This window comes from Thalassophryne amazonica, chromosome 2 (assembly GCF_902500255.1).
Source record: "Thalassophryne amazonica chromosome 2, fThaAma1.1, whole genome shotgun sequence".
NCBI lineage: Eukaryota > Metazoa > Chordata > Actinopteri > Batrachoidiformes > Batrachoididae > Thalassophryne > Thalassophryne amazonica.
The window spans coordinates 73,733,553-73,805,641 of NC_047104.1; the positions used below are offsets into that span (position 1 = coordinate 73,733,553).

The following is a 72,089-nucleotide window of genomic DNA, read 5'->3' on the forward strand; positions in this document are numbered from 1 at the left end:
ACAATGTGTCCAATATTTTACATAATATTTTAAAATACAATACTTAATTGCTGTATTAAATTGTATTATGAACTGTATCAGTGAATAAACTCAGCCTTTGTCAAAATCATGAAAGGATGAGGAAGTCTACATTGTCTGGTGAGTGGGTAACAAAAATAATTGCATGTAAACCCTTTCAGGATAAATTCATTCGTTCTACCCTCTTATCTGAATTCATTAATGTCAGTGGTCCTGCCAAGCAGACGCTCAGAAAAAGCGGAGAATGCTTATGTTGCTTTCCGCAAGCTCACTTGTGCACGCGTTTGGAGCTCGACGCTCAAATTTGTGAGCTCATGGCTGTTCGTCCTCAACTCCTTTCATTTTTGAGAGTTTCTGTCAGGCTTTTTGTGGATCGACAAGTACATCAAGCCTACAGCACGCAGAGCACGAGGCTGTTCTTAACAGGTTGCATTCAGGAGTGCATGACGTGTTCACGCAGCTGCTTTAACTTTCACTTAGGCTGTGATTTCTCTGGACTGCATCGAAATGAAAGCAGTGATCACTTTAAAAACAAGTCACCATGACACGAAATCGCACTTATATAAATGATGCACTTAATATGTGGTTCACAAATGTTTCGAACAATAGGGGGCAGTCCGTATGGGTCAGGGATCAGTATGATCTGTTGCAGCACTAGCGCCAACTACGGTTAGCAAGACCACATACGTCTGACATAATTAGCAGTTTGCTCCACATTAAGAAATCAGGTAATTCCTGGAAGGCTGTCATTACTTATCTTTGATGACTTGAGGAGAATTGGTGATACCACAAAAACACTGTGGAAGTGGATTCAAGCACCTTCAAGTCAAACAGCTAGGAGTCAGTTAGCACATCAATTCAAAAAACAAAACATTCATGTCCATCAATAAGATAAATGTGTCTGGTGCACTCACCAGCACGGTGTTCAATGAATCAAGGCATTCACCATCTTCAAGTGCAACACCAGAGAGAAGACTGATCCTGCCTTTAGTAAACTGTTCCTCAAAGCACAACATCAGCATCCAGACAACACATTTTCAGCAACATGAGTTATCAGGCACTGGTGCCATCATTCTCTGGGATATGGCTATCGCTTGCCATGGTCCCATGGGTAATGAGAGTTGGCAGGGCCTCGGGTCCATCTGGCTGGCTGCTGTGCCTGGAATAATTGTCGATCTGAGGGAGGCTTTCATGAGTGGAAAGTGGGTGGTCAAGACGAGGCATGCTGCCATAAAAGCTGCGCTCCTCTGTACCCTGATAAGCCACAGTATCGCTTCTGAGAGAGAGGAGACGAGCAGAGAGAAGAACATTAATAAGACTCACACAAGAGAGAGAGTGACAAATGGGAAGATATGAACTTTCTACTCTACCTGTCATCACGAGAGCGACGCAGGCTGCCGTGGTAGCTGACTTTGCTGTGGACGCTACTAGCCTTGCTCCTAGTGGAGGTAGGGTGGCCATGGTGGGCTTGAACGGGCTCATCAAGGACAGCCAGGTGGGTGGAGGAGGCATGGGTAGATGTTCCCTAGAGGATGATGAGAGTGCAGAACGTAACAGAATGATGGCTGATATTAAAGTTTTGATTTGGTGTCATCATAACTGTAGAAGAGGCACTGCAATCACAGTTAAAGCTATTTATACTGTAATCAGAAGTGATTAGAAAGTGCTACGAGTTAAACTGAAGACAGACTGTAAAATTGTCATAATTGTTAATGTAATATTGGTTAACTGTGCCATTAGTCGCTGGCTAGCATGGTCTACAATAGATGTCTACTCTAGCTTAAACCAGTAGCTATCACATCTGCTAATACCACATTAGATTATTTTTAAATAATATGGACCATAGTACAAATAGATAGATAATGCAAATATGCAGTCTTTGTGTAATTGGTTATTTGTAATTGGGAGTTGCTGGCTAGCAGTTTCACCATCTGTTTTTCTGGAAGTCAATCACCCATTATGCAATGTACACACCCTAGAAACAAAGGTTAAGAGTAAAGCAGCTCTCACACCTGGCTGAGTTTGTTGCAGTCTTCTCGACTGACTGTTGAGAGGCCTAAGCTTGCTGCACTGCCATGCTCCCAGTTTTTGAGCTTGTTCAAAATTTTGGGTTCTATCTTAACCCTGGCTGCCTTAGTTGACTTGTGCTCAGCTTAGGGTGGCTCAGTGTGGCCTTTGTTCATCTTGGTGTCCAACATTCATGCTGTGGGCACTAAGAATTGCCCTGAGCTATCCGGAATTGACTATGACTTCACCAGAGTGCAGACAGAGTTGGCTTAGAGTTGCACTGGGCTGGTTGTGCCAAAGTGTGTGAGTTTGAACAAATTCAAATAACCCCATGCCCTGTACTTTTTCCAACTTGCTTGGCCAAACAGAATCCCTGCTTTGAGGACTGAGTGTCCAATGCAGCCAAGTGAGAGCTGTTATGGTTTTACGGTGCCAAACAATGTCAGTTGTGAGAGCTATTTAATACAAACACTGCATAAGAATTAACAGAAGTGAGCTGAGGATAGGGGGTGTTTAAGTGATTAAACATGACAAATGTCAAACAGTGTAAAAAATCATGTGGACTAGAAGTTTCTTTTAGTTCTTCACTACAAAACTCCTTACACTAGTACTGCTTCTACTACCAATGACACCACAAGTGTTTGCAGTTGTACCTGAGTGGATGTTCCTCTGGACATCTAACAATGGGGGGTATTGGGTTCACGGAGTAAAGACTGGGCAAAGTCGGGCTGCTCCTGCAGGACCTGGCGAGGACTCATTCACTCCACTGCTGCAAGAGGGAGGACGGGCACACGGTAACATACAGAGAAAAGTAGAGAGAGGGATCAAGGAGATTTGAAAAAGGTAGTCAAAAGGCAAATGAAGTGTGACAGCCATAGAAGTGAGGGATCGAAGGGGAATATGATAGGAAGAAAAGGTGAGATAGATAAAAGAAAGAGAATGAGAAGCAGAGATGGTAATGAGGAAACAATACAGGAGAGGGCTGTTATTTTGGGCGAGAGGATGCAGCTATTGGTGATGCCTCTGTGTCGTGACAGACACAAAAGTATATGGAAGCAAAATATTTGAAGCAAACAATGTCACAGAAAATGAAAAAGATTCATAGTAAAAATGTTTAATTTGTAAATATACTACGTATAACATTAATCATACAAAGAAGATATATACTGACTGCATGAGTCAAGAAGAACTCATCAGTGAGAACTCAAGTAATGATCTACACTTTCCCACAGTTGGCTTTTAAGCAGCTGTCCATTATGTGGATGAATGGGGAAACATCTGGAAGACCTCCAAGTAGTTCAGCTGCTGTCGAGTAACCTTTCAGACATTTAGGCAGCTATTTATGTCCTTTTCAATTCTGCATTCTATTAAAAGGGTAGACATGTTCATATGAGGGAAGGTCTCTCCTTACTCTTTTCGTCTGTGCCCATGCAGGAAGCTGGCCCATGCAAAGCAAGTCTTCTTGCTGCCCACCCAGAAAACAGAAGGAACACCAACCACCAGCATCATCAGGTATTTAACGAGGAACACAACCAGGGCCGGGCGACTGGTCTGATTCAGCTATGAAGCAAAGAGATTTCACATGTTAAAAGTGTGTTTTTCACATCATTCCCTCTCAATAAGAACAAAAGTAAACTCACACACACAAAATATAAGCATTATTGTTAAAACAAATCATCACTTTTACAGCAAAGACAACTCTGAAGGAGTCTTCTGAGGCTGTGCATAATGTAATTTTTGTCTGTTCTATCAGCAGTTATATTAAAGACACGCAGATTAGGTGAATTGGAAAGTTTAGAACTGCCCAGGTTTCCCTTGCAAAAGCAGTCTCGATCTCAAGGGAACTAACCTGGTTAAATTAAAATTAAATACAGCCATTTAATGGAGTGGAACAGAGGAGGATTTTCATACACTGAGAAAATTTGAAAGCCTGTATTCAAACAGTATTTGTTAAACCCCTTGAATAAAAGCTGAAACACTACAAGAGCATCTTGATTATTTCCTTTCAGCTTCACTGTGAAGCATACAGAGGCAAAATTACAAAAATTGTGTCACTGTAACAATCCTCTACTATTATCACAGTGTTGTGCCATTGGGACTCTGATGATGGTGTGTGTTGTTTTGGCTTCTGCTCTAGTTTGAAGATATTCCACAGTGGTTAGTTGAAAGCTAAATATTTAAACAAATGTTCCTTTTCAAACTTTTCATAAACAAACATTAATAATTGGCAGATTATTATCTTTTGTTGCAGCCCAACTATTAAACTACCATTAAATTTAGTGAAGACATGTGACACCAGCCATTATGCTTACAAACTCAAAAGGGGAACTAAATATGAACACACAACCTGTTTTTGCACGGAATAAACACATTACATGTACGTGTCTGCACAAAGACAAACACACGCAAAGACATCAACACTGAAGATTTATGCTAAATTTACTGATGGATTGTGGTCACATGGATAATTAATATAGGCATATAGTGACAGCTGTAGTTTTCCTGCCCCCAACAAACTGGAAAAAAACTACTCCAGATGGTGCTCTTTGGTGGCTCTGGCAGAATTGTTATATATTAGTTTCATTCTCAGTTGTTCAGAAACATGAAATTCTAGCATTACATACATGCAAAAATATGCACGCAGTGGCCTTAGGGGAAAGATCAAATAACACTGTGATACAGAAATTCCAAAGTTACAATGAGACGTAGAGGGGGTCTGTCGATATGAGGTCATGCACACAAATATAAAGACGTGTTCACAAGTAACAGTAGCACTTGCACCTGCTGCCAAAGCGTCTCACATGACCTGTGTCACACAATATCATACTTAGAATTTATAAAACTCCAGCAACAGAATCATGAATCAGAAGAAGACACAAGCGCTCCTAAAAAGCACCAATTCAACCTATTATTGGATAAGACACACAGCAGTATTTGTGTAGACATTGTGCACGTTTCTGTGTTTAATAACTTCACGTCTGACTGTATGAAACACCAAACTCCCACCACTCGTCATCAGTGCAACAAAGTCTTTATAGAATCTGGCCAACGGAGCATGACCGAGCAAGCACTGAGAGATCACAGGACGGAGGAGACCGGCTGAGAGATAAACAACCACCAGAGTGAACGACAGACAAAAACACATAATGTGGTTCTGTTTCATAAGTGCTGAACTATCTGAGCAGGTTAATGCTGCACACTGAGCTCGCCCGGCCGAACACAGAACACAGCTTTACTCGAATACAGAAAACCTCAAATCCAAGCAAATTACTGAAGAAAGACAAACACACACACACACACACACACACACACACACACACACACACACACACACACACACACCACACACACACACACACACACACACACACACACACACACACACACACACACACACACACACACACACACACACATCTAGAATGACTGGAGTGGAACCCATGAAGCTTAATTAGTTAACAACAACCAACAATACTTATCTGGTGCTGCAAGGAGAGATTTAATCTGCAAAATGACACCGAATACAAAACACGAGATGGAATCAGTGTCTGACGTGATGTCAAGGTTCATATTAAGATGCAAGATGTCAGGACTACTTCTAATGTCCTTCCTGACTCCATCCTTCATTACCAGCATCCTCCGGTGCTGAAAAATGAAGCCAACACACAAGTCCAGAAAGCTGCTGTTCCTCAGATGGCCACTTGAGGCTGGCTCCAAAAGTGAATTAATTCCCACAAAACCTCATGTTACAATGTCCCACTTCACAGCAGATGTGGTAAAAAAAAAGAAGACATTTAAAAAAATAAAGTTTTAATCAGTGCAGCTTGGTTCCCTATACAGGAGAAGAATTTTTGTACAACCCATCAGTTTAGGGTGTTTGAAGCCTTTAATTTATGCATATTTAGGGATGTGGTCAATTTCATTGGCGGCTAGCATCCAGTTTCTAAAGGCTGCCCAGCGTGTGCCCGCTAACATGCTGAAATCTCCTTCCAGAGCATTTTAATGCAAATATAACATAATAGCTTGGTGTGCGGTTAACTGTGCTAATATTACACTCTGGTGTGACTTATACACCAAAAATTACATGTAAGTCGAACCCCATTTTCTTATTGATTATCACTGAAGTTAAAACAAAACTGAGAAATCAGTTTTGTTTTGTTTTATCTTATTGCAAAGTGCCAAATAAACAAATTTGAACTAGGTGATTAAAAAATATTCTAATTAATTACCCTCACTCATCTTCAACCGCTTAGTCTGATTAAGGGTTCCGGGGGGACCTGGAGCCTATCCCAGCAGTCACAGGGCTTGAGGTGTGGTACACCCTGGACAGACGCCAGTCTGTCACAGGGCAACAATACACAAACAAACATATTCATGCCCGCAGACACACCTATGGACAATTTAAAGTTTCCAATTCACCTAACCTGTATGCCTTGTGGGAGGAAACCGGAGCATCTGGAGGAAACCCACGCAAACACAGGGAGAACATGCAAACTCCACACAGAAATGCCACATTTGCGAAAAAAAAAATTATAAGGTTTGCAATGAATTAATCTAAATTAATTGCATGAAGGAATAAAATCTAAAAGGCAAAATGATGGTGTGAATAAACAAGTGCACCCTTTAGTATAAACACATACTGTATAAAACCATCACTTTTACATCCAGTCTTCTTCAGACAAGTTAGAGAATGGATTTTGCATTACAACTCATACAGCTGTGCTCAAAGGTTAACATACCCTGGCAGTATTTTTGCTTTTTTGGCCATTTGTCAAAAAATTAATTCTGCCCCGGGTCTGTCAACTTTTGAGCACAGCTGTAGCATCACAGTGAAGTGGAACAGAGAAGAATTTTCAGATCAAATCAAGGCTTCCTTTACCATAGAGTACCATACTGTTTGTATTTCTTCATAACTGATGTTAATGAAGTATCTCCAAGACGTATCTGTCCCCTGCCAATCTGAAGAAGACCGGATGTAAAAATGATGGCTTATATGTGTTATAAGGGGTGCACTTACTTATCCACACCATCATCTTGGCTTTTACACTTTTATTACTTTTAATTCATGATATAGAGTTTACGTTTTCACTGAGTTTAAATGGCAATAAATCAGAGATACTCATCAGATGCATCTACTGTATTTGTAACTACTGTACCCTTACACACACAAAACATTTTGCTAATCCATTTAGGTGATTTATGTGGTAGATTAAAAGGAAAAGACAGCTCATCAATGTGTTAATCAGCTGTCACAGTACAGCAGCTGAGCCAGTCAAAGGACCCGAGCGGTCAAACTGTCCTCACAGCAGACTGGCATCTGCTGAAACCCGTGACAGACCAATCTGAACATAATGAGACTTCCAAATATACTGTGAATATCTGCAATGGGGAGGTGTGTGTGTGTTGGGGGGAATCACCAATTTCTTTCCTTATTTGCTTGTCAACCGTGATTTGTATGATCTAAAATGCAATGGGACCCTCGATCCTGTTAACCCTTTGAAATGCAGTGAGGAAGAAACTATTATTATCTGACTCTGCTGGTACAGAAAGTCTCCCTTTGCCCCACGATAATAACCAGATCCATGTCTGGGAAAGAACACCTTAAGCCCTTGGTCACACGGCACTAACGAAGGACACCGAAACGAAACAAGAAATCTGAACTTACGTTGACTTTCGGAGACATCGTTAACCGTTGTCCAGCTTCATTCCTGTACCTGGCGCTTTGTCAGGATTTTCAAACTGTTGAAAAATGTGAACGAATCCCAATGACAACTTCAATTCATCCGTAATCCATTTTGCTTTCTGTCCTTGACGGTTCCTCATCATTTGCGTAGTTCCTGTACTGTCCAGCGTTCCATTTGTTTGTTGTCAAACTTCGTCCAACCTCCCAAGTCCAACATCTTGCACGAACGTTGACAATATTTGAATGGATCAATAACTAAAGATCCAATGAGCTGAACGTGACTCGTCCATGTGTGGGATGAAAAGCAACATTTTCATACAGAAACGATAGTGGCAAGATCGTGTTTGTCAACTACTTTAACTATTTGCGCATGTTCGCATGCCGTCTGCGGCTGGAACATGCGAACATGCGTGTACGCACACGTTTTTGTGAAGGCAGACCTATTGTCAAGACAACTCTGGCACCTGCAGGTGCTGTGGAGAGCGCACGCTGGCTGCAGACTTGAGCACAGGCTGGTGCTCAGTCTGATACCTGCTGTCAAGTCATGTCATCATGAATGTTTTGTTTTGATTTGTTTAAAGCCTCAAGGTCGCCGGTTGCTTTGTTTTTCTTTTGTTAGTTTTGGTTTTGTTTCATTCTTTTATGCGCTCTGGACTCGCAGGCTTTTCGGTGATGGGAGAAGTGCAGGATCATTCGTCCGCATTTTCTTGACAATTTGTGGCTTTTTGACTTTTTTCCAGCGTTCAGTGATCGCCGTGTGACCGGGCCTTTACAACGATTAATCACATCAGGAACAATCAAGATCAGGTCTTACAATTGGCAATGCAACTGTCCCCATGGAAACGAGTGCCCAGGCCAGACATGCCACCATGACAACAACCAGGAGTTTTAGGTCCAATTAAATATCTGTTTATGAATAAATATTCAGACTAATTTACAATACACTAAAACAATAATTTAAACAAATTAAAGCAGAAGCAACTACAACACTCCGTTTTGTTACAGTGGACTGAAATGCTGGAATTACCAAACGTCATAACACCTCATGTTTTTGCTTAGTTTCTGTTCTTCACGTTGAGTTCTCATCATTAATTCTTGTAATAACTTTTCTAAAATCTATAAGTTTCTTCCTGTTCTTCAGTCACAAATGCTTTGCCTTACACACCTCCTGACGTTACACATTTATTTACCTGATACGGACAGGGATGTGATAGCGTCTGCAGTTCTCTTCCATCCAGGTCGTCTCCCACACCCTCCGGTAGGTGTGCTCGTACACATAGCAGCCAATGACGGTCAGCAGGGGAGCCAGGTAAAGTGCAGAGAACACCCCCATGCGGATCATGAACTTCACTAGTTTGGTCTGGTTCTCTTTCTCCAGAGGGATCTCCATGCGCACCCGGTTCAGAGCCACAATGCCCACTAACAGGAGAGACACGCCCACCTGCAGAGGGAGTAAAGAATAAGACTCGGTTTAAATTTGTCATTTTATTTTGCTCACAGAGCTGCAGAACAGATTAAATGATGGTTAAACAGTCCCTTCATCCTTCTGCTCATCCATCCAACACTCCACACTTGTATTATTCATCCACCCACACCATAAATCAGCTTCACCTGTCCATCCGTCCCACTCAAAGCTTTTATCCGCCCACCCGCTCATCTGTCTTCTGCCATACTCACCGCCACGTTGAGGGAAAGCGGTGCCAGAACGAACCACCTCAGGGCACTCTATGTCATACAGCCCTATGAGCACACTCCACTGATCCCATCTCCTTCAATTTTGTGAGGACCAGCAGGGTGATGGTCAGGGCCCCTGGGAGCCCCCAGGCACAGGCATGGAAGCAGAGCGCCTTCTTCTCAATGGCCTCACTGCCCCATTTAGGTACAGCAGCCAGAAACCATGTGATTGTCAGTATAACCCACCACACGCTACCAGCCATGGTGAAGAATACAGGACCATGAAGAACAGAGTACAAACCTAAAAAAAGCACCATTAATAAATGTTCAAATTCTTATTAGTGCATTAGCTAACGGAACCCAATTCAGTGTTAACTCATTGTAAGTTAATGCAGAAATAAGCATTAGCTATTTTTGTTTTAGCTGGCAAGGTTACCACAAATTCAGGTTTCCAAAAGCTACCACTGATTAACATGGAACATTTGGACTTATTTCCAGTATCTCAAAAGAAAAACTTATTTTGGGGCAACTGGTTATAACGTGAGGTCACAGTTGGTGACTCTGCATAAATTAAAGTTGTCACCTTGTTGTGTGAGCCTTGGGTTATGGTTGAAGCCCTGAAGCATGCAGGGTTGGCAGCGTTGCCTGCCACCCTGTATTCCAGCAGGAAACCCAGAAAGAACACCAATGACACCATAACGTAACATACAGCGTAGAAAATGATTGTCGCTCTGGGTATCGGAACTACGAGGGAAGGGTAATTAAAAATGGATTCATGCAAATTCATTTATTACCAACTTTACAATTGATTGTTGGGTAAAGTAAATAACTTCATACAGGATATCAACCCAAAAATCAGCCATGCAAACCTGGTAACATCAATGAGGAACGTCAGGAAGGTGAAGAGTGTGGCGGACAAACAGATAATGGAGGCAATGCCGACAAAGTAGCGGACAAAGGTCAGCTCCTGTTGGCTGAAGAACATTGACGGACAGGGTGCAGAGCAGTCCTTCCTGCCCATGAATGTGTAACCCAATTCTGGGTCGATCTTCAGCTCTCTAGGGCACCAGAATCCATAATCCCTCTGAACAGTCATTGATGAATGGTCAGTGGGGTCAGAATGGTTAGTCCTCTAGACGAGGGTAAGGTTCATGACAATCTGGGAATCTGCATAACAGAAAAACTAAGTCATACATGAGCCAGTTTACGAGAACAGAGAAACAGAAGTCCATCAGATATGAGAAGGTCTATGTAGCTGATGACATCAAAACATCCAAATGCTGCAGTCGAACATATATACATTATTAGAACAGGGATTCAGCTTTGACTGACGCAAACTCTTGGAGGGTCCACGTGTCCGGATATGTTCTGGATCACGAGTACTGTTGTCTTCATTCAAGAACAAACAATGGCAAACCATAATTTGTGGTCTTTCTCTATCTCCACATTTCCAGGTCACACTACATTCTCCCATCAAATAAAAGCAAAAATGGCCAGAAGAAAAAAAAAAACAATCTTTCTAACAATCCAAAAGTGTTGAGATGCACATATACCACCTACTACACTCCATGTCATCAGGCCAGTCCAGTCCAAATACCTCCATGAGTTTATGGCAGTCATCTTTGGCGTGCTGGCAGAGGGTTCGGCACGGCATGGACACCCGGCCATACTCAGTGCACACAGGAGTGTAGACGGCACACAAGAACATCCTCAGGTCAGCACTGCAAGCAGGTTTATCATAGGATGAACGGCTGCAAACGAGTCCAAAAAAAGGGAGAGATATGTTACTTTATGTTTCAACCAAACAAAATTTTCACAGCGTTACGCTTGGGGTGGAGTGAGAAAAAGCTTCAGCATGGAAAGAAAAGAACATTTGCAAAGGATCTGTATATTTCTTGTTGGGCTGTAATATTGAAAAACAGAATACTGGTGAGGGAAATGTGTGCATGCCTTTACACACATGGTGCACTCGGATACACTCAAAAACATTATCAACAGTGACAAATATTAAGAGTTTAATGTGAAATAGTAATTGAAGAGGAACAAAGGGAAGGGAGGGGCATGCTCCAACTTCTCTGCTGTAACACTTTCTTAAATTATGTACATGTGCAATAACATTACTAAGGGAAAAGATCCTTAAAAATAAGAAAGAACAAGAGCAATCTAAGATTTCTATGTCTGCCAATCTGGATCTGGATCACCTCCAAAATTCAGTGAAGTCTTCCATGCCCTAATATCTATCTGTGGTGTAGTTAATGTAATAATAAGCATTAAGATAAGATCAATTTTATTTATCCTAAAGGGATTTTTTTTTTTACAATAAGTTAAAAAAATGTACGTATATGAAATGAATGAATGAATATTATTCTGATTGTGTTGCAGTGGTCAAGTAAACCAGTGGCTTGATCTATTCAACAACTTCAGAGTTCATGCCATTTAGCTGCACTAAAGCTGAATTTAATGACAAATTCTATGCATGATATAACAGATCGAAAGTAGGAGGAGAAAAATACTGACCACACAAACTCACTGAGTGTGTGTAAATGTGAGAAATAGCGTGCACGTCCTTTGACTGCTTACAATAAAAGCTACAATTTGTGTTTACAGGCTGCATGAGTGCATCGGGGCAAAGACCCACGGCTCACTGAACGTGTGTGCGTGTTTGTGTGCAGAATTAGGCCTGTTGAGCTTGTTTTGATCGTTTTCAATTGGTGCGTTCCAGATCTGCACAGTGGGGAGATGTTCCACCAGTAAATGTGTGCAGTGGTGCATGAATGGTTTGACATAGTTTTGAGTGTTGCATGGAAACACATTTTGGTGTGCACGCACGCACGCACATGCACCACTCTGGTTCATTCAGTAATTCACATTGGATACTGTACTGCACATTTTTTTCCACATGTGGCATATGTACATGTGAGGGTCAGTAAAAGCCCACATGCTGCAACTCTGTAGGAAGGCAATGAACATATTTACCTTTTACACTTCAGCATGTTGCACACTGCACACTTTTACAGATTTTTATGTAAATAATTTGCTAAATGTGGCTACCCTGTCATTCACACAGAAGAAACTGAACTGCAATTTTTGATTAAAATATCTAATCTATCATGCTCCCTGTCATTCTCTATATCAGGAAATTAACATTTAGAGATCTTTTACTGTTGTAGAAAATATGTGATTCCATTTGTGAATACATAAAAACACAATATGTGTCCTACTATGAAACACTGTCCTACCAAACACAGAGAAGACATTGTGGCAGTTTACTGAGGACTGTCTGTGCGAGGCTCCCTCCTATGTTCAATATGCTGCTGCTTAGTGGTAAAAGTCTGTGACTATGTTGGATTAAGATTTATATTTACACCTGAAATGACACAGAGAGAGAAATGTGTAGATCATTTTAGCAACATCCACAGGTAGACCAGGCTTCAGCCATATTCTAACACAAAATAATAAAGGCAGTACTTACTCTAACCAGTGTCACCAAGCCCAACCTTGACTTGTTGAGGAGGTTAGCAGGGTTTAAGATAGCAAGTTAGGACATGGCCCATGAAGACCTTGCAGAGTTCTCACAAACACAAAATTAGACTCAAAATCTATTCAGTATTGAACAAACCCAGATTTTAGTGAGGTGACCTTTTGTAGCAAGGTTCACCTGGATATATAAATGTTTGTCAAGCTATCATATACACAAGGTTTCAAAGACTCTTCCCGCCTTGGCCAAAATTAGAGGTGATAGGTGCCCAATGTCAAACCTGTATAGTTTCTTTGTGAGGTGCTCTTGTGTACCAAACCTCACCTTGATATACAAAATGTTTGTCAAGATGTTGCACACAGGTCAACCACACTGACAGACAGACACAGAGGTGCACATTTCTTTGACCTGCTCTTCAACTGCTTTTTGTCCACAACCAAACAAGAGGTGAAAGTCAGTTTGCAAGATACAATTTGCACACATGGAACTGAATGTTGCGTCTTCATTTTAATATCACAATCACTAATTCAAGTAGCTTAAACAAGATCAGCACAACAAACAGCATAAAACATTCTCAAATAAGAGAATAAATCACAATTATTTATCAAGAAAGCTTCCCAGAATCCCTTGCATTGCAGCTCCCCCTCACAGTGAACACTTTCCCACCATGAAATTTATAAAACAAATAAAAAGCACCCATATAATTTTCATTAGCTCAAACTATACTGGTCAAATTTATCTTGGTAAACAGAGCAGCAGCATCACACCACATCATGTGTCTTTACTGTCCTCAGAACAGTGTGCAGCAGCTCCAGATTTTACACTACTGAATTTGTTTAGTATTTTTGTTTGTTTGTGGCCATCAAAACAATTAAAGATTTGTTTGTTTTTTTTTACACTTTTAAAATCTCCATAGTTTCTTTACTTGTCCCTTCATGGGATGCTCTGAGGAGCTGTTGGAGATTTACCCATCTAAAAAGTCCTGCATGCTCTAAAAAGTCCAAAAAACATGCACAGAAAAAGTTGCACTTATGTGGAATTGACTAACTGACTGACATGAAGATCTCAGAAGCCAAGTTGCCAAACCAAATTACACCAGTGTTTACACTTTGTGATTTGTTTGCATTTTCTTTAAGAAAAAGACTTGGTCTTTAGAAAATACTTTTCCAAGATTACAAAAGTATTTCTTCATATGTGGGCCAATATGGTACTCAAAGCAGGACACAGGTGAACTTCATCCTGTGTGAGACTTCTTAGTATGTCATAACATCTACTTCATTAGGGTCTGACATCTATTCCTGATGTCAGTCACATGTGATGCGTTCAGATGCTCCTGTGTGTCATCATCCCACCGCATCAAATTAAATTCATCATCTGTGAATCTGCCATCACATGTATGAGACAAAGTGATTTTAACACAAACATTCAATATATGAATATGAATCAATTATCCTTAGCTTTGTCCCTCTGGAGTATCATCTCTGTGTCCCTGTCTGTCCATCTGTCAGTTTTCTGGTATTAGCCTGAGGCCACACTTAACTGAGCAATAGTTTCTGTCTGCCTGACTCCTCTGTGTGTGTGTGTGTGTGTGTGTGTGTGTGTGTGTGCACGGCAGAATGGAGCCTTTCTTCATGTGCCCTGATACCATATCCTAAAACGACTTTGTGCATGTCCCCGTTCTCCCGTGCATGTTTGTGTGCCTGCTGTCACTGTTCTGGCATTCTGTTAGACTGTGGCCCAGTTATCCTGCTCTTCCAGTACATGTGTGTGCATGTCTGTGTGCATGCACACATTGCAACTTGTGTGCAGTCAGGGCTGTAATGAGCTGCAGCCCTGGAGGGCAAAACTCTCAATTGTTGTGTCAAAGTGCAGTGGTCTTGGATTCTACTGAGGAGGAATTCATCATTCATTGATCCCTTTATAAAAAAAAAAAAAAAATCTGTCCTCTGCACTTAACCTGGTCAAATTACAGGACATACACAAGCTAACCACTGGGGCCAGTGCACAGCCACAGTGCAGAACCTGGAGACTGACTCTTGCTCAAAGGCAATGATGGTGCATAAACTGAACGGTAAATTGACTACATTTCTACAGTGCTTTTCCATCTATATCTGAAGCTCAAAGCACTTTACAGTAATGCCTCACATTCACCCATTCACACTCACACGCACGCACACACACACACACACTGATATCAAGGTGCTGCCATGCAAGGCGCTCACCACACACTGGGAGCAACTTGAGGATTAAAGACCTTGCCCAAGTGTCCTGGTCCCACCAAATAATGAACAGTGAATAATGAGGCACAGAGCATGTGGCATGTGACAGGCTATTTTGGCTCAGCCCTCTTAAGCACTACAGTCCCACCTGTTTTTTTATGCGGACGCTGTATATAAAATAATTATTTGTAAGCATTTTTGTCAGAGCTTGGCAGTTGAAAACACCTCTAATCACTTCTGGAATCACAGAGGACTGTTTCATCTGGACCCTTTTTTCCTCTCTCTCTCTCTCTCTCTCCTCTCCTCTCTCTCTCTCTCTCTCTCTCTCTCCTCTCTCTCCTCTCTCTCGTCCATTGAGGTGAGAACATATTTGAAACAGCTTAAAAGTTAATTAAGCATTTGTAATGTTTTTATTGTAATAGCTTGGTAAAATAGCTGCATGTTCATTCATTCTATATAATCAGCTCTAAAAGTATGTCTGATAGATTTAATATCTTGTTAATGGATCAGGAGCTCCACTATGTGTGCACACTGAAGCAATGACTCGCACTCAAAATGAGCATTTAGGCAGAACGCCAGCTTGCAAAAGAGTGATTTTGCAGTCAATAACGGACAAACACAAAGTTAAAAGTTGGATCATAGTGTGAAAATGACTGTGTGTTTAAAGCCACAGAAAAGAAATAAAGCCAGCGAAACCGCGGAAGGAAGCCAGTGAGAAGGAACGCAGAGGCGGCTGTCCAGGAATGCAGAACAGCAGTGCGCAAAAGAGCGATTTTGCAGACTTTAATGGATGAACACAAAGTAAAAGTTGGATCACGGTGTCAAATATGTGTTTAAAGCTGCGGAAGAAATAAAGCCAGTGAGAAGGAGTGCAGAAGCGACTGTCCAGGAACACAGAACGGCAGTGCGTGCAAAAGAGCGATTTCGCAGACATTAATGGACGAACACAAAGTTAAAAGTTAGATCACGGTGTCAAAAGAAATAAAGCCAGCGAGAGGATGTGCAGAGGTGACTGTCCAGGAACCTGTTGTTTGGTTGTAGCTGGTCTGTTCCATTTAATGAATCTGGAACACAGGTGAACTGCAGCCTGACGCATGGCACACACCGGCCGGACTGTACTGGAGCATCTATTTTTGGACTGCGTTTAAAAAATGTGACAACATCTTGAATGGATGCTGTGAATTGAAAACCCACACTTCAAAGGGACCAGCTGTGGGAGGGCTGGAGGGTTGGACAAAACCTAAGCCTAAACGTGCACCAATGTTGCGTTACATGGCGCTTCATGGATCATATGTGGCTTAACGTGGCTCATATGCGGTGACACAAGCCATTCTAGAGGCTGATACCTGGCGCATGTGAGGTACAGAGAGGCACACAGAGGCACCTTAGTTGTGGATACGTGATAGCTTAAAACGTGGATCATTGTTCAAATAATCGCTGACACCCCCATTCAGGGGCGTGCTGGGAACATTTTTCAGCGGGAGTTTCACATCCAACCGGCCCACAAACCGCCAGCGCACAGAGATAAGAGTTCTGCTGTGGCATTTAAATCCAGCATTTATGTGCTGACTGACTGTGAAAATTGGGTGGCTTATAATAGAAAGTAAAAGTTAAGGCTGGGCTTACACTGTGCAAGTTTTGGCCTTTTTTCAACCGATATTTCACTTGTGCGAGAATTTTTTGGATCGCGCCGAGTTTCAGCTTAATCATGCGTCCTGCATCGTGCAGTCTACATGGAGTAACGAGCTGCGTTTAACATCTCACGACCACCTCCCGATCGGGAATCATATGGTCGGATGAAAATTAAAACTGTTTGATATTTTGGTCGGCCGTCGTGACTTGTGAGGGTTCCGCGCCGTTGAAGCAGCGCTACAAGCGTCTACGTGCTGATTACCTCGTGCACTGTCCATGAGCAAACACCGGAGAGAGCAAACAGTGATCTCATGTAAAGTCTTTTTTTTATTGCGTTCCCACGCAATAACCTAATATCATATTAAAGTTCATGCCTGTCAGCGTGCACAGTAAGTGGAATCAGGTGGGGGAGACTGAACGTATATGCGCGTGCGCGCACACACACACACACACACACACACACACACACACACACACACACACACACACACACACACACACACACACACACACACAGCAGACAACAACAGGATTTATGACAGATGAGCACAGCTGTAAGACTCTGTATGAAATATAGTTTATTTATACAACAGTGTAAGTAGCAACACCTGTTATGAATGTTTATGTTTTCTTTTTTTTACCGTCCTCTCGTGAATCATGCTGCTGTCTGCTGTGTGCGTGCGCTCGCATATGCGCTCAGTCACCCCCACCTGATTCCACTCACTGTGCACGCTGATAGGCATGAACTTTAATATGACATTAGGTTATTGCGAGGGAACAGAATAAAAAAAAACACAAGACTTTACATGAGATCACCGTTTGCTCTCTCCAGTGTTTGCACATCGACACTAACAGTGCGCGAGGTAATCAGCGAGTAGACGCTTGTAGCGCTGCTTCAACAGCGCGGAAAAAAGAAAAAAGAAAGAAAAAAAAGCTTTAAGTAGCTGGAAGAGGTGGTACTGTACTACAAATGTTGCATCAACAGGTATGTAGCCTGTTATGCCCGGCCCTATTTACCATTTCCCTCTTCGCTTTGTCTTCTTGAAAAAATATCTGTGAGCTTTGCACACTTGGCAGCATCTTCCTCCAAAGCTTTCTATTTCTTAATCTAGCAAGTCGCAATACCTGATTGCCATATTTTGGCCTTGGGTAGAATTATACATGCGATTAATTTAGACTAATCACAAACTTTGTAATTCATTCGTTTCATTTTTTATGGGAGACTGGTGGATTTTGGACACAGCTGAGAGGGTCATGATATTTCCATTTTTATTTGTGGCTGTTTCTGTTTTTCAAGTGCAAATCTGTGTGTCTGTGTATGCACACTGCACATCCTTGCACGTGTCTCTACTTATGTTAACATCTATGTAACACAAAGCTCTGAGTCCTTTCTTGTTTGCAATGGTGATGAGCAGGTTGACTGATGAGATCAGACAGGAGTCTCCATGGACTATGGTGTTTGCAGGAGACATTGTGATCTGTAGTGAAAATAGAGAGCAGATTGAGTCTAGCCTGGAGATGTGGAGATATGCTCTGGAGAGAAGGGGAATGAAAGTCAATAAGAGCAAGACTGAGTACATGTGTGTGAATGAGAGGGAGCCCAGTGGAATAATGCAGTTACAAGGAGTTGAAGTGGTGAAAGTAGATGAGTTTAAATACTTGGGGTCAAATGTCTAAAGTAATGCAGAGTGTGGTAGAGAGTGCAAGCAGATTGGAGTGGATGAAGAAAAGTGGCAGGAGTGATTTGCGACCAAGAGAATATCTGCAAGAGTTAAGGGAAAGGTTTACAAGACAGTAATGAGACCAACTATGTTGTACGACTTAGAGATGGTGGCACTAACAAAAAGGCAGGAGGCAGAGCTGAAGGTGGCAGAGCTTTGGAAATGATGATGATGGACAGGATTAGGAATGAACATATCAGAGGGACACCTCTGGAGAGACGGTTTGGAGACAAAGTCAGAAAGGTGAGATTGAGAAGGTTTGGACATGTGTAGAGGAGGGACCCAGGGTATATAGGGAGAAGGATGTTGAGGATGGAGCCAGCAGGCAGGAGAAGAAGAGGGAGGCCAAAGAGGAGGTTTATGGATGTGGTGAGGGAGGACATACGGGTGGTTGGTGTGACAGAGGACGATACAGAGGACAGGGTGAGATGGAAACGATTCATCTGCTGTGGCGCCCCTAACGGGAGCAGCCGAAAGAAGACGAAGTATAGTAACACAAAGCAATGTGTGTTATGATGTAATACATGAAATACAGCAGCGGCCAGGTCACAAACATTTTGAACATGCTTGACAAGTAATTCTACATTGTGTCTAACTGTATTTTAGACACAAAGTACAATCATTTTTTATTTTTTTAAATTTCCACCCAAATGGTGAGCAATTGGTTGTAGTCATGTAGAAAAAAAAAATCATACTGCCAAAATAACAGGTATATACCCATATAAAAAGTAATACAAAAAAGCAGCACATCAACATGTACACACTGATGAAAAACAAATTGTCCATCCATCCATTTTCCATACTCGGTTACTCAGTGTTGTATAGTAACGAAGTAAAAATACTGTACTTAAGTACGTTTTGGGAGACTTTGTACTTTACTTGAGTTTTTTAATTCAGCTTACGTTCACTTTTACTTCACTACATTTCCGACCTTAATTGCATACTTCTACTCCGATACATTTCTATTCGCCATGCCGTTACTCGTTACAAAAAAAAACCAAAAAAAAAACACGCACACACACACGAAAAAAGTCATGTTTTCACCCAGAGACACCACTGATTACTAGTGACTGCAACGAAGTCAGGCCAATTTGTCATGAGGCATGTCCGGTAAGCTTTTTTACAGTTGCGCACTTGGGGGGTGTTTGTCAGGAAAATGATATTTATCTGCATTGATTACAGACCTTCAGCGGGTCTGTAATCAACTTTTCTGCAGCGCGGCTTTGCTTTGAACCTTGAACCAATCGAAGCAGTGATTCGGAGGTCGAAGCAGTGCTTCGATCTACGATTCGTGGATTTTGCTTTATCCTAATTTTTCCCCGCTAAAACCCTGAAGTGCATATGTCTGTGAGTAATATTTAATATTTTTATGTTAAACCGACCTGTTATGGTCTTCTGAAACAGTTGATAGATGTATTTTATAACTTAAAAACGGGACTGATGCTAATGCGTTAGCATGTCTATGGCGTTTTCAATGTTAAAGTTAGCATTAAGCTGTTTGCATCAGCACATTTGTGTTGATTTGTTTTCTGTATAATTAATGGCTCAGCGTTCATTGTCATAAAAGAGTCAAATTGTAATTTTTTTAATTTTTATTCATATATTATAGCAACAAAAATAATAGTCTACATAATAGACAATAATAGTCAATAATAATAGACTAGTAATGTTACAATACAATTTTAGAGAGACAAAAAGAACCCAATGAAACAGAACACATCAGAAAAGATAAACCATGTAACAATGAAAATAAATAAATACATAGAGAAATAAATAATTGTTTCCTGTGAACACCTAGTGAGTAGCCTACTCTCGTTTAGGTTTTGAAACCTTGTTTCTGAAGTGTTTTTGTGTGATGTGCACAATTTTCAGTATTTTGACTAATACTACCAGTCATTTACGAGGTCTGTCCGAAAAGTAACGGACGTTTTTATTTTTTTCAAAAGCTATATGGATTTGAATCATGTGCGCTTGCATCAGCCAAGCTTGAACCTTCGTGCGCATGCGTGAGTTTTTTCATGCCTGTCGGTTGCGTCATTCGCCTGTGGGCAGGCTTTGAGTGAGCACTGGTCCAGCCCCCTCGTCGGATTTTCATTGTCAGGGAAATGGCTGAGCGACTGCCGCTTTGCTCCATGAAAATTTTTTCAGAAACTGTGTGAGACAGCCAGGTGGAAACCATTCGGAAAATTCAGATGGCTTTCGGTGAAGATTCTATCGGCGTCACACAGATTAAGGACCATTACAACCGGATTAAAGACGGCCCACGCTCCGAGTGGCCATCGGCAGGCTGAAACGACCAGATCATTTCCAAAGTGAAGGCTGTGTTGATCCAGGACGTCGTGTGACTACCAGAGAAATCGCAGAAAATGTGGACATCAGCACTTTTGTGGCACATTCCACTGTTACAGGAGATTTTATAATGAAAGACGTGCGGAGGAATTTGCGCGTTGGGACGGAGCCGCAATGGTGCAGAACAAAAAGCACATCTGTGTTAGAAACCATTCGGAAGATTCAGATGGCTTTCGGTGGCTTTTCAGTCGAGTGAGTATCTGAGAAATTGTGTAACAGCTGGACATGTCACAACTTGTCCTGTGAGACTTCCAACACGGAGGTGTTTTTTGTTGCGCGCCATTGCGGCTCTGTCTGTACGTTATCTGTACTTTTACTTAAGTGTGATTTTCCGGTACTTTATACAACACTATGCTTACTCCAGTTAAAGTAGACCTGCACTGAAATAAATGTGGTCAGATTTCAGAAAGAAATAGCTGATATGTATTTATAAGACCCTTGTGAATGCAGTAAAGTAAATCTGTAAGCCCAAATTTGTAATTCAGCGGAGAAATCTTCATTTAAAAATGACAAATTTGCAGCTAAAATTTAGCCCTCCGTGAAAACAGTTTGTACAACCGTATCATGACGTCAGGGACAAGACGACGCGCTCCAGCCTTCAGTCCGATCCCGCATTGAAATTGATTTTATCTGTTAGTAATGTTACTTATACACGTCCTGGTTTCAACATCCAAAAGTAAGCTGCAATGAATGTGAGATACAGATCTGTGTGCTTAGATCAGCAACGACATCGACAGTGGGCGCCGTTCTTCCTCTCCCGCTCTCTGCCTCTGCTACGCTCGCTGTTTTAATGCGAAGCGGCCGGTACACCTGTTGCTGCAAGGACAGACTTCTTGCGGCAAAATCCACAGCACCGCATGTCTCGGCAATTGGAGCCCCAGAGCTCCATGGATGCTGAGAGAGGTTTATATATTTTTAATGACTGGGATTCTTTGCGGGTCTCGCCTCCATATCCCGCGATGGTACCGGAGGCGAAAGTCAGTAGATTTTCATTGCGACACCACTCAATCAAATGGGCGTATAAAAAAGTCCCCCAAAATAATTTTCAAGCACAAATAAAAGAAATGTGTACTCACCAAACGTGCCGCAAGACAATATGAAGTTTTAAAAAAGTAGATCCTTCCATATAAGACAAGAAAAATGTGCAGATGCAAACTGACGTAAATCCACAAATTACAATTGGCGCAATGCATGCTGGGAGAGGGTCTTGTCCATGACGTCTCGGCAGCGTCCATGATGAGAGGGACAATTTGCGGAGGGCTAAATGTTAGCTGTAAATTTGTCATTTTCAAATGAAGATTTCTCCGTTGAATGACAGATCTGGGCTTGCAGATTTACTTTACTACATTCAGAAGGATCTCATGTGTAAATGTAAGTCATTTTTTGTTCAAAAAATCTGACTGCATTTTTTTCAATGCAGGTCTCCTTTAAGTGTCTCAGGGAGGCTGGAGTCTATTCCAGAGGTTGTAGGGCGTAAGGCAGAGTACACCCTGAACAGGGCATGAGTCTATCACAGGGTCACATATAGACAATAGACAGAGACCTACGGACAATTTAAAGATTCCAATTCACCTAACTTGCGTGTCTTTGGATGTGGCAGGAAGCAGGAGCACCCGGAGGGAACCCACGCAAATCAATCAATCAACCAACATTTATTTATAAAGCGCTTTACAGCACCGACTGGTGTCCAAAGTGCTTAACATTAAAAACACAAATTTACAAAATAAAACACATATAAAATAAAATTTTAAAACAACACATAAAAAGAACATAAAAATAACAGAACATGTCACCTCCCCACTAAGTGTTAAAAGCCAGTTTAAATAAATAAGTCTTTAACTTAGATTTAAAAAGTACTAGGTCAGGAATAGTACGTAACTCAAGAGGTAGCTCATTCCACAGTCTGGGGCCAGCTACCGCGAAAGCATGATCACCCCAGCGTTTATATCTTGACCTTGGAACATCTAAGTAAAGCTGGCCAGACGCCCTTAACGTCCTACTGTAGGTGCGCTAAGTTAAAATTTCAGACAAGTAGGGAGGTGCAAGGCCATAAATAGCTTTAAAAACAAACATTAAAATTTTTAAATCAATTCTAAAACGAACCGGAAGCCAGTGGAGTGAGTATAGGATGGGCGCAATATGCTCACCTCTAGAAGTGTTTGTCAAAAGACGAGCAGCAGCATTCTGCACCAACTGGAGACGCAAACACGAGGAGAACATACAAACTCCACACAGAAAGGCCACAGGTGGGAAATGACCACATGACCTTTTTGCTGTGAGGCAACAGTGCTAACCACTAAGACACCGTGTTGCCAGAAACAAATGGTGTGTGTGAATTTGGGTCAGACAATTGCACAGAATTAAAAGGGCAGAGAAGCAGGGATTGGGGGGGGGGGGGGGGGTTAAGAGGGGAAAGGACCCTGACTAGTCCACCTCTTAGTCAATAGAGGGATTAAGTTTCATTCCTCCTTTTGTTTACTCCCTCACTCCAAAATAAGTGACTGGGAGTGAAAGTTTGCTTGGTCCGCTGCCACTGTAACCCGGACCTGGGTATGTGGCAGAAAATGAATGAATGAATGAATGAATGAATAAATGGGAGTGAAAGTGGCAGTAAGAAATAGGAATGTAGACATAAAAGGAAGACAAAAAGGCAAATTAATATTAATAACGTATGAATTCAACACTTTCCAACAGTACACTGAGTGACTGACCTTTTAAGAACATATGTAGCAGGTGAGACAGACCAAGACCCAATCTCAGTACTCTCTCTTGGCTTTACCACTTCACCCTTTCCCTTCATTGTGCACATGAATGGAAAGGACACAGGGAGAGTACTTGGAATAGGCCTTAGTCTCTGTGTCCACCTTGAAGGAGTTGTTAACATAACCCTGTCCAGTCTGCCATCAACAGCTCACCAGATCCACATTCCCACTCCACCAGGCCCAATCCATCAGACAAATAACATTCCTGTCATCACTCAGATTGTTGGCCTGAGTCACCACAGAAAGCTGAGCCGGAAAGTCACTGACCGTAACCAACCAATCACTTCTAGGAGCTTATTTATTTTCTTACAAACAAGAAAAAGATGGTAAACTTTGATCTCCATGATCATTTTTGCATAGTGTAAGATTTTTTTTGTAACTGAAGAATACAAGAATAAATATGAGCAAGGATTTCATGTTGATACTACATTAATTATTTGGACCAATTTTTCACCGGCTTTCACGCTGGTGTTGCTCCAACCTGTGATGCGAGTCGTGTGGAGCTGCTCTCATCTCGATTTCACATAAACACAAGGCTTTTTGGACATGCAGTGTGCGTGCTGCAGTGAGTGAGAGTAATCAGACGCTGTGGGGTCATTAGCTTAGGACGACTGTAGAAAATCCGGTTAGCCAAGTCTGAAGAAATGTGCACACAAAGGAGACGCAGAGAAGGAAAAAAGGAAAAAGTGAAGTGGCATGGAAATGGCTTCCACTTCCTCGGTGGATTAGGGAGTCAAATAGATCTGAACAAGTGTTTAAAATGTGAGAACCTGACACACACACAAACTCACACACTTCCTAAAACCATCACCATCTTTGTGCTGTGGTGAGATCGAGCTGACGGGCGGTTTGGGTGGAAGCCACTAAACAAACGGCTCCTGAACTGACACTCATACTGCTTTAAAAAATAAGAAGCCAGGGTGTTGGGAAAGTGTAAGTACACGGACCCACAACAGGGGGCGCAAATGAACGGACAATGGAATAGGTCAAATAACACACTTTACTGTTGTAAATATGCACAACAAGTACAACAGATTACAATAATGGACAAAGTCAAATTCACACAGGTGTCGTGTGGGCAGGCTCGAAGATAGGAGACGCCTCTCCAAAGTAGAACCGGAACCACACGGTTTCCTCCGCCACCAGACCCCGGGAATACTGGAGCCGCCAAGTCCCGAATTCCCAGGTGGCCACTGCCTCCGCGTGTCGGACCTGGTACTGCTGGCGAGGAATAAAGAACAATTAAAGGAGGGCGCGTTCGCACCCAGGAATCCGAACGGCAGGTAAGCTGCCTCCACCTCTCGTTGGAAAGTTCTCTCAGAGTAATGCACAAAGTCACAAAGATCACTGTCAAACAGTTAGCTGAGTACGTTACCTTCTCGGTAGAAATGATATCTCGGCAAAGAGGTGGAGGCGTCGTCCTGCTGATATACTCCTGCCATCAGATGATTGGTAACAGCTGTTGCAGGTGATGCGTGACAGCTGTCACCCCTGGCTGCTCCTGTGAGGCGGCTGCGCCCTCTGGTGCCTGGAGCCCGCACTCCAGACAGGGCGCCCTCTGGTGGTGGGCCAGCAGTACCTCCTCTTCTGGCGGCCCACACAACACAGGGTTCATTTAACAAACATACTTGTGATGTGACATTCACCAACATGAAATAATCCTTTAGCATAAACGTTTGGTCTGCACAGTAAAATGCACAGAGTAAACTAGATTTTGAAGGGACTACATTCCAAACAGACTAACGCTCAGCTTTATCATAGTATACGTAAATGACTGTTGGAGTTGGACAAATAGAATTAATTCAAGTTGTTCAACTGTATTAAGAGTCTTTTAATACTATGACAGAGTTTATTTAATCCAATTGTTCTATTTGGAGTGTGACCATAAGTACTCTTGACACAGTCTATTTTAATCAGCAAATGTTACTGTGTGGAGTGACATAACTAAAGTTTTCCATCATCCATTTTCCATCATCCTTTGAGGCAGGCTACACCTTGCACAGGACGCCAGTCAAAGGCCACAAAAAGATAGACAAACACATGCACACCTGCACACACACCTAGCTTCAATTTAAAGTGTTTTCAGTACACCTAACCCGCATGTCTTTGGATGTGGGAAGAAGAAGAGCACCTGGAGAGAATCCAGGGGAGAACATGCAAACTCCACACAGAAAGCCCATAATTGTGATTTTGTTTTTCAAATTATTTTCATTATTTCTGCCAAAAAGCCGATTCGGACAGAACTAGTTTTACATGAGGAGGTGGAGTAATGTCGTTTATGGGTGATTCATACTGGATAATAAAGCTTGGTATAAATGACAGAGATGTGAGGGGCTACTCAATAAACTGGCCTGATACAGCTGTCACTTGGGCTGATATTATTTCTCAAAACTCAGTGTGATACAATATGTATCACTTTTTGTCCAGTACTTGATACATATCACAATATCGATACATTTATGTGCTTAATACTGCTTATATCAATTTTATTTAAATGCAGGCATAAATTGTAGTGTGTGGTGTTGGTGTGTAACCCAGCTTTTTAACACGTCAGTTATACTGCTAAATGTGTGTTGTATTAGTATTTTCTTTTACATATTTTCAGCTTTTCTTTGCTTTGTGCTGCTGTTGTTCATTGAGCGGCCACTGAGCTGTGAGACACAGCGAGATGAGGCAAACTGTTTGAAAGCGATCAAAACTGCTGCACAAAACAGCAAACTAATGTCTTGCCACTTCTAGCGCTGATTTATCAAAAATATGGAGACAGGAGTAGTGGTACATGTACCAAATGTTTTATACCATTACATGTACTGGTGTTTCAGTAATACCATGAACTGGTATAGACCGTAGCTGTCACACCCCCCTCCCCCCAAAAAAGAATAAAGAAAATTGTGAGGGACTGTGTTATTTTTTTTAATTCCATGTCTGAATCTATAAAGGGATTTGTCTCTACAGTTACTTGCTGAAATGTATTTTTATTTTTAATTATTTAGTTATTATTGCTGTCATTTGTGCTCTGCAGAGAGGTGCACTCCAATTAAAGGTATGCACTCTTAGTACCAAACCTGAGCAGGTGCTCCAAACACCCCTCATACAAGCACACAATAAAGCCTCTCATCCCACTAAATTACTAAATTTGTAGCTGAAATTTTTTTTTTTATTATTGTGCAGCCTCCACAGCTCTGATACTTTAAAAAAACGACCTTATTTTAAAACTCCACAACTAGTTACTGCAACGTCTCCAGTCACCTGTCAAGATGTTTTTGGAGAACATTAATGTGACCATCAAGAAACTAATTATTAACCTCAATTCATTAAATCAGCAGAGTAAAGATGCTAAAATTATATATTTAATGGATTTTTTGATTCATTCTTGACCTCCGTCAAAAATTTACAGAAAAAAGCTCTGTAGACATCCATCTGGACCCATATTGCTTCTATGCTGTTTCCCCATCTTCCTTCAGGACTATCTCACTTTCATAAGTTGGGTGAGAAGTCATTCAGACCCCGCAGCACAAACGCTGTCAAACCACATCACATCTGCCTCCATGAGTGAGCTGTAATCGTCCCTCTCCAGTGTTAAAAAACAAGCCTGTCTTTCTGCTCAAACCTGGGTTCTCCTCCTTCCTCCTGCACACATTCTGCACCCACCGTTTTTGCATTCATATAGTAAATCAATTACATTTGTGGCTCTCCCTGCAGTGCACGAGACGTGCATCCATTCAGCTGTCTATCATGAGGCTATTACACATCATGTTGATTTGTGTGCTGCTGCCGCCGCTGCACCTCTCTTCCACCTTTCCCGGCTGCACTGTCTGGATTGTTGCTCTGCTCAAGATGAACGTGATCAAATTCACACTGCCACAAAGACGCACACTTTGGCTGAGTCTCCTATCACACGCACACGTCACCATCCTCTCCTCCCTAATCTCTGAAAAGACAGCAAAGAAAGGGGCAACCTACTCTCACACTCGCTCCCTTTCATTTGTTTGTTCATTTATCCATGTCCATCCGTCCTTGAGTCGGGAAGAGTGCACAAAGCACTTAATGGCATTCCCCTTCACGTTCACTTCCCCTCCTCCTCTCCTATCTTTTTTCCCTCTCTTGTATTCATCCCGCTTGCCTCCCATTTACTCCTGGCAATTACACTGACAGGCACATGTCCTCCTCCTCCTCCTCTTCTCCTTTTTCTCCAGCATCAGCATTCACAGACTTCCCCTCCTGCTCCTCTTTCATCCTGTCACTTCATGTTTGACAAAAACTCTTTAGTATCTCCATCAACATCCTCGTTTCTTTTCTCATGAGCACACTGGACATAATTCTGCCTTCATCTCCTTTACATCATCTTCCTGAATTTATTTGCTATTTTTCTGCTGTAACGTTTCAGTATAACACGACCTGCCGTTTAATACTTTGATTTAATGTACCAAACTGAATCATCTCTCCTCCTCAATCCCATCGATGTTAAATGTTTCCGCCCATGTCCATTTATCATTGTTGCAGAGTGTGTTTTGTAACGTGAGTCCTTTCTATATCATACACCATCAAGGGCATATTTATATTTAGTTAGTATCATGATTTTCTGCTTGTCTAAACCACACTTCATGAACCAGAGGGGCACTCAGGAGACCACATGCTTCTCACAAGGAGCAACAGACACTTAAACCAAATAACGCCAATCCATATTCCAAACGTTCAATCTTGCAGTAATGTGTATGTTTGTAGAACCTGAGAATTTTCACACGTCATGATTTTTATTATTATTCAATGGAGGATCAGTAACAAATCAAATTTAAAATGTGTAAACAATTTAAAAAATCTAACTTCGTTGAAGAAACAGAGCAAATATCACCTTAACTCAATTTCAAATATATTCTGTGTTGTTTTATTTCACTGGCATGGCCAAAGCAGATGTTCACCTGATTGATTCCGGTCCGCTTGAGGTTTCTTCCTACAACCCCAAATCCAATAAAGTTGGGACATTGTGTAAAATGTAAATAAAACAGAATACAATGATTTGCAAATCCTCTTCAACCTATATTCAATTGAATACATCACAAAGACAGGATATTTAATGTTCCAACTGATAAACTTTATTGTTGTGGTGCAAATATTTGCTAATTTTGAAATGGATGCCTGCAACACGTTTCAAAAAAGCTGGGAAACGCTTACTGAGTGTTGTTAGAAGGAAAGGTGATGTAACACAGTTGTAAACATACCACTGTCCCAGCTTTTTTGAAATGTGTTGCGGGCATCCATTTCAAAATGAGCAAATATTTGCACAAAAACAATAAAGTTTATCAGTTTGAACATTAAATATCTTGTCTCTGTGGTGTATTCAATTGAATATAGGTTGAAGAGGATTTGCAAATCATTGTATTCTGTTTTTATTTACATTTTACACAATGTCCCAACTTCATTGGAATTGGGGTTGTATAATCACAAAGCGCCAGATGGAGTTTTTCCTTACCACTGCCATCAACGTGCTTGCTCATGAGGTGGGTAAGGTGTAAATATGAGTGTAGCACCTTTGGGTGACTTTTGTTGTGATTTGGTGGTGTATATATAAACTGAATTTAAATAAAAATAGGACTAAATAATTTGTCTTTCTTGGCTGATACATAATACAAAGACAGCTGCAATAGTTAGCCACCTTTTATTATTTCTTAAAAATGTTTAAGGTCAATAAATGTGCCTATAAGTTCTGCACAGCATGTTTGTGTAATATATTTTTATTCTCAGTCTTCCATTATTTCATTCAAGACTAACAAAAATGTTGAAAGATACTTTATACACTCTATATACTAGAAAGTTGTGTGGAAATCCTCTGTCCTAAACTACTTGGGTTTTGTGAAACTCAACTTAATATAACACAGAACTTTAAGTGGCTGTAGTGAAAGTTCTATGTTAATACAGCTGAACCTGTTAAGGGTTTTTTTTCAAAAGGTAAACTTTAACTACCGTATTTTCTAGAGTATAAGTCACATTTTTTTTCCTCGTGTGGGATGTCCTGCCACTTATACTAAGGTGCAACATACATACTGAAAAATCATGAACTTATTAATAAATAATATTTATATAGGGCTTTTCAGTAATCCAACAAGTAAGCAAAACTTCAATAATAAAAGAATAAATGGTAATCATAAAAGTAAACTACAAAAATCCACAAATATCCCAAATTGAAGATCTGAAAGTATAGAAAAGTACATGTTTTTTTTCCTCTTCAAGGGCCATTTTTTGACAGACGTAGTTTGTACTCTGGATAGTATGGTAATTTAAGACAGTGGATTTCGCTATGATTTTAAAGATAACTCATCCAGGATAAGAGTGTGTTTCAATGTTCCCAAAATGACTCCTGGATATGGTTTCACATTCAATGGATTCTTTCTTGGTCTACATCCAACCCCTGCAACAGATCTCATGAATTTCAGTCCATCAGTTCGTCAGTAATCTTTGTGACAAAAAAAGAAACCTCCATCGCTGTAGTAATTAATTTAAATCTATGCATCACAGGCAAAATCAAATGTGAATGAGCAACTGCGTGGCCGGAATTATTCTTATTTAGAAACTAATTATGATGAACAGTTTTTTTTTTCTGGACTAATAGCAGAATTAATTCACCCATGTACATGCTCAGCTGTGGGATGACTTTATAAAGTAACCTATTTCTTCTATTTCATGCCTCTTAATATTAAGCGTAAAAGGCTGTGTAATTACCCTGTAATTACTATGCAAATACTGTGTGGAGAGCAATTATGGTTACACTAATTTGACAAAAAATAAGGATTTTGTGATTTTTCTAAATTTTCCCCACAACGTGCAATTAAGAGAAGCATCACATCAGTGTCTTAATATGTTTAATTAAAGGGAAATCAGCACTTTCTCCTTCATTGCAGTTCTTCACCTCCTCCCCACTTTACAGCAAATGCACTCTGCCTGTCTTCCTCCATTCCTCCTCTTCTCTCTCCGCCTATTTAACTGCCATGGCAACAGGTGATGTGGAGGCTCTGGCTGAGCGTGCACACGCACATGCACATACACTCTGGCTGCACTGCTGAGGGTGAAGCATCAAAAACAAAGTAAAAAAGGTGCACCAAACAATCAGGCAGAGTGTTACGTAAAGAAGAAGAAATGGGGGGGGGGGAATGCCAGATGGTGGAATGAAATGAGACAGAGATGTGGATGTGGAGCCACGGAGAAGACAATGGAGTTGGATCAGATGGCACGAGCAAACTTCCTAACACACCCGAGATGCTCATGCACATCCATCTGCTGTCAACCATAAATATCAGACAATCAGAAATTAAAGGATTCAAGCTTTACAATTTGAGAAAACTGCACTTAAAAACTGTGCTTAAGTGAAAAACGACAAACCTCATGACACTGCACAGTGACCATTCTGCAGAGATTAAAATGTAGCACATATCGTCCAACTCCAACTCCGCGTCCAATATGTGCAACTATTTGCATTAACATACAAAACACACACACACACACACACACACACACACACACACACACACACACACACACACACACACACACACACACACACACACACACACACACACACACAAGGTCTATGTTGAGTAGCAGTGTGTACGTGACCTGCTGGGAGTTACATGGAGCTCAAAAAATGTCATTAGTAGAAGCTCTTAATGCTGTTACAGCAGTGAGGAAGGCGTTCAGTGAGTTTGTGTGCTTTTGTATGCAGGGAGCAGATTACTGCACACTGACTGCCAGCCACATTCCAATTTAACATTCTTCTATTGACTTACAGAATGCACAGTCTGGCACCTTTGTACACTGAGGCCACCACATCCACTGACCAAAATCTTTTAAAAATTACATTCCAAATTAAAGGAGACCATGATTTTCTGCCATATTCATCCTTTTATACTGATTGTTTATATCTGAAGTATAGTTATTAGAGCCCGGCTGATACATCGTTTGAATGATACTATCAGCCAATATGAGGCTTTGAACAATATATTGATATCTGCGCTATTTTTGCCCATATGAAAACTTTTTATTTTACCAAATATACAAGGTCTGTGAGAAAAGTATCGGACCTTTTTATTTTTTTCAAAACCCATATGGATTTGAATCACGTGTGATTACATCAGACAAGCTTGAACCCTCGTGGGCATGCGAGAGTTTTTTTACGCCTGTCGGTTACGTCATTCGCCTGTGGGCAGGCTTTGAGTGAGCACTGGTCCACCCCTCCCGTCGGAATCCCTTTGTCTGACAACTTGCTGAGAGACTGGCGCTTTGCTTGATCAAAATTTTTTCAGAACTTGTGAGGCACATCGAAGTGGACACCATTCGAGAAATTCAGCTGGTTTTCGGTGAAAATTTTAATGGCTGATGAGAGATTATGGAGTGTTACTGTCGCTTTAAGGACTTCCCACGGAGCAGGATGTTGCGCCGCGCTCGGAGGTGCCGTCGTCGGACTGTTTCGAGCTGAGAACCTCCCAATTTAAGCCTCTGTTGACCCAGGACATCGTGAGAGAACAGAGAACTTTCAGAAGAGGTCGGGATCAGCAGTTTATCCGGACATTCCACTGTTAAAGGAGATTTTGTAATGAAAGACGTTGGCTGATGTAATCGCACGTGATTCAAATCCATATAGTTTTTGAAAAAAATAAAAAGGTACGTTACTTTTCTCACAGACCTCGTACAATGCAGAAAAACACTTTAACTGTTGGGAACAGTGCCATTTGTTAACTGTCCATTGTGAAATAGTAAATAGTGTCCAGCAGAGGGTGCTCCGACAGCACTGTTCACAATGCTGTCAAGCATGGCTGGTACCCCCAGCACCTACAATTAGCTACAAGAGACACAATAAGCAAGAGTGTGTGTGCACTTTATAGTGACAGGAGACAAGTGCTCCCATGCTGTCAGGTAACTGCACACATAGAGCACAAACCTCCACCAACACTAGTTTCCAATTCCACAAAATTTGGAAGACATTTTCAAGGTCAAAGTCCTGTTAAAAGTGGCTTTTTATAAGTTAAAATGGATGTAATCAAATGTCAGTATTTAGTACTTGAATGAAAGTTTTTTTTGTGGTATTTTCAGGGTTTTTTTCCCAACTTGTTCTGTTTCTGAATTTTTTTCAGATACTTTTCACAGAACTTTGCTTATCTCTGCTATGCAGTTTGTCATTGCTTTTTGGTACTTGGTTTCTGACTGATAACTGGAAGACAGACAAACAGGCATAAAATTAGAACCTCCATCCAGTTTTGGTGGTGTAGATAAATCCATAACAGAAAAAATGAGACTGATTGAGACACTTTTGGTGGCGATATAATGCAAAGTGTAATAAAGAAATTTGATCTTCTTTGGCAGTTGTGGAGGTTTGAAAATTTGTTCAATATTAAAGGATAGGGATTTTTAGAATTTTCAATGATTTTTTTTCCTGATTTTGACCTTTGACCTTGAAAACTGAATCAGTTCTTGCCTATCAGGATATGAATCCTCTGTAAAAATGTCATAACTATATATATGAAAAATTGTGGGTTACAGGCTGTTCACAAACAGACAAACAACAACAACCAGGGGTGCATTTCGATGGCGGAGGTAATTATATGTTTTATAAGACATGGCTGGCTGGAGCTGAGCACTGCCGGGCTTAATGCAACACTAACACTGGAATCATTTTCCTTCGTGCACATCTCCATATGTTGTGCTACCACAGTGTGAAGTTTAATAATTAATTAATGATAATTTATTTAGTTTTTATATGGCGCCAAATCACAACAAAGCTGCCTCAAGGCACTTCACACAAATAAGGTCTAACCTTACCATGTTTCACTGAAATCCACCAACCGGTTTAGGAGTTGTCCTTCTTCCTCACTGACAGACAGATGGATGGACAGTGTTCCCCTGTAGCATAACATATTTTAAAAGTTCATGAATCTGACACTTTTTCTAAATCCTCTTCCAATACTCAATGATATCAAAGTTTGTTAAAAATTGGTTCACTAATTTTTGAGTAAACAAATCAGCTGAAAGATGCAATCACACACAAAATGTCCCGATTAGACATAAAGTTGTTGATGCTTTTGTCAATATTATTAGATGGGAGAAATCAAAAGTCATACACAACTACTTTACATTAATATCTGAACAACAGAAAAATCTTTCTAATCTCTTCAACTGTCTTTATTTGGCACTGTGAGACTGGATACACAGCAATGTGCCAAAAAATTAAACCCAGCACCAGGCAGTGCTCTTTAGTTCCCTGCATAAACAACTGCTTCAGTTTGACCGACACTTTCAATAGACTCTGTCAGAATAAGCAGGATAATCAGCAGTCCCTCTGAAATAAACGGGAGTCTTTATTATGAAAGAGGACCTGTTTCTGCCAGAGAAAATGACATCATCCCCTAAAAAAAAAAAAAAAAAAAAAAAGACAAAACCTAAAAAAATTCTCTTTTTGCATTCACCAACACAGAACAGAAAAACACTTATGCACAACAATTGACAAACCCTCCAGATTTGGGGTACACACACACACACACACACACACACACACACACACACACACACACACACACACACACACACACACACACACACAGACTCTCTCAATGCTCCCCCATGGGGACCTGCTGGCCCCAGGGTGGCCCTTCTGAAGGACGGGACCACATGCTGAGCGACACAAACAGTGCAGACTGGAAAGGGAACAAACTGTCACTCTGTCAGTGTTTGTGCTCCCCAAAACTTTCTCATTCACACTTCTTCCATGTTGCTCCCCTCTCTGCTCTGTGAAACACCCACACATTAATTAATCTACATCTCTCAGCATCGCATTCAGATGAATAAATAAAAAGCACAACCTACACATGAACCGTTCATCTGCTAACAAAGAGAAATGTTATGGTTACCATGAACACACACACACACACACACACACACACACACACACACACACACACACACACACACACACACACACACACACACACACACACACACACACACACACACACAGCAAATGGGTTCTTTAATGGCATTGTTGTAAAACAATGGTGGTCTTGTGGAAAAGATAAGCTTGTTGTAAAAGTGCTGCTGCCTGTCAGTTCATGACAATGTTTTGTTTGTTGTTTTTTTTTTTACATAAGACTTGGGGCTCAACAACAGGCCACATGACTGCAATAATCTGTCCTAATAATCCTGTTGACCAAGAAATAATCATTTTACAAGTGCTGGAAGATGATTTGCAAAGATCCACGTGGCATCGCCAAACACAAACAGACAAAACACACAAAGTGATCAAATGTCAACCTCGCTGTAATCTAATATCACCTCCTGGGTTGGTACAATCCTCTGACCTTTGTGAAATGTAGCTCACAGCCTTTTGAAAATAATCTTTAATTACAACCCAAATATACAGTCTTAGGTTTTTATTGGGAAATATTAAAATTCATCATATGTTTTTGCGAACTTGGCACTAGTTAACAAGTCACGTCATCAATTCTTGCCTGTAAGCAAAAACAGAAGTCAATAACGCACAAACATTTCTAAAAATGTCACAACCTGCAGCAGCACATTGTCAGGGACACACAGCACACAGAGGTGGCCAGCAGACACAAAAGCCATCATGCATGCGCACACATTCCCGAAGACATAATTTCACCATTCGCACACTCGAAAGCCATTTCCCTTCTTGGCCCCATCCCCCACTTACATTTCGTCCTCTCCGCCCAGGTTTAATAGACTGCTATGGCAGATGGGCTCGTGGTCCGTCTGTGGGAATCAATGTCTTCATTGTGGAACTGAGACAGACATTAGCAGCTAGTTAGCAGTGGTGAGAGATGACAGCTGGCCTGGTTATTTTCTGTCACTCACAGAAGAAGTACGAGGGCACTGCATGCCTGTCACTCAAAGAATGTGCAGCCTAGTGTGCACGCAAAACACAATACTTACAACACAGTGCAATGCAGGAGACTCACACCCTGCATGAAAGTATAAAACCCACAAAGAAATGCTGCAAGAATCGTTTGCATTTGGATTTCAAAGTCATCAGCTACTGCTGACTGGCTCTAAAATAAAATACAAAATCAAATAAAATAAAGCACCATGCTCATAGAGTGCTAACCTCTGACAACTCTAGTTTCCAATTCCCACAAATTTTTACTTTGAAAAGTTTCAAGGTGAAAGTCCTGTTAGAAGTGGTTTTTCATAAGCAAAAATACAGAATACAAAATATAGATCAAAAGGGCATTTCAATGTCAAAATCACATATCTGCTAAATCCACAATCTGGATCAGATGCAGATCAAACTTTGTCAGGTGATGGTGAGTGCTGTCTGCACCTCACTTTCAAATATAAGAGTGATTGGTGTACATTTGATATAATATAAAATATACATTAAATTAATGCTGAATTGAAAAGGCCACAAAATCTGTAATCCAGTGCTGCCGACTGAACAGTCTCCTCTAAAAACTGGTCTGCCTGCCTTTACTCTGCCTTCACTGCGCAGGCGTCTGAGTCTGATTCTCTCCACCCAAAGTGATCAAAGGGAATAATGTGAATATTAACCAACAGATGACAAAATAAAACCTCTTAAATCATTCTAAAGTCAGTTTTAAGCAGAAACGAGGTGATAAAAGGTGAATGTTACTGATGCTTCGAAATGACGTAGGCACAACAGCACGTCAGACTCAGACGTGCTGCTGTGGCGCTCTGATCGGTCCCCTGTCTTTTATTATGAAAATAATGCTGAATTTTTGTGGAAAAGATTGTTGTACAAAAGCTTCAAATATCTGTTGCTGAGATAGATGATGACTGGAGTGCAGTTTTAAGCATAAACAAGGTGATAATCGGTGAATCGCTGCTGACACTCAGAAGTGATGCTACTGATGCTCCGAAATGACACATGAGCAGTGCAAGCAGGTCGGGCGGACAATCTTGAGGCGGGACCGTTCAGTCAGCAACACCGGATCAGATCCAGATCAAACAATCCTACACACGTTGTGTAGGATTGTGTAGGGGGATACAGCTATTATAATTCCTTCTACAGTACTTTTGTCTGGTGATTCTGTTTATATTGGATACTAAAGTAAAATATTAGAAATGCTTTATGTGTTAAACATTCCGAGTGAATTTTGGCTCACAGTCATCTGACTCTTACACAGGAAAGTATTAACTAAGCGTTCAATAATAATTTTTCCCCTAAAGTATTATAGGACTAGCAGGCCTCCAGGCTAACCAGAACCCCTACCAGGCTAGAAGGATTTTGTTAGTAATGCCAAGAAAAATATCCAAATATCCATTAATTTGGATGTCAGTAATCATTTAAGCACATCCAGAGCACTTTGATTCTGGAACTGTCTTACACAAGCGATCTTCTGTGGAGTAAAGGTTATTTTTATAGTGGTTTGGCAGCACGGTAATAGTCTTTTTTTAGCGTGACCTGACAGCAGCATGATGTTAAACACTCTTGTTGCTGTCTGCATCAGTAAAGTCAGACTTTTCAAGAGAAGGTGTCAGAATCTGACATCTACAGTACCTCCCAGTTTGACTAGCAAAAATCAAAACAAAATCAAAAACAGTCAAACATCAGCTGGACAACATAAAAAAGTTGAACATTAAGCTCCACCTCTACGTGTGCACTGCACTTTTTTTTTTCATTAAATACTCTCACCCCTGCCCATTCTCCACGTAATGTGGACTTGCATCAGAAAGGGAATCCGGCGTAAAACTGCCAAAATCAACATGCAGATCCACCTTGGATATGTTGTGCTGAGCCTGAGTGCAAAACAAGGGAGCAGCTGAAGGTACGTACTCTCTCACTGTGCTGACAAAGCTCCTCAATAACTCCTGTTTCACACCATAAATCTATGCTGCTAAAGCTAAAGTGGCACTAAAAAACCCCACATAAAACTGATTCTTAACATGGTCTAAGCGATGGTTTGTGAAACACTACGTCTGCTGTTGCAGTGCATGAATGAGGGTTACTAACTGGTGCTCAGTGGGCCACACTGGCTTAGTCTCATGCTTTAACCAGGTGTCTGGTTAAGTTCAGGCGCAAAACCCTGTCAATGCCACGCCCGCGGAAAATGTGATAACCATTGCAAGTGAAAGCTTACCGAGGCTCGTATCCGATAACAAAATCAATTCTGCTGCAACACCCCATAAATCCTATGGTAAATGCAAGTCAAGATGTGGTTTGTATGCAGAACCTTGTAAGCGCCATCCCAGTTTGTGTGCAAAATCACATAGTGAACAATGCATCACTCACTGGTATGTATCTCGGTCACGTGACGCAAGGATTGCGGTGCCCATGAGAGCTTCTCTAATGCTGCATTTACACATAACGACGGCACATCACAAATGCCACGAAGTATACATTCTTGGCTGCTGATCACGAATGTGATGATTTGTGGCAGAGGTGTCAGGTGTCCCCAGGAACTGCTGCAACCTGTTACCACGCATTATGATTAATGTAACATGGTGGAGCATTATCAGGAACCATTACGCACAGTCAAGAATAATGTTCCACGCTGTTGTGCACTATTGTTCTGTCACATTGTGAATGAGGCGAATTGTCTCCACACACACCCATATTCATCCATCAGCTGATGAACAATTCAGATCGCTCCAGTTTGCTCCTTTAAATCCACACCAGAAGAACTTTGTGACTGCATGCTTAGTTGGGCACAGAAAGGATGAGGAGACAGAGAGAGTCAGATGTGTGGCTTCACGCGGCTCTCGTCTCGCTCGTTTTCCCAAACATCAGGCACATGCAGCAGGTGGAACACCTGCAGGAGCGCGCTGAGGAGCACTGGAACGAAACTTTTAGCCTACTTCGCATCACTGTCCTTCAGCATACTGCAGCGATGAAACTGAATACGGTGCAGCAGGGTTTAATTGTGCACACATCAGAGAAGAACGCTGTCACGCTCTAATAAGGATCACCACTAGTCAAGACCAATCAACACGCTCAGTTGCGACCTCCACAACATGAGGCGAAATGACGGTGGTGTGTGACATTCAATGACAATTTAGCATATCCATAAATATTGTAGCAGATATAAGTTAAAACAATATTTAATTAAATCTGAAATTTAATTAAATAACTCAAAAGGGGTACCACCTATATACAGCAGGAACATAATCATGTTATGATCAATATTAATCAGTCTTTGATCTGAAAGTCAAAAGTTCTGGATACAATTGATTACCTGTCTTCAACTGGACACAAGACAACACAACTGCCATAAGATTTACACATTTATTTACATATATACATGTACAAACACGTCACTGAGATTTTGAGAATATGAATAATGACTCGGCGTTTCATTACTGAGATGATCTGTTGATGATGAGATGTGAAACGCAAGAGAAATGAAAGAACTAAATATAGCCCTAAATATAGAAATTAATAGAAATAAACCTGGTTGGAATTTAGTGGTGAATTTTGGGTTCAGACGTTATTGTATTTATTATTAAGAAAATTAACAAAGAAAACCACTTTGCATCACTGACAACAAAGACCACTGGAACACTTGACGGTTAACTAATTTGGGTCCTTTGGATCAAGTAGAGTGAAGTGGTCCAGTTTCCTGATCAGCCATTGCTGGCCTTGTTTGACCTGCATCGGGTTAACCCACTGGGTCTCCCAAATGACTACAGGTGTGCAGACTGCTTTGTTGGTTTCACAGCAGGACCGAATGTGATGGTTCGGTGGTTCCATAGAAGTTGGGTTTACTGAGTGACCCAGGATAAAAGTTACAGTGTTTGCTGTCAAAAAAGCTCCAGCAGCTTCAAAACCTGTGGAAAATTAATGTGAAGCCTTTGTAAAAATTTATAAAAAGTTCAAGGCTTGGCAAAGACAGCTGTGGAGAAAAATTAGTTAACAAAAACACTTTTGGCACTGAGCAGAAAATGAAGAAATTGGAGACTCGCAAATTTGCTCTTAGTTTGAAAAACCCAGCTAGGAAATTGTCTTCAAAATGCAGAGAAGTTGATTCATGCCTTAAAATGATTAAAACTAGTGCATCAAACAACAAAAGTTATGGAACAAGAAGAAACACAATGAAACAAAAGAAAAAATTAAACAAAAGCCACAAGCTCAGACTAAGGACTTAGAAAATGAAAATGTTCAGAGAAGAGCATGGAAGCATTGAAGAGAGTGTTAGAGCGTGGAAGAGAGGAAGAGTGGAAGGGATCGGAAGAATGTTCCTTTGTTTTAGAGCATTTTAAAGAGACTAAGCACATGGTCATAAGCTCTGCCCACTTAGCCTCAGATTTCTCACAAAGTTATTTGAAAAACACACCAGATACAATAAATGACACATACCTTCTTTCTTCTTTGGCTAATAAAATATAAGCTGACTGAGTTTCCTAAACCCATCCTAGAAAAGGGAAGGGATTAGCAGAAACGCTGTTTTCACCATGACAATTCATTAATAATTTGACAAATAACATTTAAACATGCATCAAGAGTTATAAAAGGAATAATCATAATATCACACGAAAGAAATGTGTAACAGATTAAACTGGAATATAAATTTTGTCTTTGGTTAACTATAACAACAGGAAAAGAAACTACAATTTCTCTCTTTTGTTAAAAGAAAGTATATTTGAATACTGAAGAGTCTGTGTCCTTCCTCATGGTGGTACTGTGGTTCCATCCCAATGTTGGTCATTTTTATGACCTTTGATCTTTTGTCATCTGGCTGGTTGGGATTCTAGGTTTACTGAGCTGTTATCTGTAGGGAGAATCCTGTTGGTGTCTGGGTGTTTTTTGAATTGGACTGGTTTCATTAAACTGTTAAATAAATTCAGTTCTTGATGTTATCATTGAGTCAGTGTCTCGAGAGTCAGTTCTTTGTTAAAAGTGGAAAATTAAGGGAACTTTTGATTCTGTAAAGATATGTCTGTGGCCATATTTGCTACAATATATTGTTTGTGCCCATGCAGTTGGTGCTGTGCTTAGTGAAGCTGAAACAAAGGTTGTCTTTGGGCATGAGAAAAGTAGGGTTTTTTTTAAAAACCACCAATGACCAAGCTTTGCAGGACTGTGGCAGGATTACAAATATAATGAGCACATCACTTAATTTTAGCGTTGCAATTCTGAGCACCTCATTTTTCCAAGCAACGCACCTCAGGATTTGGGGGGTTTTGGTGAGTACCACCAGGCCTAAACACTGGATAAAATTGCCAAATTAAAACAGAGTGCAGGCCCATTTATAAACCTTGTCAAAATCCATCTTGTTTTCAACAGGGGTAATTTAATATGCCCATTTTAAACAGACTAAGGCAGAAATACTTTGTGTCTATCATTCAGTGGTCTTCTAAAAATAAACTGCAGTTGTACAATAGCTAAAACATGTCTGAATACAGATTAGCATGGGCACTGGGACTGGGACTCAACTGCACATAAATGAAACACACTGCAAAGAAGCATACAGTAGCTGTCCAAATTTGAATTTCCCCTTAAAACTGTACAACTGCCACACCCTGGCATCTGCAGCTCTCAACACAGTATTGTGTAATTTGTCTGTGGTAATTAGAAACACTTGGTGCCATCTGGTAATTGCAATCTGCTGATTGGATAACACCTTACTGTGTGCTCCGTTTCTCTCTCCAGGGAGTAACAAAAGAGCAGCTGAGAGGTAACATGACACAGACAGATAATGTGTATCTATCATTGCCCTCAGACAATGTGTAACTCACGTACTCCTTAAAACCTCTGTCCTTACTGTAAAAATATTTCTTTGCGTGGCTCAATCACACAAACAGAATAGCTTTTTTTCTATTGTTGCTCAAGTAAACAGCATCTGTCTGACAGCCAGCGCTCATGTTAAAAGATGAGGAAGGCCTCTGTCTTTGTCTGCACAGAGGGTCAGGATGCAGCTGCAGCAAAAGCGAGGCTGACATACCGCTAACACCTGCTTTTTTGACAGAAAACAATACTTCTGCCAGTCAGTGTAGGAGCCACTTTCCCAAAACTGCCCTGTGAGTCAATCCATATGATATCACTGACCATTTCAGATTTGCTTCATACTTTATTGCACCACACTTGTAGAGTGCAAACCTCCACCACCAGTTTTCAGTTCCACAAAATTTTACCTTGGAAAAAATGTTCAAGTTCAAAGTCCTGTTAGTGGCTTTTCATTACCTAAATCAGTTGTGATCAAATGTCAGGAGTATGTATTTAGTTCATGCACTTGAATCCAAGTTTTTGTGGCATTGTCAAGGGTTTTTTTTTTTTCAAATGTTCTGGTTTCTGAATTCTTTTTCAGATCATTTTCACAGAACATTGGTTATCTCTGCTATACACAATTTATCATTGCTTTTTGGCACTTGGTTTCTGACTGATAACTGGAAAGCCACGTTCACACCGGGCGCGACGCAACGCCACAAATTGACAACGGACGCGCCACCATCGCCCGGTGTGTCGCTCTGCTTTCGTTGCGAAAATTCACCCCAGTGTGTCATCAAATAGGAGGAGCTTCCTCGCTCTTCCCCCAAACACTGTCATAATTGTGAAATAAAGGACAAAAGAGACATAAGTCCTGCTCACAGGCTGGCTACCAGAGACAGGACATGTTAACATCCAACTCAGTCAAACTCCAGACATCTCCAAGTCACTACATATCCAGTCCTTGATTGGTCATCGCAGTGCGACAAGACGAAAAAGTTCAGATTTTTCTACTTGGGGAGGAGGGCAACGCGACGCGATATCGCGCCACAAACGCGTCAATGGCTCAAATGGCTCAAAATCGCTTCATTCGTGCCCATCATGTCGTGTTGCATGGCTTCTCGCCACAACATGTCCTTCCATAGGGATTACATGACAACCTGTCGCTCACATCGCGCCCGGTGTGAACGCAGCTGAAGACAGAAAAACAGGCATAAAACTGGAACCTCCATCCGATTTTGGTGGTGTAGATAAATCCATAACAATAATAATCATTTATTCAAATTGTGGATGCATTAGGATTTCGGCAATGCATTCAGGATTTGACACACATTAGTGGAAATACCCTGGATTTGCTTCTTGCATGTGATATTGCTGTCACAAATATTGACATCATGCCTCTCGCAGGGGTGGTCTCGGATCGCTCAGTTATAAGGTTTACTGTTTCACTGCCGTGTTTAGTGGAACAACAACCTTATTTATCACTGTGGCGACGCATCAACTCCTCAACTACGACTGAACTCGAAGCTAGACTGCCTGATATCTTAGCTTCACATTTGGAAAATGCCCAATCAATAGACAGTCTTGTGGATAGTTTAAACTCAGCGCTCAAAACTACACCCAACATGATTGCGCCACCTTTATTAAAACCACGCCCCCCCAAAACACAGTGACCTTGGTTCAATGATTACTTGCGTGACCTCAAGCATAAGGCTAGAGGTCAAGAACGGAAATGGCGTAGTTCAAAATTAGAAGTATTCCACCTCACGTGGTGTGATGCTATCTTAGACTATAGTAGAGAAGCTTGAATCTTCGACTGGACTGGGTTGCTTGACGCAAGGACGTTTTGCTTCAAATCGCAGAAGCTTCATCAGCTAAAATTCTTGCTCTGGTAGTCTGACTTCTGTCTTGACTCTTGTACCTTGTATCTTGGACTCTTGTATCTTAGACTATAAGCATGCACTACTGGCTACAAAGCAGACCTATTAGTCTGATTTAATCAACAAAAACAAGCATAACTCAAAGTTCTTGTTCAACATGGTGGCAACGCCTATTCAGGGACAACTATCTGTAAGTCACTCTCCTTTAGTACCACAAGATTTCTTGGATTACTCTGAGAAGAAAATATATGACATCAGGTTAAACATATCCCAGCATGCCTTAACCCAGCTACTACACCCTACTATTGAGATGGGTGCCATCACTGAGGTTTTATCTAGATTTACAGAATTTGAGAGTATCTCACCAGGCATGCTGACGAAACTCGTAATGTCAACAAAAAGCACAACCTGTCTATTTGATCCTATGTGGTCCACTCTTGAGCCGACTGTACTGGAAATTATTCATCTTTCTTTAACTTCTGGATCTGTTCCTAAATGTTTCAAATCTGCAGTGATTAAACCATTACTTAAGAAACCTAATCTTGACTCTAGTGTACTGAAAAACTATCAGCCAATATCAAACCTATCATTTTGCTCTAAAATTCTGGAAAAGGTGGTTTCACGGCAGCTCATGGACCACATTACTGAGAATAATCTTTTTGAGCCACTGCAGTCTGCTTTTAGAAAATATCATTCCACAGAGACAGCTCTCACTAAAATGGTGAATGATCTTCTGCTTGCAATGGATTTGGACACCACTACAGTTCTGGTGCTGTTAGATCTTAGTGCGGCATTTGATACCATGGATCATCATATTCTACTCGATAGGCTGCGGTATCATTTTGGGATTACTGGGAATGCACTTGCATGGTTGACATCATATCTGACCAGTCATTCTCACTGTGTTTTTTACAAAAACACTTCCTCTAACCTTAGTGACATGAAATTTGGGGTTCCACAGGGGTCTGCCTTAGGCCCCCTGCTTTTCTCCCTTGGTATAGCACCCCTTGGGCACATTTTGCTGCATTTTGGGATTACCATTCATTGCTCTGCTGATGATACTCAGTTATACATGCTGATAACCACTGGTAATCTCATCCACATAAAATCCATAGAAGATTGCCTTGCATCAATGAAAAGCTGGATGTCTAGCAGTTTCCTACTTTTAAATTCTGATAAGACTGAAATCATGGTTCTTGGTCCAGTGAGACATCAACATCAATTTCACCAGATAACGCTTAGCCTAGGCTTGTGTGTCATACATCACACTGACAAGGTGAGGAACTTTGGGGTAATTTTTGATCCTACGTTGTCTTTTGACCTCCACTAATTCATGCTTTTGTCTCTTCTAGATTGGACTACTGTAATGTTCTATTTTCTGGTTTTCCGCAGTCCAGCATTAGGGGTCTCCAACTGGTTCAAAATACTGCTGCCAGACTTCTGACAGGAAGCACAAAGTTTGACCACATTACACCCATTTTGGCATCTCTTCACTGGCTTCCTGTCCCTGTAAGATCAGATTTTAAGGTTCTGCTACTAACCTATAAAACTTTTCACGGCCCGGGCTTTACCTTTCTCATGGCGCAGGACTACTTTGAGTTTGGTCTGTTTGCAGGTTTCTTTCTCAAATAATCAGAGGGAGTTTTTTCTTATCATTGTCGCCTGTGTGCTTGCTCTGGGGGTTGGTAAGGTTAGACCTTATTTGTGTGAAGCACCTTGAGGCAACTTTGTTGTGTTTTGGCGCTATATAAATGAAAATAATTTGAAATTGAAATAACTTTTGAACTATTAAAAGCTAGTACATGAAATTTTCAGGAATTGATATTAGGTACAATATGTTTTTTTTATTTTATGGCTGTGACACTACGTGCCCTCTGATTGGCTGATTATTGGTCGGATATTTTCCCATATCAGACCGGTTTCCAGGACAATCAGTCCAAAATGCGTATTTTCTTTACAAACCAGAAGCTAAAAACACGATTAGAAAAAGCAAGTTGAACATGAACGTACTCCATAAATATCTAAACAGCATCTGAAAAAACACACAGACTGAAAGCTTACCAGCTAATGACTGGACCATCTGTTAGGAAGTTCCTGCTCTGCTCCGGTGTTCTGTTGGGACACCAGCCGTCAGCTCAGAGGTGAGCTGAGATGAGCCGCTGCTCAGCTCAGCTCCAGAGCTCTGAAGTGAGCAGAGGAGGTGAAGTCATTTTTTTTTTTGGAGGTGAACTTCACCTCCGCTGCTGAAGCGAACGGCTTCACTTCCACTCTATGAGCTCTGTCTACAAGCTGACAGCAGCTTTCATATTCGGGTGTTCGCGTGTTTATATATATATATATATATATATATATATATTATACTGTTCTATGATTGTTCATCTGTCCTACTGTATTGAAATATGGGGAAATGCCTGCAAAACATTTACACATTCACTTTTCATTTTACAGAAAAGAGCAATAAGGTTAATTAGTCGGAGGCATTATAGAGAACACATATATATACATATATATATATATATATATATATATATATAATAGCCATATAATAAATGAATAAACAAATTATTAACCTTACTTGCTTGGTCTGTACGGGAATATCAGACCTCTGTGTTTTTCGCATGGACCTCGTTAACGCTCATGCATACTTACACCTATGTCTGATATTTTCCCATACAGACCTCACAGTCGGTTAATAATCCTTTAATACATGGAAAATGACCAGTTTATAATTTGTTGAAATATGTGGTGGAAAAAAAGGTGTTTGTGGTTTGAAGCATTTATGGCCTTTTGTATGTCCACATTTCAGCGTGTCAGATCTTTCAAATTCTGATATTCATTTGTCATATTGAAGTACTGGTTTGGTAACAAAATAAGTAATATCCGTTATCAAGTTGTTCACCAATCAATATATAACACCACTCCGATTTGTGTCGTGGTGTTTTAGACTCCACGTCGTGCATTCAAACCGTATAATGCACGGCTTCTCGTTGTTTAATCCTTACTTATACTACTGGAAAGAGCATGCCTTAATTATCAAATGCACAAAATATGAAGTTGGTATCTTGAAACAATATTTATTAAGGTATCAAACGTGATATGTTTTACTGTGGAGGAACAATTCTTCAGCTTCATCAGTATGTTCTTGAACCCCAAGCAGATTATTTGATCAAAATAAATAAATAAAAATAGTGGGTTATTTTGCAGATTTATAATATTATTTCTATAATTAATATGTTATTACTTTATTACTAATTATTTATTAGTTAACTTGTTTGTGTCTGCTTGCTAATGCTGCGCTTGTATTATAAATAAATAAATAATGGCCAGATTAAATCAATTTGCTTCTTGTTGTATAAAGCAGTATCACAACGTTTCAAAAAATAAATGTGACTGAGAGTGTGACCTATGTAAGGCTTTTTCCTCATCATGACGCATTTCTCAACAGATGTGACTAAACCTTTGGTGCGACTTCTAGTCCGGAAAATAAGGTATTTCTTCATGCACATCTTCACTGTGTGTTCTACCACTGCATGATGTTTTACTGAAATCCACCAGCCAGTTTAACAGTTGTGCTTACAAAACTCACACACACACACACACACACACACACACACACACACACACACACACACACACACACACACACACACACACACACACACACCACACACACACACACACACACACCACACACACACACACACAGGGTGCTTCTGATATACCCCACAACCTTTATTTGCAGGAGGTTTGCAGGGGGCCTTCAGCCTGGAGGTGCAACTACATCTCAACACCACAACACCATGTCACACCTGCTATTGTGGCTGTTGCAGTGTCGCACAAACCAGACAGCTTCACACTGAACAACTAATTTTGCAGGAACTTGGACTGAGAAACTGAATGATTTTGTTGATGCAGGACAACTGAAGTTTACGAATATGAAAACTGACTGTGCAACAATAATGTGTATTTTCAGAAGATTCTGTGATGCACAACACAATGTTTGCAGCATTTTGCACTTGGACATTTTTCTCTGCTGTTTTTTTTTTTTGAAACAACAGAAATTCATCTCCATCATGTACTGGTCTCCATGTGTTTTGACATACACATAGTCAACCTACCTCCATGGCCAGTGCTGCTGTTTGCTGGTCGTAGTGGTTGAGTATATTGGGCATGAAGGTGGTGTTGTAAGGCAGATCCTGGCACATTCTCAGTCTGATGGGCTCACAGCTAAACTCGCTGTGGCTTTCTACTGACTCCATATGAATGGACAGAGTTGGAGAAATCAAGGCGATGAAGAGGCAGAAGGTGCACGCAGGATCTGGTCGTCTGCGGCAGACTGCCGTCGTATTTGGGAGCAAGTCTTTCATGAGTCCTCTTCCAAAAGGGGCTCGCATTTTAACGTTGGACATTTCTCCAGAGCAGCTCAGCTGGATGGTGACGCCATCAGTAACCAGGTCACCATCGTAGCATCAAACGATCCATTTGTTGCCGCACCAGGAACTGGGATTGTTTCAAGGTCTCCTAACTTTAGAAAGACCAGAGTCCATTTTTTATTGGCCGTACAGTAGGATAACTTGTCCACAACAGTCAGGAAGACACATTATCCACATATAAAAGTACTTTTAAAGATGCCAACTGAGCTGCTTGCCCTTCAAAGAAACCCTCTAGAGTTCCTCCTGGTTCCATGTCCATGGTGCCAGCATGTCCCTGAGATACCAGCTCCACTTTCACCCTTCACTCTTTCTCTGGCTGTCTTTTATTGTCTCCTGTCTCCAGCGATGATTCAGAGGACGCGTCAGAGATCAAATCTAGATCATCTCACTGTCCTTTAGGCAAACGTTCCAGAAGAAGGAAATAAATCCTGTCAAATCTCACTCTGGGTGGAGAAGTTGAAGTAAAACCTGCAGGTTTAAAAATACAAAGAAGAAAAAAATAAGACAACAATCAGATCAAAGTTGGTCATGTCTTTGATCAGCCACACCCAAAGACACTTATCAAAATATACACCAGCTCTTTAGGTTTTTACTTGAGTATTTTAGTCGTGACCAGTGTCAGATGATCTCAAAGTGTTTTGGTCAAAGTTGTTCTTAGACAGATGTTCCAGGTTTGATACACACCTTGATGTGAGGGAACTTACCATTTTTCGCACAATCCTTTTTTTTTCCCCCCTATTGACTGCTCGAAAAAAATAATATAAAAATCACTGGAACATTCTTGGTTTTGTCCAGCTTTTTATTGCCTCCTCCTGCGTCAGGCTGCACTCAAACACGAGGATGGCGCTATAATTTGCGCTTTTTATTCTGGATCCATCATATCCTCATTTTCTCTGCCAGATCAAAGACTGGACTTTTTAAAATTTCTTTGTAAACAGACCCGTCAGGTGTAACATTTTAAATGCTTTACAGTCCCAAACAGGAGTCACACGCACGTTTATATCACGAGCACCGCGCGTTTGTCGCCGCAGTGTCTCCGGTGCGCGTCCACGATCCGTGCAAAGCCTTTTCCCTCATTAAAACCCTGCAGGAGCTCTTAAAGGTTTTACCTCGTAAGGATGAAGCCCTCCTTTGCTCCGTGCGCCGCGGCTCTTCGGTTCTTTCTTGACGGTTTACAGCTGCAGCACGCACATCGTGAGCGCGCATTCTGCGTGAGCGCGCACAGAAATCCATCCTTGCTACTGGACGAGGTTTGTGTTCGTGAGCTGTGCACGAATGTTTTCGAGAGTATCTATCTATCGACTTTATGTTGCGGCTTCATCTATACAGAAACGAATATTCCCTAAACACTATAAAATCTACTTTAAAATATAATAGACAAAATTAAAATAAATTACAGCATAATTAATTAAAATACATTACAAGTAAATGAATTACAACATAATTAATTTGGAATATTTAATTATAAATATGAAAACAATATAGTTTTTTTTTAAATTGCTAAAACACAATTTTGCAAACTAGTGTGGTTTTTATCAAAATACTTAACACAATTCACAAAACCACACACACAAACTGCAAAATATCTCCTATAGCCTGCAAAATGTAGCACTGCAACCAAAACTGCATAATAGCATTGTCAAGCACCAAGTGGCACACACGTCATGCATAATATTCTGTTAGACCTCAGTGCTGCTTTTGATACTGTTGACCATAAAATTTTATTACAGAGATTAGAGCATGCCATAGGTATTAAAGGCACTGCGCTGCGGTGGTTTGAATCATATTTGTCTAATAGATTACAATTTGTTCATGTAAATGGGGAATCTTCTTCACAGACTAAAGGTTAATTATGGAGTTCCACAAGGTTCTGTGCTAGGACCAATTTTATTCACTTATACATGCTTCCCTTAGGCAGTATTATTAGATGGTATTGCTTAAATTTTCATTGTTACGCAGATGATACCCAGCTTATCTATCCATGAAGCCAGAGGACACAACCAATTAGCTAAACTGCAGGATTGTCTTACAGACATAAAGACCTGGATGACCTCTAATTTCCTGCTTTTAAACTCAGATAAAACTAAAGTTATTGTACTTGGCCCCACAAATCTTAGAACATGGTGTCTAACCAGATCCTTACTCTGGATGGCATTACCCTGACCTCTAGTAATATTGTGAGAAATCTTGGAGTCATTTTTGATCAGGATATGTCATTCAAAGCGCATATTAAACAAATATGTAGGACTGCTTTTTTGCATTTACGCAATATCTCTAAAATCAGAAAGGTCTTGTCTCAGAGTGATGCTGAAAAACTAATTCATGCATTATTTCCTCTAGGCTGGACTATTGTAATTCATTATTATCAGGTTGTCCTAAAAGTTCCCTGAAAAGCCTTCAGTTAATTCAAATGATGCAGCTAGAGTTGTTATGTGTCGGACGCAGCTCGGAGAACCAACCAGCGTTTGAAGGACCCAGTATGAAATAAGCAGAGCACGGTTTCAAAGGCTAACTGAATTTAATACATAACAGTGATAATATAACAAAAAGGTGCGGTCTGTGCGTGGTGCGCTCCCAGCAGCGCTAACGGTCCGGAGCCAGAAGCTGTTTTGGACCCAAGGACCCCGCCGACACCCCCCAGGTGGCCGCAACAACCGAGTCTGTGAAAGAAGGAACCATTATGTGTGTCCACACTCTACACACAGAACACTTAAAGGTGTACAAACAGCAAACACTTCCTGGCTTGATTACTGATCAGCTTCCCAACCTGCAGGCATGGAACATCCAGTTCACAAAAACTCCACTGCCGTGGAAGCTGATACATGACTAACAAACAGCTCAACTACAATAAGGTGTGAGGGACACCACATTTACTGACTGTATAACTGTTAGTCACAAAATCTAACGTACCTCAGGAAGTGTGCTGACGAGCGTGAGGAGCCTCACCCCTCCTCTTTCACAGGCCTGTGCATCAAACCTGGACGTTCTCAGCATCCGCTGCTGATGAGATGGCTCCCGAGACGACGATCTCACCCGTCTGGTCACAAGGTCGAGTCTCTGGCAAATACACACTGTGCACTCCAGTCTTAAATGCCAACATGTTCCAATCCATCCAGATGCACCACAGCTGTGAGTCCTGACGAGTCGCAGGTGATCAGGGTGAGGTCATGACAGCCTCAGCAACACAGCCACTCAGTCCCAAACGCAAAGCCACCTGGGAGGAAAACCAAAAAACAGAAACAAACCGGCAGCCAGGCCCCCCAAGCCATATAACAAGAGTACTGACGGGGACTAGAAGGAGAGAGCATATCTCACCCATATTGGCCTCTCTTCATTGGCTTCCGGTTAATTCTAGAATAGAATTTAAATTCTTCTTCTTACTTATAAGTTTTGAATAATCAGGTCCCATCTTATCTTAGGGACCTCGTAGTACCATATCACCCCAATAGAGCGCTTCGCTCTCAGACTGCAGGCTTACTTGTAGTTCCTAGGGTTTGTAAGAGTAGAATGGGAGGCAGATCCTTCAGCTTTCAGGCTCCTCTCCTGTGGAACCAGCTCCCAATTCAGATCAGGGAGACAGACACCCTCTCTACTTTAAGATTAGGCTTAAAACTTTCCTTTTTGCTAAAGCTATAGTTAGGGCTGGATCAGGTGACCCTGAACCATCCCTTAGTTATGCTGCTCCCCTCCACAGCATGTCTTTTTCCTGGTTCTCTCCCTCAGCCCCAACCAGTCCCAGCAGAAGACTGCCCCTCCCTGAGCCTGGTTCTGCTGGAGTTTCTTCCTGTTAAAAGGGAGTTTTTCCTTCCCACTGGAGCCAAGTGCTTGCTCACAGGGGGTCGTTTGACCGTTGGGGTTTTACATAATTATTGTATGGCCTTGCCTTACAATATAAAGCACGTTGGGGCAACTGTTTGTTGTGATTTGGCGCTATATAAAAAATTGATTGATTGATTGATTGATTGATAATACCAGATTTTTGTCTAACCAACTACACACGTTGGGCATAATGGCCACAATACTAAAATAGTTCAACTTGTAGTAAATTCTTTAGATTGTTCACATACACAGAAATATTTGCAGATACACACATGCTGTTGAAACATTTTTCCCCAAACAGGACAGTGCAACATATGCACAGCAGATATATTTACACTGGAATGGGCAAAAATATGGTCACAGAAAAAATAAAAACAGTAAACTGAAAAAGAAAACTGCAGAAAAAAATATAGGCAACAAAAATTAATTAGGCAGCATCTTGCGGCACAGCTGGGTCTGGCCACAACGGCTGTCCACATCACAGGCAATATCTTCCTGGCCAGACATCGAGGGAAGAAGCACCTTGAGTGCCTTATCCATCCCTGAATCACACCCACATCAATTTCATCACATGCCTCTTCCACAGCCTGCACTAAAGGAATGCGCACATAGGGCTGCTGGTCATATACCTTCCACCGCCATGCTGAAAAGAACGCTTCTATAGGGTTCAGAAATGGTGAGTATGCTGGGAGGTATTGCGAAGGAATGAGTGGGTGGTCAGTAAACCAATTTTGGACTGGGGCTACATGATGAAAGTTCATGTTGTCCCATACTACAACATACTGTGTTTCTTTGATGGTCTGCATCATTCATACACTCTGGTGGTATGAGAATGTTGTGAAGTCTATCATAAATGTGAGAATGTGGGCTGTGTGGTATGGTCCAAGGTTGGCATGACGGTTGTCGGGTTTATAATACTGTACCTTTGATAAGAGGAAGAGACAACCAGGCAATAAACAAGTGAGAGATAGAATTCAATTTAAGCTCGCGAGGAGTGCAGTCAGGCTGTACACCAAAGCTACACTAAAGTCTGGCCTGCGCTCCCGCTCTTTTATTTAGGACTTCCCTACATACATGGGCGGTACAGCTCCTGAGGGGAAGAGTGATAGCGCGTGAGCTGTTGCCGCAGAACTGCTGATTGCACAATACATTCAGGATGTTCAGAACCTTTTTAATCTTGGGCTCGGTTAAGATGTGTTTAAGACATCTAACGATTAATCACACTTCTTCTGACAAAAGGACTGATGTATCACAATCACACTGTGGTTGGAACATTCAATTCTCTATTCTTTATCTTACTGCTCAGCTTCGGCTGCGTCCTGCATGAGTCATCTTCACATGTCCTAAAAAGAGCTTAGCGTGCACACAGAGATACCACAACTTGCAGAAACACGTCATGTCACATATCTTAAGTAACCTTCACCCATCACATCAGTACAATACACTTTATCAGAGCAGAGAGAACTACATTCTACCAGAGCAGAGAACACAAAACATGCATGATAAAATAAAACAGTGTATCTACAGAATAACTCCAACAACGGTGGAGGACACCATGCGTATTGGAGTTGGCAGCGCACATTGTGATGTTCCAACCACGTTGGCCAGGAACATCTATAATGGCTCTGTGGCCAATGATGTTTCTTCCCCTTCTTCTGGTCTTTGCTAGGTTGAAGCCAGCCTCATCTATGAAGATGAACTCATGTGGGATTGCATGAGCATCCATTTCCAGTACTCCCTGAAAACAAATAACAAAAAGTCAATATGGTTTTATCCAGTACACTGGAAAACATGATGTGTGTAGTGTACTGCAGTCAATACTGTACTTACATCCACGTATGCATGTCTGAGCTCTTTGTTTCTTTTAGTGTTTCTCTCAAGAGGCACCTTATAAAGTTGTTTCAGTCTGATTTGGTTTCACTTGAGAATGCGAGCCAGTGTGGACAGACTGACGTGTTGAATGTTGTTGAATATGGTGTTGTCTTGGATGATGTGGCTTTGAAATTCATGTAATCTGATTTCATTATTTTCCAAAACCAAGTTTACAATGGCAGCTTCCTGTACACCGGTGAACATTTGGCCCCTTCCTCCACCATGGTTGCGTCTCTCAGTCCTTTAGAAAACAAACAAACAAACAAACAAATGTATAGGGCTTGGACAATGCAGCCTAAAGATATTTCCCCCACAGTAGAGTAAATTGTACAAGAAACTTGTACAGTTAGTGCATGACATCAGCCATTCATTAAGTAAACAAGTGTCACCCAACTGAAAGACTATGACATCGGGTGTACTACATAGTGTGAAAGAAATTTTGGTTACATAGAGTTGTGCTCAAAAGTTTACATACCCTGGCAGAATTTTTGCTTTTTTGGCCATTTTTCAGAGAATATGAATGACAACACAAAACTTTTTTTTTTACTCATGGTTAGTGGTTGGGTGAAGCCATTTATTGTCAAACAGCTGTTTCCTCTTTTTAAATCAAAATGACAAGAGAACTACCCAAATGACCTTGATCCAAAGTTTACATAGTCCTTTTCTTAATACCGTGTATTGCCCCTTTAACATCAACGACAGCTTGGAGTCTTTTGTGGTAGTTGTGGACAAGGCTCTCTGATGTAAATCTGCCACTGAATGTGTCTTGGACTTTATTTACATTAATTACAAAGAAATACAAACAGTATGACACTTTATGGTAAATTTGCATGGAGTAGACAGTTCTCAAAAACTGAGTGACTGTGCAAGAAGTAGAAGAGTGAGGAAAGCCAAGACACCTAGACAACCCAGGAGAAGTTATTGTAGGCTTATGTGGCTGTGATTGGAGAAATTGTGCACAATTGTGACTGGGAAAAAAAATTGACACTTTTAAGGCTTTAACAATGTTAATGAATCAATCATCAGTAAATGTAGAGCAAAAATGGAGATAATGGAAGGGTTTGAATGAAGTATGTGCAATATCAAGTGCATAGTGGAATTTGTCACATGACCAGAGCTGTTTACATTATAGTGGCACAGACAGAATCAAATTGTTACACCAATGCTCTCAAACAAAACCTTAGGAAGGTTTGTTAAAATAAACATATCACCAAGATTGGCAAATTTTCCATAATTTACACTTTTCTCTGTGCAATCATCAAAGTATGAACATATCTCACGCAGAAATGTTACTATGACTTTGTCCCAGCTCAATTCAACACACTCAAATCAAAATCATAACATACCTCCCCACCCCCCCACCCCAGGTGGCCTAACATGTCATAAAGACCAAATATTACACACTTTACTGCACCACCACTGTCTCACCTTAGCCTCATAACCACCACCATAGCCAACATGGACCTTACATACTGCATTTTATGTATAATTGCACTCTCCCCCACACACCTCATCGTAGCAACAACACCTAAAGCTCCAAAACTAAGCAAAAGTAGACCTAATAAATGTCTTAAACTAGTTTGTCCAACACAAACACAACATGTGGCTACAAATGTTGAGTTAATAAGCCACTTATTATTATTATTATTATTATTATTATTATTATTATTATTATTATTATCTTTGCCTATATGCTGGAATATGGGAGAGAACTCTTCAAATTACTGTTCATTACTTCCCATTTCAGTCATAATGACAGGTGAAATGTTCGTCCACAGCCTTTGAACTGGCGATGTTTGCAGTTTATAGCTGCACATGAAGGCATTTTTGATCAAAATTCCAAGAATAATGTTGTGTACGACTCATTAAATATCAATAGAAAGACTGTCAGGAGGGGAACACCGGAGTGGTAATATGGCGCCCAGTTTGCTTCAAAGATATTGGCCAATGAGCTATCCCTGAAGGGTCAACAAAACAAGGGACACATAGTTTTTTTCTGTCTCTCATGCAGAGAAAGGAGAAAGAGAAGGAAAAATGAAGAAGAGCAAGAGGAAGAAAAAAAAAAGAAAAAAGATGAGAAAAGTATCGACGTAAGGTTATACAGATTGGTTCCTTTAAAATCGATGTTATTGGACAACATGCTCATTCCTGCGCGAATTCTGTATAAAGCACTTTCTAATTGTATTGGAGTTTTGTTTGCTTTTATTAATGTTTGAGGCTTGAAAAACATTGTTAAATGCAAGGCTGTTTTTTATTTTGTAAGGAACAAAAGGCAAATTTTATTTTTTTTTTTACAAGAGACTCACTCAAGAACTATAGATGAAAAAAGGTGGAAACCGCAATGGGGAGACAACATTCTTTTTTCTCATGGCACTACACACTGATCAGGTGTGTTGGTGTTATGTAACAGAATACCTGGCAAGAAAACTGAATACAAAAGTGATCCAGATGGACATTGGCTTATGTTGGTAGTAGAAATCCATGACCAGAAAAATGATATAATAATAGAAGACCCTGCACAAATAAATAAAGAATCTGGATTTTCTGTAATAATTTATATAAATCAAAATTCCATGTCAAAGATAAATACAAAATTAAATGAGGTAGAAAAGAACATTTTAGAGGAGGATCTCAATTTAACAGAAAAAGAAATAGCAATAAAACAAATGAAAAATGAGAAGTCTCCAGGAATAGATAACCATAGAGTTTTATAAACATTTCTGGAATGATATCAAAGAGTCCTTTATAGGATGTATTGAAAAAGGATGTTTATCTGCTTCCATGAAAACGGGAGTCATCACTTTACTGCCAAAACCTAAAGGACTTATTAAAACTTGACAACTGGAGGCCTATAACACTTCTCTGCAATGATTATACGATCTTAGCTCTAGTGTTTGCCAACCGATTTAAACATGTTTTGCCACAGCTTTCATTAAAGGTAGGAATATACACAACGATGTCAGATTAATCTTAGATATGACAGACTGTCACGATCTTATTGATTCAGAAAGTTTTATTTTATTCATCATTTTTTTTTAAAACCGTTTGACTCCATTGAACACGACTTCGTAATTCTAACTTTAGAAAAATTTGGATTTGGCGATAAATTTTGTAAAATAATAAAAATGTTCTACAGTGACATTAGCAGTTATGTTATGTTTCTGTCAATCCAGGAATAACCCCAAGAAACCTCATGGACAGACAAGGATGACCCATATCTTAAAACCTTTTTATTGTCTGTACTCAGATAATGGCATACTTGGTTGTAAATCACTCTGAACTAAAGGGAATTAAATTCTTTGATTATGAATTTCGTATCAGTCAGTCATGATATGTGTTTTTTTGTTTGTTTGTGTGTTTTTTTTCTTAAAGATAAATCAATAGTTAAAGAAGCTTTAGCTGTAATCTCCACCTTTTCCAAGGCATCTGGTTTGACTTTGAATTTGAACAAATGCGAATTACTTCCACTATTTCCTAATAGAGAGAGCGATATTATGTCCTTTCCTGTAAAAATGAGGTAACATATTTAGGAATTAATTTAATAAAGGATGCCAAACAAAGGGAAGAAAATCATTTTCATGAACTAGAGAATATGAAAAAAAAAAAAAAAAAACTTTAAACAATTGGCTTTTTACGAGATTTATCTTTTGGCCGGAACCTATCTAAAACAGAGGGCGGATTAAAATTAGTTTATCCATGTTAATTTTTCTACTTTACTCCTCAGAACATTAAGAAGGGAAACTCTATAATTTCTAATTTCATATGGAGAAATAAAACACACAATATTAAAAAGGCACAACTGGTTAAAGACACTAATAAAGCAGGTTTAAAAACAACAGATATAGAATCCGTGGCAGGTATGTTTAGAATAAAATGGATAAAAGCCTTTCTGTCAAAATCGGAATCTATTTGGTTTAATATGCCCAAAATCATTTTCCAAAAAAAAGGGAGGGTTAGATTCTTTGCTAAAGCGTGATTTTGAAGTCACACATTTACCTTTGAAAATGTCAAAATTTCATGAACAAGTGCTAAAATATTGGAAAATTATATTTACCCACAATTTCAGTCCGCATGGCTCCACCTTGTGGAACAACAGAACCATTACAACAAATAGAAAAACATTATTTTATCAAGCATGGTGGGGAAAAAAAAAGATAATTTTCGTTGCTGACTTAATGGATGAACGTGGCTCAGTCTTACAATTCGAATCCTTAAAGACAAAATTTAACCAATTAATTTAATTCAATGCTCTTACAGAGATTATAATAAATTGTGTAGAGCTATTCCTGGCCCATTAGTACAATTGATAAAAATACTCTGTCATTCAACTGTACAGATTTTCTTACCAAAATTACAATTAGGACAAATCTACATTACTGATAAAAAAATGTAAGAATAAAATAATAGAAAATATTTTCATGCAGAATTCATTTTATGATTTTAAAAGGACATCAAACATCAAAATAAGCGAAACAAATCTAAAAATTACAAATTTATAAAATATCTGAAATGGCCAATCACACCAAAAGCCAAATAATTACAATTTAAAAATAATTAATGACTATTATCCAGCAGCAGAAACACTAAAGAAGAGGTTTAGGTTTGAGGTTGAGCCATGTTGTTTCTGTAAGGTGGAGCCAGAAACTACTGGACATATAGTTTATTCCTGTTCATTTACAAAAAAAAAAAAAAAAAAAAAAAGAAGCAAGATGTTTTGATTGGATAGGCCAAAAAAAAAAAACTGATAATACACCATTTGACAAAAATCAAATTTTAATTTACAAATATGATACTCCAAAAAATTTTGATGAACTTGTAAATATCATTTTAGTTTTAGGTAAATACCATATTCATGTGTGTAAATGGCAAAATAAACTCCCCTCAGTTGGTTTATAAACAAATTGATTAAATATTTATCCTCATTAAAATTGTTAAATATGTACATTACAATTGATAAATTATATAACATCAATGGATTACTTGATTTTATAGTCTCTTTTGTGTAAATTAAGTGCCTTGTTTATTTTCCTTGTATGTCTACAACAACTACTACTATTACCATGACTACAACCACAAGACCACCCACCACAACAGCTGAAACTGAGAGTGACATCCTGGTATGACTCCTGGTTTCTTGTGGACAGCTGGTGGACCGACAACCCGTTGACAGCATCAGCTTAGACTCGGACAAAGGAGTATTCATTTGTGGGTGATTCCTAGACTACGGGCACTTATGTCCTTTGATCATATGTATGAAAAACAGAAAAAAGGGGAAATTTCACACTTTTATAGTTATCTTTACAATGAAAGTGTTTTAAGAAATTTGTTCTAGTAGTCTATGATGACTTTTTCACATTTTTTCAGCATCATTATATGCAAATATTGCCGTTTTGTGCTTGTCCCACACCCAGACTTTTGATCTTCAATGATAAAAATGAATGGTAAAAAAAACGTTTTTTCTAATGTAAAAAATATCAGTAAAATAATCAAAACATAATTGGGGTATTCAGTGTCATACAACTGTTGTGATTTTTTTTAAACAAAATGTAGTTGTCCCACACTATTGTCATAATTTCCACCACAACACTGTAATGTCCCTTTAAACAGTTTGTATGAAAGATCGTTTGGGTAGTTTCTATGGAGATAAACAGTGACATCAGAACACGTGTATAGCGCCAAATCACAACAAACAGTTGCCCCAAGGCGCTTTATATTGTAAGGCAATGGTGTGGTGGAAATTACATTTACAAGGCCAGTAGTGCCCGTAGTTAAAGAATCACCCTTGAATACACCATCGACTGAAGACGCCAAACTCCCAACATCCCCTTCGTAACCACTTCACCATAGAGCACATCACTTAGAAAAATATTGTACACATACTCACAATTTGTACATTTTTCATAAAGAATTCAGTGGAATGTATAACATCTTTAAGAAATCATTTTGTGATTCTGATATAATGCGGAAAGAAAGGTCTCTGCTGAGCAAAACTTATTCAGCACAGTACTCAATAAAGAAACATATCACAGATGGTTGGCTTTTTGGTTTGTTTTTTCAAATAAATGAATCGCTTTCTTAATCATGTAATGCTAAATGTATCTGACTCACATGAAGACATTTTCTAAAATTAACACCTGGTATGCAGTTGTGGGTTAATTACATTTAATTGTTAAGTTTTATTGAAAAAAAATAAGAAATGTATGTTTTGACAAAAACAGTGACATGTACTTTTGAGGAATAAATATTATTTTATCCCATCAAAATGATACTGAACAGCAGCATTTTAAATTCAAACAATTTGACAGAATATTCTCATCAGCATACAACAATAAACAATGAGGTGTCTCAATCTTAATGAATAAAAACATTCATTTTACACTTAACCAATCAACCGTTGACCCAGATGGAAGATTATTATCATTAATGCATCTATCAACCAAACAACATTCACACTTGCATTTGCAAGTGTAGGAAAATAAAACCAACTCCAGCTCCCTTTTGTCACAACAGTACGGTAGAGTGAATGCAACACCATCCCTGCTGCGCCGATTCTCCGGCCAATCTCACACTCCATTGACCCCTCACTCGTGAACAAGACCCCGAGGTACTTGAACATCTTCATCTGGCAAAGTGCAAAACAAAAATACAGCAACATAACTGCAAGTCATATATACAGATGTGTATGTGGCTTTGTAATATATTTTGTATTGGTACTGCAGAGGAAACTTTTTTTTATTGTCTGAAATGCAAAAAAATCCCTTAAAACAGTGTTACTGCATGCATCCAGATTGTTGAGGAGGGGCTGTGCGGCTGCCTGTCTGCAGTGCTGCTGAAGTTGTGTGTTTAACTGGAGGGAAGCAAAGACAGCACCGTTTACATCAATACTGCTGCAAAGGCACATGAAACCCAATACTAAAGTTTAGTATCAATGAATATCAGAGTATCAGTTTTTTGTCAACCTTAGTTGGCACAATGTGGTACCTAATATTTAACCACATCACTGAAAACTGCAGACAGCGTTTGTTTCAAAGAAGCAAGAACTTTGGGATTACACCAGAATGTCATCGTCTAGTGTAGCTAACACGCAAGTCGACAGAGGTCCAGGTCCGGATGGTGCAGCAGGAAAATAAAGCACTTTTTTTCTGGTAGACACTAAACTTTGATTTGAAGAGGACACTTACACTATACCTGTACCTGAATCCTTCATCTCTTCCACCTTAATTCATAAGGCTTTAAAACACAATCTTCATTATCTAAAACACACACACACACACAAAAAACAATGTAAACGTACACTTTCTACAGATCAGTATAATTGTGCTCATTTCCAACCAGTAACAGCAGCTCATGTTGGTGTAAAACCTGTGGTGTATCTGCTGTACAGGAGTTTTACTTTTGTCCATTTGTATAAGTAAGGGGTGTTAAATCAGTTACAATCTAATTAGATCAGGTGTAATATGGCTACTTTACTGTTGTTTTTAAGATTACTACGTGTTTAATCTGTAAATGAAAGCCAGAAAGCCTTCACCTGGTCCAGTTTGCTGATTGAAATTCTTGTCTCACTGGACCATGAACCATCATTTCAGTCTTTTCAGAGTTTAAAAGTAGGAAGTTTCTAGACATCCAACTTCTCACTGATGCAAGGCAATCTTCTAAGGATTTCATGTGAACGAGATTACCAGCAGTTATTGGCATATATAACTGAGTATCATCCACATTGCAGTGAAAGGTAATCCCAAATGCCACAATATGTGCCCAAGGGGTGCTATATAAAGGGAGAAAAAGCAGTGAGGCCTAAGACAGACCCTGAGGAACCCCAAATTTCATGTCACAAAGGTTTGAGGTAGTGTACTGTACAAAACACAGTGAGAACGACTGGTCAAGTATGACGCCAGCCATGCAAGTGGCACTCCAAGTAATCCATTGTAAGCAGAAGATCATTTCACCACTTAAGTGAGAGCCGTTTCTGGTGGAATGATATTTTGTAAAAGCAGACTGCAGCAGCTCAGAGATTATTCTCAGTAAGATAGTCGACAAGCTGCCGTGACACACATCTTTCCAGTATTTAGAGCAAAATGATAGATTTAATATCGGCCGATAGTTTTTCAATACACTAGGGTCAAGTTAGGTTTCTTAAGTAATGGTTTTAATCACTGCATATTTGAAACGTTTAGGAACAGATCCAGAAGTTAAAGAAAGATTAATCATTTCCAGCACAATGGGCCCAAAGATTGGGCCACAGGTCCTTAAACAGTTTTGGTTGGTATAGGATCAAATAAACAGGTTGTGCTTTTTGTTGACGTTACGAGTTTCGTCAGCATGTCTAGAGAGATACCATCAAATTCTGTAATCTAGGTAATACCTCAGTAGTGGCATCCACCTCACAGCAGGGTGTAGTGGCTGGGTTAAGGCATGCTGGATATGTTCAACCTAATGTTATCTATTTCTTCTTCAAAGTAATCCAGGAAATCTTGTGCTGTAAAGGAGAGCGAACTACAGGTGGTTGTCCATGAATAAGTGTTGCCACCGTGTTGAACAAGAACGTTGAGTTATGCTTGTTTTTGCTGATCAAATCAGAGTAATAGGTCCGCTTTGTATCCAATAATGCATGCTTATAGTCTAAGATAGCATCACGCCATGCAAGGTGGAATACTTCTAATTTTGAACGAAGCCATTTCCGTTCTAGACATCTTGCTTTATGCTTGAGGTCACGCAGGTAATCATTGAACCAAGGTGACTGCGATTTGGGGAGCGCGGTTTCAATACAGGTGGTGCAATCATGTCGAGTGTCGTTTTGAGCACTGAGTTTAAACTATCCACAAGTCTGTCTGCTGACTGGGTATTTGTCAAAAGTGAGGCTAAGACATCAGGCAGTCTAGCTTCTAGTTCAGTCTTACAACCCCTGGCAAAATTATGGAATCACCGGCCTCGGAGGATGTTCATTCAGTTGTTTAATTTTGTAAAAAAAAAAAAAGCAGATCACAGACATGACACAAAACTAAAGTCATTTCAAATGGCAACTTTCTGGCTTTAAAGAAACACTATAAGAAATCAGGAAAAAAAATTGTGGCAGTCAGTAACAGTTACTTTTTTAGACCAAGCAGAGGGAAAAAAAAATATGGACTCACTGAATTCTGAGGAATAAATTATGGAATCACCCTGTAAATTTTCATCCTCCAAAACTAACACCTGCATCAAAATCAGATCTGCTCATTAGTCTGCATCTAAAAAGGAGTGATCACACCTTGGAGAGCTGTTGCACCAAGTGGACTGACATGAATCATGGCTCCAACACGAGAGATGTCAATTGAAACAAAGGAGAGGATATAAACTCTTAAAAGAGGGTAAATCAATCACGCAATGTTGCAAAAGATGTTGGTTGTTCACAGTCAGCTGTGTCTAAACTCTGGACCAAATACAAACAACATGGGAAGGTTGTTAAAGGCAAACATACTGGTAGACCAAGGAAGACATCAAAGCGTCAAGACAGAAAACTTAAAGCAATATGTCTCAAAAATCGAAACTGCTCAACAAAACAAATGAGGATGAATGGGAGGAAACTGGAGTCACGTCTGTGACTGAACTGTAAGAAACCGCCTAAAGGAAATGGGAATTTACATACAGAAAAGCTAACGAAAGCCATCATTAACACCTAAACTGAAAAAAACAAGGTTACAATGGGCTAAGGAAAAAGCATCGTGGACTGTGGATGACTGGATGAGGTCATATTCAGTGATTGAATCTCGAATCTGCATTGGGCAAGGGTGATGATGCTGGAACTTTTGTTTGGTACCTTTCCAATGAGATTTATAAAGATGACTGCCTGAAGAGAACATGTAAATTTCCACAGTCATTGATGATATGGGGCTGCATGTCAGGTAAAGGCACTGGGGAGATGGCTGTCATTACATCATCAATAAATGCACAAGTTTACATTGATATTTGGACACTTTTCTTATCCCATCAATTGAAAGGATGTTTGGGGATGATGAAATCATTTTTCAGATGATAATGCATCTGCCATAGAGGCAAAAAACTGTGAAAACATTCCTTGCAAAAAGACACATAGGGTCAATGTCATGGCCTGCAAATTAATCCGGATCTTATCCATTGAAAATCTTTGTGAAAGTTGAAAGAAAATGGTCCATGACAAGGCTCCAACCTGCAAAGCTGATCTGGCAACAGCAATCAGAGAAAGCTGGAGCCAGATTGATGAAAAGTACTGTTTGTCACTCATTAAGTCCCATGCCTCAGAGACTGCAAGCTGTATTAAAAGCCAGAGTGGTGCAACAAAAATACTAGTGATGTGTTGGAGCGTTCTTTTGTTTTCATGGTTCCATAATTTTTTTCCTCAGAATTGAGTGATTCCATATTTTTTCCCTCTGCTTGTCGAAAAAAGTAACCATTACTGACGGCCACAATTTTTTTTCCTGATTTCTTATAGTGTTTCCTAAAGCCAGAAAGTTGCCATTTGAAATGACTTTAGTTTTTGTGTCATGTCCTGTGATCTGCTTTTTTCTACAAAATTAAACAACTGAATGAACATCCTCCGAGGCCGGTGATTCCATAATTTTTGCCAGGAGTTGATGCAGCGCTGTAATGATAAATAAGGTTGTGTTCCACTAAACAACGGCAGTGAAACTGTAAACTTAATAGTGAGTGATCAGAGACCACTGATGTAAGAGACATGATGTCATATTCTGACAGCAATACCACGTGCGAGAACCAGATCCAGGGTATTTCCACTAATGTGCGTCGAATCCTGAATGCATTGCCGAAATCCTAATGCATCCACAATTTCCATAAATGATTTGCAAAGGGGATCAGAAGGCTTATTTATATGAACGTTAAAGTTACCAATGATCAGAATGTTATCTGCTCTCGTTGATAAGTTAGAAATGAATGCACCAAATTCAACTAAGAATTCAGAATATGGGCCAGGAGGCCTATATACAGTGACAAAGTAATACGGCTGATTTTATTCTTCTGACCTTGGCAATGCATAATATCCTGAGCGGAGTGGAGAATCAGATGCTCAAACGAGTTATATTTGTGACCCCCAACTGCTAATAAGCTAACCCTAGATTTATAAATAAGAGCTACACCCCCGCCTTGCTTCGCATCACGAGGGACGTGACTAAATGTATATGCTGGTGGGCAGGCCTCATTTAAGGGGAGGACAGCTGTAGGTTTAAGCCAGGTTTCACATAACCCAATCATATCTAAGTGATGATCAATAATTAAATCATTAATCAACAATGATTTTGAGGACAGTGATCTTATGTTAATGAGACCCAGTCTAAGGACCTCAGTGGGGTTGACAGTTGAGCTGTTTGGGTTTAGGGGTGGTTCCAGAGTGGCATATATAAGATGCCTAGAAGTAGGTTTAGGTTTGAGACATTCCACATGCATTGTAGGTAGCAGACATGAAATCTTTGATATTGCTGGATCTGAGAGATTAATGGGGTTTATACTACATAACTATTCTAATATTTTGAGACATGCATTTTCTATTTTTTGGAGGAGGAGGGATGTATTATTATTGTAATTATTTCAGTTTCAATTGTGAAAGCAAAATAATTGTCTTCATGTGACACCATATATTTTTGATATTGTGTTCATCACTGTGAAATGTCCTCCTTAATCCAGAGACTGTTCATGCAAAAGGTTGCACAAAAGACTGATAGCATGTTTCTGTCTGACCCAAAGGGACACAGACTCTGTTCTGATTCCCTATTCTGATCGGCACCTAACTGCAGCCTTGAGACAAAACATTTTTTGTGGAAATTCGTCTCTCCAGTCGGTTTCCAGATGAAGTCATTTTCAGATAGCTACCAGTATCAGGTTGGGTAGACGAGCGCATGAGACCTTGTGCACGAGCACCATCCTGACGTCTACCTAAGGGTGCACTCTAAGTGCTGATACACACACACACACACACACACACTCAGACACTTGCTGTTCGTTGGTGTCCAAAGCGCTTTGTATAATAAACCTGTTAAATCTGACAGTCAACCTCCTGATTCATCCTTTCACAGGCAGCCAGAGACCACTTGGTCCAAAGTTAAGGATTTTGCCTCCACAACACACACATGCAAAGCCTCCTGCAGACACTGTTAAAACATAAATATTGTTTTTGATTGATGTTTATTAGAGTGGATCATTGAACATGTACGAATTGTATGTAAGACAACAGATCTTAATAATTAATTAAACAACTGCAAATTATGAAGAACAGAAGCCTCATATGGCTGAGAGTATTTTAGCATTGCATTATATTTTTAGTATTACTAACCCTACCCTTAGTGACAATGTTCATCATTAAATTTACTGAATTTTGTGTTCACTGCTGTGGGATTGTGGGGTAAAACCCAGCACTTTGTGTCCACTGGAATTCTCTCGAAGCTCACATTCACCTTCTGTCCATGTCTGTTGTGACAGTAAACTGCACAAGTCTCTGGCATGGTGTATTAGTGGAAAAAAAACAGCAAAACAGAGGAAAACGAGTTGACATGGCTTGTTTACACAGCCAAGTGTATTGTGACCGGCTAAACATGACCTTCGGCTACGTGTGGCAACCGCCTAGTATGTGACCTCTGACGTCATGTGCAAAGTCTCTATAGCTAGTAACTGTATGGGGGGGGGGGGGTAAATAATTAATCAGTTTAAGCATTTTAAGGTACAAATTGTGAATAATTAGGGGCCTGGTTACTTTGAGCAACAGGTGTTGTGTGTGAGATGATTCAGTGCCTCGCTAGCAGTGGCTGCTGTGGGCTTGGTTTGGTCATCTCAACTGTTTGTCCTTTCTCAGCAGTTTATTTCAAATGCATGAGATGAAATGACTTGGTGTACACCTAATTATACCAACAGACCATCAAAGACATCAGTGCTCCTGTATTTCTGCTAAGTGAAATTTTATTATGATTTAGTTTATAGCACCAGATTAACACTAATTAGCAGGTAGCTTTGTAGCATCAGCTCCACAGATTGTGTGATGTTATGAGGCAATATGCAGGTTATACATTTTAATACTCGTACCCAAGCCATCTATTCTGAAAACCTCCGCCCCGTAGACAATAATATGCATTAATTAAACACTCAAACCAAAGTCAGCCTGTAAACCACAGCTTCATTTGCTTGGGAATGGCAAGATGGGGGATTGTTCAAGCTTTGTCTGTCCAACCCATGTCACGCTACTCAAACCCACTTTCAACCTCTTCACCCATTTACAGGTTGACCAGGAGTTAGGAGAAGTCGAACTCCAGAGCGACTCCATTTGAGCTTCAAAACCACTCTTCAGAAAAACAACGGGTGACGTTACAGAGGTTTGTCCATTATAAATGTCCCGTTGCATGTATTGTAAAAGTCATAAGTTGCGATTAGGAATGACATCAGACCCACGTTAAATGCATTCTAACTTATACAACGCTGCAAGTTGGAAAACAAGATGGACACCTTCAAAATGTATAAGTAAGGAGTATAAGAGCTATAAAAATATGTGGCCCACAAATGAGACCTCATAGAAGAGGACAAAAGGTTGACGTGAACATTTATTTCATGAGTAAACACAAGACATACTACATTAAACATTTTTTAAACTGCAATTTACCACATGCAATATTATTCTGTACCCTGCCATAAAATATTATTACTGTGTATGTGGAAGCATACAATTATGAAGCAAAAATGATTAAATGTTTTATAAAAATGCATAGATCAAATACATTAATCACATTTCAGCAGTCTGCACGCGGGCACACACACACAACACACCACACACACACACACACACACACACACACACACACACACACACACACACACACACACACACCTCTTCTGGCCCAGATGGAACAGAGCATTTAATCACTTTAGGGAAGTATTAAGATTTGGAAAATGTGTAAATTCTTAAACATATTTTGCTGAAATCAAAGGACATACTTTTATAGCTCAAGCCAAAAATAGCCAAATTCTAGATAAATAAGTAACAAAAACAAAACTTTACTACAATTCATGTAGTAAATTTACTTCATGTGACAAGGCACCTTTGGTACATAGCAATTATAAACACTCAAGTATGAAACATTATAAAAACTAAAATAATCACCTTTCACTTTCTGATCCAATTTGTTGGATTTGATAGTGAGTCAAACTCCATGTACAAATACATACAAAACTAATCTCACTTATGCACCAGCACAGTTGGCAGTGTCTGCATAATTTTTATTTAGTGCTTCAGTAGTCATTTGGAATGTATCTGAAGAATAACTGAATCTGTATCTCAGAAATGGAAAGGAGTCAAGAAAACCAAAACAAAAACCTGCTTTATATATATATATAAAAAAATAAGCAAATCCAGTGCACATGAGTACATGCGTGTACACAGTATAACTACCACACTAACGTCACTGCCTGACAAAAAGCAGCACCTGTACCATAGTACTGCGATGACATCAACACTGGCTGTTGTGCATTATCTAAAAACCAGAATGCAGGACAAATGAAGTCTTGTGGCGTGCATTTACACTGATCTATGTGAAAACAGATTTTTTTCAGCATTTTGTTTAGACCTCAAGGCTGGTCTCCGTTCTCATCAGGGGTTGACTATGGGTCGATAATTTGGCTTCTTCCTCAACCTGGAAAAGAAAACGTTTAATAAGTTACATGGGGAAGCACATGAGGATTGTTTGTGGTCATTGCAGTGGTACTCAAGTAGTAGTATGGTAGTTGAGTACAGTATTGGGAGCAACTGGCAATGCAGTCATTGAAACTTGCAGTTTGTCTTTCTGTACAAAAACAAGATGTTTGTGAATAGCGAGGAGGTGATGGCAACACATGAGCCAGAAAGTACACACCCTTAACAAAAAGACAATGACTTCTTTTTAGATTGGTCAAATAATTGATGAAGACCTAAGCTTAAAATAAATGCCACATAGATAAAAATAGAAATATCTAATTATTTCTCTTAATTATTTCATGAAAACATTAATCAGACAGCCGGAGCTGTGGCAAAATTTGTATGAGAATAGCTGGTAGTTACAGCTGTATCTTCAGCCTGCCAATGTGAAAAATATAAACCTTTTTGTACTTCAGCTAGTTAACGTTTTGAATACAGAATTATCCAAATAAGGAATACTCGCATGTTGCCTATGGTGATCCACGGGCTGTAGATTGGGTAGTGTTATAAAATAGGTAGCTGACATTTTTAGGGGTGGTAATAAATTATGCAAAGTTTTTAGAATGGCGCGTGAGCCCAAATGTTTTTAGAACATTAGACCTCAATCATTTTTAGAAGAACTCAACCCTTTTATTTCCTGATAATTACCTAATTTTTTAATATTAATTTACTGTCTTAATGTATTTCTAAACTGTTTAGTTCTTGTTGTCATATACACACCATTATTATTATTATTATTATGAGTATTATTTTATTATTATTTCTACTATGTCATTTGATTTTTAAATTGACTACAACGGAAACAAGATGGAAATAATACATGGATGACACTTTCTTGTGTGATCCATGTATTTTTAATGTATTTACAATTATATTATGTATTTGCATTGAACTTATTAAATAAAATCACACACGCACACACAGACCCCACTTCGCTTTTAATATATATTTTCCGCTCCCTGCTAGAATGGCATTTGAGTCCAGAATGTAATTATCAATGTCCATTGTTCAGTGTTGTTCAATAATATCCACAGTTTAGAATATTTGTCCTATCAGTGTTCCGTTTTGGTGGAGTTCATCCTTGACCCAAATACACAAACATACCAAGCAGCAAATGTCACCTCTCCCCAGTTTCTCTGTGATGGCACTCGTACACACGCACACATACACGCACACAGAGGCCACTTGGCTATTAATATAGATTGATTCAGTGGATTCAGTTCATGTTCTTCACGCAGAGTACACTCTCCTTCCTTTGGAGAAGGTACAGAGTTCCTCGGAGTAGACTGAATAGATTTAAAAATTCATTCGTCCCCATGTCTATTAAATTGTTAAACAATAATGTTTAAAATTGGAATTATGCAATATTTATGGTGTTTCTCCTGACTCCTGTCATGTTAATTTGTTATGGATGTGGTTGTGTTTTATCTGTATTGTTTGTTTTCTCTTTTCTTGTAAGGCACCTAGCATGAGTCCAAGACAAATTTCCCTGAGGGGACAATAAAGTGTATCGTATCGTATTAAGAAATGTATATTCAAGCAATGCACAAGGTCTATTAGAAAAGAAACCGACCTTTTTATTTTTTTCAAAAATTATATGGATTTGAATCACGTGTGATTGCGTCAGACAAGCTTGAACCCTCCTGCGCATGTGTGAGTTTTTTCACGCCTGTCGGTTGCGTCATTCGTCTGTGGGCAGGCTTTGAGTGAGCACTGGTCCACCCCCCTCGTCGGAATTCCTTTGTCTGACTTCTTCCTGAGAGACTGGCGCTTTGCTTGATCAAAATTTTTCAGGAACTGTAAGGCACATCCAAGTGTGTTGTGAAAGTGTCGTGACACGGACCCACAACAGGGGGCGTTAATGAACGGACAATGGATAAGCCAAAAGTAACAATTTAATGTTGTGAATTGTACAACGACGTACAGACAATAACAATATGGTGACTGTCAATCATACACCAGGTGACGTGTGGGCAGGCTCGACGATAGAAGACGCCTGGCGAGAGAAAGCCGGGTCCCACACAGCTTCCACTGCCAACGGAGCTGAAGAACACCGGAGCCGCCAAGCCCTGCGCCCCAGGTGGCCGCTGTCTTCAGCAGTCAGACCCGGTACTGCTGGCAGAGAACAGAGACAGTCCTGATGTGAGGTCGCACACTCAGTAATCCCACAGTCTGTACACAATTAGGAGGAGCACCTCCACCTCCAATCACACTCGTGCAGCTCCTGTCTAACCACTTATCGGTGGGGTGTGAAGCGAAGCCGTCGCTGATCACACCAAACGCCAATCCCACAGATAAGGACACACCACAGAAAACGGCTGCAAAGAAGTTCAGATTATTACTCAATGTTTGAGTCAGCAGAGAAAATTACCTGGATGGTAGCTGATTTCTCGGCGGGGAGGTGGAGTTGCAGTCCGGCCTTTATGGTGGTGGTGATGAGTAGTGGATGAGTGACAGCTGGGTTCAATAATAATTTTTCCCCTAAAGTATTATAGGACTAGCAGGCCTCCAGGCTAACCAGAACCCCTACCAGGCTAGAAGGATTTTGTTAGTAATGCCAAGAAAAATATCCAAATATCCATTAATTTGGATGTCAGTAATCATTTAAGCACATCCAGAGCACTTTGATTCTGGAACTGTCTTACACAAGCGATCTTCTGTGGAGTAAAGGTTATTTTTATAGTGGTTTGGCAGCACGGTAATAGTCTTTTTTAGCGTGACCTGACAGCAGCATGATGTTAAACACTCTTGTTGCTGTCTGCATCAGTAAAGTCAGACTTTTCAAGAGAAGGTGTCAGAATCTGACATCTACAGTACCTCCCAGTTTGACTAGCAAAAATCAAAACAAAATCAAAAACAGTCAAACATCAGCTGGACAACATAAAAAAGTTGAACATTAAGCTCCACCTCTACGTGTGCACTGCACTTTTTTTTTCATTAAATACTCTCACCCCTGCCCATTCTCCACGTAATGTGGACTTGCATCAGAAAGGGAATCCGGCGTAAAACTGCCAAAATCAACATGCAGATCCACCTTGGATATGTTGTGCTGAGCCTGAGTGCAAAACAAGGGAGCAGCTGAAGGTACGTACTCTCTCACTGTGCTGACAAAGCTCCTCAATAATCCTGTTTCACACCATAAATCTATGCTGCTAAAGCTAAAGTGGCACTAAAAAACCCCACATAAAACTGATTCTTAACATGGTCTAAGCGATGGTTTGTGAAACACTACGTCTGCTGTTGCAGTGCATGAATGAGGGTTACTAACTGGTGCTCAGTGGGCCACACTGGCTTAGTCTCATGCTTTAACCAGGTGTCTGGTTAAGTTCAGGCGCAAAACCCTGTCAATGCCACGCCCGCGGAAAATGTGATAACCATTGCAAGTGAAAGCTTACCGAGGCTCGTATCCGATAACAAAATCAATTCTGCTGCAACACCCCATAAATCCTATGGTAAATGCAAGTCAAGATGTGGTTTGTATGCAGAACCTTGTAAGCGCCATCCCAGTTTGTGTGCAAAATCACATAGTGAACAATGCATCACTCACTGGTATGTATCTCGGTCACGTGACGCAAGGATTGCGGTGCCCATGAGAGCTTCTCTAATGCTGCATTTACACATAACGACGGCACATCACAAATGCCACGAAGTATACATTCTTGGCTGCTGATCACGAATGTGATGATTTGTGGCAGAGGTGTCAGGTGTCCCCAGGAACTGCTGCAACCTGTTACCACGCATTATGATTAATGTAACATGGTGGAGCATTATCAGGAACCATTACGCACAGTCAAGAATAATGTTCCACGCTGTTGTGCACTATTGTTCTGTCACATTGTGAATGAGGCGAATTGTCTCCACAACCCCATATTCATCCATCAGCTGATGAACAATTCAGATCGCTCCAGTTTGCTCCTTTAAATCCACACCAGAAGAACTTTGTGACTGCATGCTTAGTTGGGCACAGAAAGGATGAGGAGACAGAGAGAGTCAGATGTGTGGCTTCACGCGGCTCTCGTCTCGCTCGTTTTCCCAAACATCAGGCACATGCAGCAGGTGGAACACCTGCAGGAGCGCGCTGAGGAGCACTGGAACGAAACTTTTAGCCTACTTCGCATCACTGTCCTTCAGCATACTGCAGCGATGAAACTGAATACGGTGCAGCAGGGTTTAATTGTGCACACATCAGAGAAGAACGCTGTC

At 40.3% G+C, this 72,089-nt stretch overlaps 1 pseudogene; it reads right to left on the minus strand.

The window, feature by feature from the left end:
- Nucleotides 1-383: 383 nt before the first annotated feature.
- On the minus strand, nt 384-48,709 carry LOC117526016 (annotated as a pseudogene).
- Nucleotides 48,710-72,089: the final 23,380 nt, after the last annotated feature.